Genomic DNA, 67,850 nt, shown 5'->3' with positions numbered 1-67,850 from the left:
ACATGACCACCAGGTGGTATCAGGGCCATGTTCTGGAACCTTCTGAGAGCTGGGTCAGGAGGACCCTATTCCTGGAGGTTAGACTCTTCCCAGAGTATTCGGTGATATTCCCAGAAAGATGAGTCATGGAGGAAATTTCAGGAAACTAAGGAAAGGAAAAATTAGTGAAGAGAAGGAGAATATGATGGGACACCAGGAAATCATGGGATCCAATCCCTGGGCAACGTGGGGAGAGAGGCAGGGCACCCATTGGACAGCGTATCTGCCCTGCACCTCTGGGAGACCAGAAAGGAAGAGGCAAATGTTTGCTCAGGGCCTACTATGTGCCAGGCATCATGGGGAGGTCCTTTTCTTATTTTTATTTTTTTAGACAGAGTCTTGCTTTGTTGCCCAGGCTAGAGTGAGTGCCGTGGCGTCAGCCTAGCTCACAGCAACCTCAAACTCCTGGGCTCAAGTGATCCTCCTGCCTCAGCCTCCCGAGAAGCTGGGTCTACAGGCATGTGCCACCATGCCCAGCTAATTTTTTCTATATATATTAGTTGGCCAATTAATTTATTTCTATTTATAGTAGAGACGGGGTCTTGCTCTTGCTCAGGCTGGTTTTGAACTCCTGATCTGCCCGCCTCGGCCTCCTAGAGTGCTAGGATTATAGGCGTGAGCCACCCTGCCCGGCCTCTTTTCTTATATTTTTCTCAGTGAATCCTCTTAACAGCTCATTGAGAAAAGAATTATTCGCCATTTTACAGAGAAGGCAACTGAAGCTCAGAGAGGTGAGGAAATGTGGCTAAGGTCACACAGCAAGGAAGCAGAGCCAGTTTTAGTGCTTCCAAGTCATAGAGGTTAGGCCAGAAGGAAGACTGTCAGATATAATACAGGGCTCCCAGTTAAATCTGAGTTTCAGATAAACAGCAAATTCAAAATGAACTTGGTGACTTTTATTTTATTTTATTTTGCTAAACCTGGCAATCTTAGCAAGAGAGAATGGCCACAGCATCAACAGCATGAAAGGGCAGAGCCTAGGACTGTGGGGTCCAGGAGAGAAGTGTAGGTGACACTGTGACCTTCTCTCAGGAGGCCCTTCCTCTCAGGGAGGAAGGAGGCCCAGGCACCAGCACCAGGTCACCAGGCTCTACACAAGCCCAGGTCTACACAGCTCCCAGATGGGTGACTAAAGACTTTCTCCATCCCTTTGGCCACCCATGTTCAGGCCAGAAACCTGGGAAGCACTCTATTTTTCCCCAAAGGCCAGGTATCATTTGCATACCAAAAAGGGCACAGTCTTAAGTGTTCAGGTGCACAGATTTTTACGTAAATACACACCCATTAACCACTACACAATCAACATATAGAACTGTGTTGTTCAATACAGTGCCCTTTAGCCTCTTGTGCCTGAGTGCTTGAAATGTAGAATCCAAATTGAAATGCACAGTAAGTATAAAATACACACAGGATTTCAAAGACTTACTATAAAAAAAGGATATAAAATGTCTTATTAATAATTATAAAGTAGTATTGATTACATGTTGACATAATATTTTACACATTGGATTACATCGAATATACTGTAAAAATTAATTTCAGATCAGGTGCCATAGCTCACGCCTGTAATCCCAGCACTTTGGGAGGCTGAAGCAGGAGATTCACTTGAGCCCAAGAATTCCAGCCTGGGTGACAAAGTAAGACCCTGTCTCTTAAAAAAAAAAAAATTAATTTCACCTGTCTCTTTCATGTCTTAAACTATGGCTAGAAAATTTTAAATTACATTTGTGGCTCACATTAGAGCTCTGTTATTGTTCAGTGCTGGTATAGACGTAATCTGATTTATTCATCTGTAAAATAAGAACTTGCAGAGGTGAAATCATGGACCGACAGTCACGCCCACTGCCCAACCGTGGCACAGTGGGATGGGAAATCAGGCCAGTTTGAACCCTGAGCCCATGGCTATCCGCAGTGCTCCCCTCAGCTTCCTGGCTTGACATTTGACCCCTTCCAGAGTCATATTCCCTCTTGAAACCTCTTCTAATCCTCAGCGGAGACTTTAAGTATGTTCGCCCATCCTGGTGTGGGCACGTGGGAGTGGCGACAGGGGCCTCCTGGAGGGGATGGCTAAGCCAACGTCTTAAGGATGAGTAGGAACAAGCCAGGCTAAGGAGGGGGGAGAGTATTTTAGGCAAAGGGAACAGCATGTGCAAAGGCCCTGAGATAGCCTGTAAATTGAGGGTATGAGCGTAGCTCTGTGTCATTCGAACAGTGAATTGGGGACTAGGTGAGGTCAGCTGGGCTCAAACCCTGCAGGGCCTGCCAGGCTTCAGCTTGAGGAACAGAGGGGTCGGGGGATGGATTTAGACAGTGGAGGACCTGGCTTTGTGTTTTAGAAAGATTGGGCCTTCTGACATTTGGAGAGTCTCCATTCTAAGAGACAAAACTGAGATCCAGAGAAACAAAGGGCTTGTTCAGGTTGACATAGCTGGTCAGAGGGACAGAGCCTGGACAAGGAGGATTAGGCAGCCACAGGGACGAGAAAGGGGCAAAGATCACCTTGTCCAGACTTTCTCAAGGAGGTGCCGGCATTGAGTGTCCACTAAGTGGCAGCAGAGGCCGCATCAAACTCCAGGGGATCAGCAGGGCTTGGCCTACCTCGCTTTCCCACAGAACTTCCTGTTCCCATCGCCCTGTTCTGGGCATAAAGAGGCTGCTCTCTCTAGGGGGGGTGAGGGAGGGCGCTCTTGTCCAGACGCCAGAGAAGCAAGGAGAGGTCTGGGTGTCAGGAGGCTCAGAGACTGGTCCTAGTTCCAACTCCTCTCTGCCATTAACCTTGGGCAAATTCACAGATAAAACTTCACTTTAGAACTTGAACCCTTGGCTGTAGAAATGACTGCATTGCTCTTGGTATTATTATTATTATTATTTCTAGCCCTGGGTAGAGTGCAGTGGCCTCATCACAGCTCACTGCAACCTCAAACTCCTGGGCTCAAGCAGTCCTCCTGCCTCAGCCTCCCGAGGAGCTGGGACTACACTTGCCACAATTTTTCTATTTTCGGTAGAGACAGGGTCTCACACTTGTTCAGGCTGGTCTTGAACTCCTGGCTTCAAGCGATCCTGCCACCTCGGCTTTCCAGAGTACTAGGATTACAGGCGTGAGCCACTGCACCTGGCCATCAGCATTATGATTAGTCTACCAGGAGCCAAATTCTGTAGTCAGACCTGCTGCTGAGCCTCTTGGTCTTCCCTACCCACTCACCCTCTTTGTTTTGGTGAGTGAGTTAGACCCCCAGGGCCTTTCACAGGCCCCAAGGCCAAGGCCAATGTGGGGAAAAAGGGTATGTGAGTTATGTGTCCCTGAGTTAGAGCCAACACTGACAGCCCAGGTTTAAATCTCAGCCAAGGAGCCCTGTGTAGAACGAAAAGTGGACAAGTAGCAGAGCTTTGGGCAAATCTGATCTCCTTGTGCCTCCACTGTGAAATGGGGTGAAGGGTCCCTGCCCTGCAGGTCCTCACCTTACCCCCACTAGGTAGGGTTGCCGCATGTGGCAAATAAAAACACAAGACACCCAGTTAAATTAGGATTTCAAATAACCAAAAAATAATTGCAATGTTTGGGACATACGCTTACATTAAAATTAGTCATTGTTTTCTGAAATTCAAAGTTAACTGGGCATCTCTACTTTATCTGGCAACCTACTACTGGGGCATGATGAGATTGTAAATGTCAAGGGCTTCTGAACAAGAAGGGTGTGAATCGTGCACTCAGCATCATTTTGTCTCATACCCCAAGGCCCTTTGTGGCCCTGTCACTCAGCTCAACAGAACTCTCAGGGCCCCTTCTCCTCCTTGTTCCTACTAGATATCTCTCCAGTTCCTGGTGTACTATGAGGTTTTCCCCTCAGTGAGCTCCTTTCCCCTCCTCTGATCCTCACCACACCCCTGAGAAGCGAGAAAGGTAGCCGTGAGCATCCCAGTCGGTAGAATATAGAGTGGAGATTCAGCCAAAGTAAGTGACTTGCCCAAGGCTGCCCAGTGAGGGGAAGTGGAACCTGGATTCACTCCAGGGTATGAATAAGGATCTCCTGCGCTTCTTGGGACCCCACTAGCAGGCTGGAGTCATCTGGAGAAAGGGCAGGAATCCATCTTCTACAGTATGGGGAACTGGGCATCAAACCGGTCACATCGCCATCTTGCCTGGCTCCTGCCCTCAAGTCCCCTCCTTAAATGAAGAGCCCATTTGTCAAAGGCTACTGTGTGTCAGTCACTGAAACACGTTATTTACACTCACATTACTCTTCATGGCATAGGTGCTATTATTATCTCTGCTTTACCAAGGAGGCCTAAAGAGGCAAAAGGACTTGCCCAGGATTCCACAGAAAGTAAAGGGAAAGCTAGGACTCAAATTTGGGTCCGTCCTGGGCTTATTCCATTCTACCGTGCTGCTTTCCCTACTCCCTCAGTATTGGATACACCTGGAGTTTTCTAGGTAGAAAATTGGTCTACTGGCCAGGTGTGGTGGCTCATGCCTGTAATCTTAGCACTCTGGGAGGCCGAGGCAGGAGGATTGCTTGAGGTCAGGAGTTTGAGACCAGCCTGAGCAAGAGTGAGACCTTATCTCTATTAAAAATAGAAAGAAATTAGCTGGACAACTAAAAAGATGTAGAACAAATTAGACGGTCATGGTGGCTCATAACTGTAGTCCCAGCTATTTGGGAGGCTGAGGTAGAAGGATCGCTTGAGCCCAGGAGTTTGAGGTTGCTGTGAGCTAGGCTGATGCCATGACACTCTTCCTTGGGCAACAGAGTGAGACTCTGTCTCCAAAAAAAAAAAGAAGAAGAAGAGGCCAGGCACCTGTAATCCTAGCACTCTGGGAGGCCGAGGCAGGAAGATTATTTGAGCTCAGGAGTTCGAGACCAGCCTGAGCAAGAGTGAGACCCCATCTCTACTATAAATAGAAAGAAAATTAGCCAAGCAACTAAAAATAGAAAAAATTAGCTGGGCACAGTGGTGCGTGCCTGTAGTCCCAGCTACTCAGGAGGCTGAGGCAGGAGGATCACTTGAGCCCAGGAATTTGAGGTTGCTGTGAGCTGATGCCATGGGACTCTAACCCAGGCTACAGAGTGAGACTCTATCTCAAAAAAAAAAAAGAAGAAAAGAAAGAAAATTAGTCTACAAACAATGAGAGTTTCTTCCTTTCCAAACTCAGCAATTTGTATCTCTTTTTCTTGTGTTATTGCATTGGCTGGGACTTTCTGTAGCATTAATAGTAGGCACCCATGACATGTTCCTGATTTTGATGGAATGTTTCTATGTTAGTTATCTATCCCTGTGTAAAAAAAAAAAAAATCCCAAAATTTGGTGTCTTAAAATATCAAATATTATCTTATACAACTTCTGAAGGTTAGGATATAAAGAATAGCTTAGCTCAGTGGTTCTGGCTCAGGGTTCATGAGGTTACAGTAATGATGTCAGCCATATTTCTCCAAAGAAGATGTTACCAAGCAAGCAATGGGCTTGCAGTCTGACATGCATAGAAGCCAATACTATGGCACTGGCTTTTGTGGGGGAAAAAAGGCTTTATTGTGAGTTGACTAGCAAGGAGACAGGAGACAATGCTCAAATCTGTCACCCCAAGCTGGAGTCTGGGGCACATTTTGTAGGCAGAAGGTAATTAAGATCACTCTGATGGGACCATGCCATGAGCTGATGCTGAGGCTTGATTCTTATTAATAATAATTCAGAGCCTGTTTTTCAACTGAAGCACTTTGGTTCTGCCGATGGTTGATATTTTAGTTCCAGGTGGCTCCAGGGTCACAAATTGGGCACACTTGTTTCATCTGGGCATGCTCAGGTTACATGCCCTGCAACCTGGAGGTTCGTGGTAACTGAAAAACATCTCACCATTTTATTACACAAAGTTGAACCAGGTTGGGCTGATTCTATGATTATAAAGACGCAAGTTGAATATCCCTGATCCAAAAATCCAAAATCCAAAATGCTCCAAAATCCAAAAGATTTTGAGTAACAATATGATGCTCAAAGGAAATGCTCACTGGAGCATTTTGGATTTGGGATTTTCAGATTAAGGATGCCCAACTGGTAAATATGGTGCAAATAGCCCCAAATCTGAAAATAATCCAAAATCTGAAACACTTCTGGTCCCAAGCATTTCAGTTAAGGGATACTCAACCTGTATACAAAAAGCTGATGAACATGTGAAAAGCTAATGATGCAGGCCGGGCGCGGTGGCTCACGCCTGTAATCCTAGCACTCTGGGAGGCCAAGGCGGGCGGATTGCTCGAGGTCAGGAGTTCAAAACCAGCCTGAGCAAGAGTGAGACCCCGTCTCTACTATAAATAGAAAGAAATTAATTAGCCAACTAATATATATATAGAAAAAATTAGCTGGGCATGGGGGCACATGCCTGTAGTCCCAGCTACTCGGGAGGCTGAGGTAGGAGGATCACTTGAGCCCAGGAGTTTGAGGTTGCTGTGAGCCAGGCTGATGCCATGGCACTTACTCTAGCCTGGGCAACAGAGTGAGACTCTGTCTCAAAAAAAAAAAAAGAAAGCTAATGATGCTTAACATCATTAGCTATCAGGGAATGCAAGTAAAAACCACAATGAGATACCACTTCAAAAATAGGATGGCTATAAAGACAGACAATAAAAACTAATGTTGGCAAGGATGTGAAGATATCCAAACTTTCATACACTGCTGGTGGTAATGTAAAATGGTGCAGCCACTTTCCAAATCTGTCTGGCAATTCCTCAAAATGCTAAACAGAGAGTTAGCACATAACCCAGCAACTTCACTCCTAAGTATATATATATATATATATACACCCAAGAGAAATAAAATCATATGTACAAAATTGTACATGAATGTGCATAGCAGCATTATTCATAACAGCCAAAAAGTGGAAACAACCCAAATGTCCATTAGCTGAGGAATGGATAAACAAAATGTGGTATTTTCACACAATGGAATATTATCCAGTCATAAAAAGGAATGAAGTACAAATACAACACAGACGAGCCTTGCAAACATTATGCTAAGTGAAATAAGCCAATCATAAAAGACAACATATTGTATGATTTTATGTATATGAAATATATCGAATAGGCAACTCTATAGAGACATAAACATTAGTGGTTACTAGTGGTAGGATAGGGGTAAGGGGAGAAGGGCCATATGACAGTTATTGGGTACAGGATTTCTTTTGGGGATGATGAAAATGTTCTGGAATTAGATAGTGATGATGAGTGTACACGTATGGACATACTAAAAACCATTAAATTGTATACTTTAAATGGGTAAATTGGGCCGGGTGCGGTGGCTCACACCTGTAATCCTAGGACTCTGGGAGGCCGAGACGGGCGGATTGCTTGAGGTCAGGAGTTCGAAACCAGCCTGAGCAAGATCGAGACCCTGTCTCTACTAGAAATAGAAAGAAATTAATTGGCCAACTAATATATATAGAAAAAATTAGCTGGGCATGGTGGTGCATGCCTGTAGTCCCAGCTACTCGGGAGGCTGAGGCAGAAGGATTGCTTGAGCCCAGGAGTTTGAGGTTGCTGTGAGCTAGGCTGACGCCACGGCACTCTAGCCTGGGCAACAGAGTGAGACTCTGTCTCAAAAAAAAAAGTATATCCTAACTTACTTTTGGTTATAATCACTTTGTTGTGCTATCAAATATTGTTCATTATAACTATCTTTTTTTTTTTTTTTTTTTTTTTTGAGACAGAGTCTCGATTTGTTGCCCAGGCTAGAGTGAGTGCCGTGGCGTCAGCCTAGCTCACAGCAACCTCAAACTCCTGGCTCAAGCAATCCTCCTGCCTCAGCCTCCCAAGTAGCTGGGACTACAGGCATGCTCCACCATGCCTAGCTAATTTTTTGTATATATTAGTTGACCAATTAATTTCTTTCTATTTATAGTAGAGATGGGGTCTCGCTCTTGCTCAGGCTGGTTTCGAACTACTGACCTCGAGCAATCCGCCCGCCTCGGCCTCCCAGAGAGCTAGGATTACAGGTGTGAGCCACCGTGCCCGGCCCTAACTGTCTTTTTATACCCATTAACCATCCCCATTTTATCCTCCTGTCCCACTACCCTTCCCAGCCTCTGGTAACTGTCATTCTACTCTCTGTCTCCATGAGATCAATTTTTTTTTTTTTTTGAGACAGAGTCTCGCTTTGTTACCCAGGCTAGAGTGAGTGCCGTGGCGTCAGCCTAGCTCACAGCAACCTCAAACTCCTGTACTCAAGCAATCCTTCTGCCTCAGCCTCCTGAGTAGCTAGGACTACAGACATGCGCCACCATGCCCGGCTAATTTTTTCTATATATATTAGTTGGCCAATTAATTTCTTTCTATTTCTAGTACAGATGGGATCTCGCTCTTGCTCAGGCTGGTTTCGAACTCCTGACCTCGAGCAATCCGCCCGCCTCGACCTCCCAGAGTGCTAGGGTTACAGGGATGAGCTACCGCGCCTGGCTGAGATCAATTGCTTTTAATATTTAGGCCCCACATATAAGTGAGAAAAATGCAAGATTTCTCTTTCTGTGCCTGTTTTATTTTACTTAACACAATGTTTTCCACTTCTATCCATGGTATTGCAAATGGCAGGACTTCATTCTTTTTTGTGACTATATAATATTCCATTGTGTATATGCACCACAATTTTTTATCCATTCATTCACTGACGGACACTGAGGTTGATTCTCTATCTTGCCTATTGTGAATAGTGCTGCAATAAACATGGGGGTGTAGATATCTTTTGATGTACTGAATTCCCATGCTTTGGATATGTACCCAGCAGTGGGATTGCTGGGTCATATGCTAGTTCTATTTTTAGTTTTTTGAGGAACTTCCATGCTATTCTCCATAGGGGTTGCACTAATTTATATTCCCACCAACAGTATAGGAGAGTCCCCCTTTCTTCACATCCTCACCAGCATTCATTATTGCCTGTCTTTTTGGTAAAAGCCATTTTAACTGGGGTGAGATGATATCTCATTGGAGTTTTGATTTGCATTTCTCTGATGACTAATAATGTTGAGCATTTTTTTCATATACGTGTTAGCCATTTGTATGTCTTCCTTTGAGAAATGTCTACTCAGATCCTTTCTATGGGCAATCTTTGCATCAGAGCTCCCCGCTGGTGGGCCGAGATTTTCTGAGAGCAGTTCTGCACTGTGGGGCTCTCTCACCCACCCCTCTTTCCCTCTCCCTCTCCCTCTATAAATCTCAGACCGGAAATATAGTCTGAAGTCTTTCCCTGCCCAGTCCTGTTTTCTCTTTTTTTTTTTTCTTTGAGACAGAGTCTTGCTCTGTCACCTTGGCTAGAGTGCAGAGGCATCATCATAACTCACTGCAACCTCAAATTCCTGGGCTCAAGCGATCCTCCCCCCTCGGCTTCCCAGAGTGCTGGGATTACAGGCGTGAGGTGAGCCACCTCGCCCAGCCCCTCTCCCTTTATCTTTCACAGGCATTTCCTCCGATAAATCTCGTGTACTTATAACTCCATCTCAGTGGCAGCTTCCTGGAGGATCCAAACCACCCCTCTCTGGCTGCCAGACCCCAGGCCCCGCCAATGGATGAGTTTCCTCTCCTTCCCCCCTCTTGAGCGCTCTGTTCCCCCTCCCTGCCCCTCTCATGAGCCTGCTCCGGACAAGGTCTCAACCTGTGCCTGGCACACAGACTCAGTAACAATTTGGTTTTTTTGTTTTTGTTTTTAACCTCAATGCCGTTCCTTCTATAGACAATTTGTTTTTGCATGAACACAGAATGCTCTGGAGCTAGGCGCTGCCCGCCCCATTCTCCAGGCACAGAGAGCTACAGAGAGCCCTCCTGGGTAAGGCTGGGGTGCCGGCTCCAAGGGGCAGATGGAAGGTTCCCTTCCTGGGGAGGCCCCCACACACACCAGGGAAGTCAGACCTGGCTTCTCTCTTGATCTGCTGGGTGACTCCCAGCCAGTCAGTCCTCTTCTTGGGCCTCACTCCAGCCACCTCCACGAAGGGGTGAGAAGCCCCACCCTGCCTGTCTCCCCAGGGAGGGGCAGGGGTTGAGAGCCTCAGATGAGGTCACGGCTGGGAAAACGGCAGTGGGAAAGGGTGGGGTACACCGAGGGTTGCTGAGGTCCTGGGCTTGGGGTCAAGGGGTTCAGGGAGAGCAGACAGAGAAAGGAGGAAGAGGGAAGAATTAGGAGAGAGGAAGAGGTGGAAACACAAAAGGAGAGAGGAAGAGACATATAGATGAGGAAACACAGGACAGAGGAAACGATGAGAGATGAAGAAGGGACTGAGAGAGAGAGAGAGGGGAGAGAAAGAAGAAAGGGAGGAGAGAAACCGAAAGACACAGAGAAACAGAAAGACAGAGGAAAACTAAGAGAGAGGGAGAGAAAATAGGGGGGAAAGAGAGAGAAATTAAGAAAGATACTTACTACAACTTATGATAAAAAAAAAAAAAAAAGAAAGAAAGAAAGAAATGGGGGCCAGGCACGGTGGCTCACACTTGTAATCCCAGAATTTCAGGAGGCTGAGGCGGGAGAATTGCTTGAGGCCAGGAGTTCGAGACCAGCCTGGGTGACACCGCGAGACCCCATCTCTACAAAACATTAAAAAATCAGCCAAGTGTCCTGTAGTCCCAGTTACTTGGGAGGCTGAGGCAGGAGGATCACTTGAGCCCAGGAGGTGGAGGCTGCAGTGAGCTATGATGACACCACTGTACTCTAGCCTGGGTGACAGAGCAAGACCCTGTCTCAAATTTAAAAAAGGGAAAAATAAAGAAGTTAGAGAGGGAGATGGAGACAAGGAGGTAATGGAGGGGACAGAGAGAAATTATGCAAATTAGAGCCAGAGACAAAAAGAGACCAAGAGACAGAGATAAGTGAGAAGCCCAAGGAGGCAACAGGGATAGGGGCTGATGGCAGCAGACAGGGGTAGACAATCAGGCAGGGAGGAAGGAGGGAATGCCTTCCCCTCCAGCCCCCTCCCCCACTTCCCATTGGCACCCACCATGCACCCTGCCCCCACCCACACAGGCCCCTCCACCTGCAGGGCCCAGCCTGTCCTGTCCTGCTGGTTTGGTCCCCTCCATTGTCCGCTACGAGGCCTCTGAGGGGCACCCGGTGGCAGGCAGGGCACCTAGCCTGTCCTGTAGGCTGACTGACGTGGCTCCCGGGTGGAGTATGAACAGAAACCCAGTGACACCCTCCCTCGAGGCCCAGGCAGGCTCCAGCCTGCCTCACTTTGGGCCTAGACAGGAAGAGACCTCAGAGGTCAACTCCACTGTACTTTTCATTGCACGGAAAGGGAGACTGAGGCCCAGAGAGGACAAACCTGAAGTTACACAGCCAGGCAGTGGCCAGCACTAGCCCCACAGCCCCTGTCCAGGCTGAGCTAGCAGGCATCACAGGTGCTGTGGCCTGAAAGCCTTGGGTCTTGCTTTCCCCTAAGTACACTGCTTCCTGCCCCGGGTACCCTGTGGCTTTAGTGACAGTGCTTTAGATGCTCAGATGTCTTACCAGACTTCCCGAGCGGATGACTACTATCAAACAGAGGAGGAAACCAAGGCTCAGAGAAGTCGAGACTTCCCAGCCTGGTGTCACCTGATGCCGAGACCCAAGCTGGGTCTGTCTCACCTCAAAAGCTGGGTTCCTGCTATGAAACCTCCCAGCCTCCCCGGGTGATGGGCAGGGAGGGGCTCTGTGATATGGAAAAGGCGGCAGAGGCAGGTGGCAGTTCCTACTACAGGAGAAAGTACCAGAAGGATGGTTTTTCAAACATCGGAATTCTTCCCAGAGGGTCTCACCTTTGTTCAGCTGTGTCCTTGCCCTGGGGGATCCCAGGTCTCCCCACCCCTCCAGCACGACCACCATGTGCTCTACTCCACACCCCCTTCCCCAGCCTCTGGAGAGAAGGGCTTTGGCCCCTGGGCTACCCCCACCTTCTTTCCCTTCTCTTCACTGTCCCCAGCTATGACCGTCCCCTGTACAGAGACTCCCTGTCCCCACCTTGGCCCCTGGCTCTGTCTTACTGGGGCTCAGCTTCCTGGAAGAGGCTCAGATGGAGACCGGGCGGCAGTGGGGGGTGCTGGGGAAGCAGCAGGCTGATGGGTAGATGGACAACTGACAGGTCACTGTCCTGGCCAGCCCTGACTCCCAGCCAAGCCCCTGAACTGCATTCCCAGCCTGTAAGCCTTCCCCACCAGGGCCTGTCACCTAAGGCTTTCCCACCCTCACTGAGCCTCAGTTTATTTGTCTGCATTATGGGTATATGTACCCCGTCTTCACCGTGTGGCTGGAACATGGGCTTTGGGATACAGGAGCAAAACAGCCCCTCCCTGAGTGGGATACTCCTGTCTTTTGGGGGACACATGATGCCTGCTATGTCTCCTAGGTGGCCATAGTCTAGGGATAGAGGTAGCTGCAAACTCAGCCCACTGTGCCGCTCTGCTACTTTGGGGCCCACAGTTCCTTGGAATCCAGAGCATGGGGCCTGCCCGAGGCTGCTCTCAAGCCCATTCCCACGGTCTCCCCATCTGTCCGCCCAGAGGGTTGCTGCGGGGCCAGGCCTGTGCTTGGAGTCTCAGGAAGTGGGGAAGCCTGGGGCCCAGTTCCCTGAGTATGCCAAGAGCCTTTCTAAGAATCAAGACTGTGTGGGGGTGGCACCGTAGGTGGCCTGTGGATGGGCACTCCCTTTCCCAGAAGACCTGGGAGCCAGGGTGGTGGCCTCAGAGCCCAGCCCTGCTCCACCCCCTTCCTCCAGCCCTGCTGCAGGTGCATGGCCCCCTGCCAGGCTGAGGCAGGTGGCTGTGGCAGCCCCTGGTGGGTTAAGGGTGAGAGGGATAGGTTCTGGGGGCCTCCTCCACACCCCTGAACCCTCTTCCTTCCCGGGGAGATGCAGACCCCTGCCTGGACCCCGCCCCCGAAGCCTTTGGCTCCCACCGTCCCCATCCAGGCGGGGCAGGCAGCAGGTGACTGGAGAGCGCTGGGAAGGGCAGGGTGCGTGGGGGTGCGGCCCGGCAAGCGCACTGCTCAGCCAATCAGCGGCCTGCCCGGCCGGTGGATTCGGTTACAAGCCCAAGATCACCCCATACTCCAGCCTCTTTCCTCCTCCTCCCGCAGCTCCATTCATTGGCCCGGCCACACTGGGCCTGCTGGGCACCGCTTCCGCTCCACCCCTCAGCTGCTGCCTTGTGGGGCCACCAGGGGCAGGCATCCCGGGGGCTTTGTCTGACTGGGCTGAGGCAGGGCAGAATGGGGGTTCTGGCAGTGCTGCTGGGGGTGCTGGGCTTCCTGGGAGTGGCTCTGGGGGGCTCCCCTGCCCTCCCCTGGGACAGCACCTCCTGCCACTTGGCCAAGCCCATCTCTGGCAACCCGCTGGGGTCCCTGAGCTTCCTGGGCAAGGATGCTCAGGGACTGGCCCTGTTCCATGCCCGCTGGGATGCGAGCAGGAGGCTGCAGGCGTGCAGCCGGCAGGATGCACTGGAGCTCACTGCTGCCTTCGGTGCCCTCTGTGCTCATGACGCTGCCCAGGGCTCCTTCAGCCACTCCCCTGGACCCGAGCTGCAGAGAGCACTGGCCACCCTTCAGAGCCAGTGGAGGTCGTGCCGAGGGGCGGAGGAGGGGCCCGCAGGGGCCAGGGTGAAACGAGCAGCAGGGCAGAGTGGAGCGCCCGGCAGAGGCCACCAGCGAGTGAAGAGAGGCTGGACCGTGCCTGGCACTCTATGGTGTGGAGTTGGCAACTCCGCCGGGAACTCCTCCGAGCTGGGTAAGCCACAGGGCGGTGGGCTGGGGGTCTGCTGGGAGAAGCACAGACTGCAGCCCGAGCCCTTACTCTTCCAGGCTGCGTGGCTTTGGGGGTGGTGATTTAACCACTCCGAACGTCAATTTCCTTATCTGTAAAATGGGGGTAACCATGAGTCTCATCGTGGGATGCTTAAATGAGGTCATGGCTGGGGAAGGTCTTACTCAGACCTGGGAGTCCTCACTGATCACCATCTGAGGGAGGGGGCAGGCTGGGGTGGGTTCAGGGCTGGCTGAGCCAAGAAGGCTCTGCCCAAGAGGTGGCTCTATGGGCACAGAGTGGCCAGTGTAGCAGGTGCTGAGACCAAACGCCTGGGTTCAAATCCCAACTCGGCACATCCAAGCTGAGCAAATCGCTTACCCTCTCTGAAGCTCAGTTTCCTCACCTGTAAGAACGGAGGCGATGCTTCTTTGGCAGGGCTGCTGTGAGCTTGGGTGTGGGAAGTGCCAGGCATGTGGGAGATGCTCCGTAAAGGGTGCTATTGCTTGGATGGTGCTAAACAGAGATGACTTTTTTGCACTCTCAGTACAGCTGTCTGTGCGTGTTTGGAGGGCTGGGGGAGGACTTGGCACCTGAGTCAGAGGAGGTTGGCATCCTGGCAGTGCCTCACTGTGCCGGTGAGAAAGGGTGCACCCTGCTTGATTCCATTCCATGATGCACACTTTCACAACTTTGGAGTTTTATTTGGGGCGTGAGCTTGGGAGCCCTGGAGGGAGACTCCAATTCCCCTGCAGACCTTTCCACGTGGTCGTGGGTGGGCTGCCTGGCACTTAGGGCCCAACGGGTGCTGCGACCTCAGTCCTTTCTTCAAGCTTTGAAACTGTGAGAGTCCCACAGAGGGGGAGCAACTGGCCTGAGGTCCCCCCAGCCCGTTTGTGTCAGGGCCAGGTGAGAACCAGGTCTCTGGCCTTTTGATACCAGGTGGACACAGCTGGTGCAAAGTACCCAGGACCCCGCTGAGCTGGTGTCCCTTCCCCTCCCTGCAGGGGTCTTCCAGGGCCCTGATCTCTGCTGCCGGGAACACGACAGCTGCCCACAGAACATCTCGCCCTGGCAGTACAACTACGGCATCCGAAACTACCGATTCCACACCATCTCCCACTGCGACTGTGATACCAGGTTGGCGGCAGGCAGGGAGGGCTGGGTACTTAGGGACAGGGTGGAGTTACCCAGTTCCAGGGTGTAGACACTGGGATTCCAGAGAATCTTAAAGATCAGCCAGTCTGGATCCCACGGTGCAGGTAGGAAAGAGGAGGCCTGAGAGGAGAAGGGACTCTTGGACCCCAAACCACGCAGCGGGTAGGGGCAGGGTGGGCCAGGAGAGAAGCCAGGTGGCCTTCTGTGGCCAGGGACCTGAGTGCCTGCTCTGGGCCAGGTTCCAGCAATGCCTGAGGAGCCAGCGCGACTCCATCTCGGACATCGTGGGCGTGGCCTTCTTCAACGTGCTGGAGATCCCCTGCTTCGTGCTGGAGCAGCAGGAGGCGTGTGTGGCGTGGTACTGGTGGGGCGGGTACGTGGCTGCCCACCTCGCTCGAGCGCCTTCCCAGCCAGAGGGGGACCCGGGGCTCCCAGCCTGGCGAGGGAGGCCTGTCTGACTGTCTGTCCTCCAGGGAATGACAGCTTGTCTTGCTCACCCTCTCCTCAGGGCAGCCCAGAATGCAGACCCTCCCTGGGTGCCCCTGCCCCACACAACCCAGTGGGATGGGGGATGGGACTGGCAGAACCTTGATCTCCATGGAGACGACCCTGGGGCTTCTGGGAGGGGGGGACTCCAAATCACCAATTGCTACCAACTGCCACCTCCCAGGTGCAGGACATACGGCTCAGTGCCCCTGGCTCGCCTCCAGCCCAGGACCCGCTACAATGCCTCCTGGAGCACCCCGTCCACCTCCCCGACTCCCAGTCCCCAGAGCCCAGGCCCCGTCAAGGCTCGACAGAAGCAGCGCCCTCGGAAGTGGCCGCCACAGCAGAAAGGGCCCAAGCACACCAGCAAAGCCAACACCGCAGCTGTCCAGGTCCCCGAGGCCACCCCCAGGCCTGATGTGCCCCCCATGGCCCAGTTGGGGGTCTCCCGTCTAGGCCTTCAGGGCCCACAGGGTGGCCTAAAACCTCAGGGTGAGAGCAAAACCTGCCCTTGGGGGTTCCTAATGGAGGGAGTGTCCCTGCCTCTGTGCGTGTGTGGGGGCCTGAGTGTTGTCGCCTTCCCTGCTCCAAATGCCTTCTGGGATCTCCCAACCTGTCCCATCAAGTCACGCCGCAGCAAGGGATTTTCATAGTCCACACACAGGACCACGTCACTGCCCACTGAACTCCCCAACCCCACGACTCTTTTCCCCTCAACCAGTGACATCCCAATACCCACAGGCCCTCAAGTTTGGCCCCATGGGTTCTATCCCCCCAGTCAAAACTCTGGTTTCACAAACTTCACTCGGCTCCTCAAAAGCAGCTTGCACTGTCCTCCTGCCTCTGGGCCTTTGCACATGCCGTTCCTTCTGCCTGGAGCACTCTCCGCTCCTCTCCTACTCTCCCAGCCTCAGTTTAGCAGCCTCTGCCTCCAGGAAGCCTTTCCTGACCACCCTCAGCACTGAGCTTTCCCCCACAGTGGCACTGCTACGTGCGCACTGTGGGGACACTCCCACACGTGCGCACTGTGGGACACTCCCACACGGGTGCACTGTGGGACACTCCCATACGAGCAGTGCTGACCGTACCAAAGGCATGAGACTAAGGGAGACTGTGTTTGTGTGTCTGAGCACGTGTGCCGGTGTTTGTTTCTCCTTGATGGTGACAGCCATGGACGGGGTCTCTCCGGTGGGCTGGGCTCCCCTCACCACTGCACCTGCCCCCAGGTGCCCGCCGGGCCTGTCGCAGCTTCCGCCACCTAGACCAGTGTGAGCACCGGATCGGGTCCCGGGAAACCAAGTTCCAGCTGTTCAACAGCGCCCCTGAGCCCCTCTTCCACTGCAACTGCACGCGCCGGTGAGGCCTCCTCGCGCCCCTGGGGCTGGCTGGGCTGGGCTGGGCTGGGCTGCCTGCCGCCAGGCAGTGGGAAGGGCACCTGGGCGCCAGGGCCTAGCCCAGCCTGAGCCTGCCTCTGCCCCCAGTCTCGCACGCTTCCTGAGGCTCCGCAGTCCGCCTGCGGCCACCAATACACTTTGGCAGCAGCTGGGCACGACCTGCTTCAAGCTGGCCCCTCCGCTGGACTGCGCCGAGGGGAAAGAGTAAGTAACAGCAGAGCCAGGAGGGTTGGGTGCTTTCCCCAAGGGGGTGGGGAGTCTATACTCCCTCTGGGTGCCTGGGCTAAGGGGCTCGAGCGAGGGGTCAGGGGCCCTCTGAGCTCCCTTGTCATCATCCCTCTACCTACTGTGTCCCGGGGCCAGCTCTGCAGCTGGCCTGTGTGGGCTGTACCTTGGCTCTGCCATTTAATGCCTGTGTGACTTTCACAAGTTGATTTCACCTTTCCAAGCTTCCATTTCTTTATCTGTGAAAAGGCCTCAGGAGCCAATGAGATGATGTGACACACATAGCTCATGCCCTGCCTGGCATGCGATATTAATAAAGTGCTTGCTTAACTCTCACTCCTAATCCTCATTTGAATTTAGATTCTCAAAGCCAGCCCCTTGTTAAATTACCCATTTCACAGGTGAGGAAACTGAGGCTGGCGGGATAGTGGCAGAAACCAGGCCTCCTGGTACCAGCCCAGTTTATTTGCAACCCAACCCTCCCTGCCTGCTGGTGGCTCTGGCTTCAGCCTTGTTCCTCTCTGGCCTCAGTCCCCCATTTGCAGAGTAGGTGGTGATCCTTGCCAGCCCTGATCACCTGCCCCACTCTTCTCTCCACACAGCTGTTCCAGAGACCTCAGTGCCATCAAGGTGTCAGCCCGGCATTTGCGGAGGCTTCAGCAGAGGCGACTCCAGCTCCGGAATAAAGGCACAGATGAGGGGCAGGTGTGGCCTTCAGAACACCTGGGGACGCCTGTGTCATTCTACAACCAGTGCCTGCAGCTAATCCAGGCATCCCAGAGACCTGATGGGCAGCAGACATCCTGAAGCCAGTGACCTCGGTTCCAGCTCTCTCCGGCTCCAGCCTGGACCTTGCTTGTGGCTTGGCCAGGCCCTGGGCGTCTCAGTCTCCTCTCCATAGGTTAGACTGAGGCATGGCAGAGGCTCTTATGGACAACCAGGAGGCTGAACCGGGGGGACCCCAGATGCTGAACCTTGAGCTGGTGACACGAGCCCTCTGTGCCTGGCTGTGGTATTCAGGAAGTTCACTCTGACGTCCTTGGGCCTTGCCAGTGAACTTTACGTGCAGAAGGGAACAGGGAGAGGGTAATTTATTGCAACAGCCCCGGGAGGTACCAGTGGGAGGCGCACGTATGTCCATGTTGCAAAATCAATACATGTCTCAAGAACTGCCCAGGGGAGCCCCACAGCATGGCTTCTGAGGCCTGGGGCAGCAGGTGGGGAATTACCGGTTTCATAGAAATTCCCGTGTCTGAATCCAGGATGGGGGTGGACATTGGAGAGGGCTTCCCAGCTCCCCTCTTCCCAGGGAGGCCCCTTCTTTTAACACTATGGCCTTCCTGGCCCACTCTTCCTATCCTAAACCTAAATTCAACTCTCCTCTGTGCCCTTGGGCAGGGACCTCCCTCTACCACTCTGAGCCTCAGTTTCCTCCTCTGCAAAAGGGAGTTGTAAACAAGAGCTACCTCATAGGGTGATTGAAAATTCAGTGACCATACATGGTGCTTAGCATCCAGCAAATATTTGCTCCCTTCAACATACAGCCAAACTGTGCTTTGGTGTCTGATCTTAAGAGGCTGATGTAACCTTCTTGGGGGCCTCCGTTTGCTCACCTGTAAAATGGGTCTAAGAATAGCACAGAACCCACAGGGTTGTGGTGCAGAGTAAAGAAGATGGCATGTCTAATGTGTACAGCTGGAACTTGGTGATGTCAGTCTGTCATTATCTCACCTCTTTAGTCCCTGCCTCTGTTTCCCTCCACCCCCAGACTGCTGACAAGTTAGGAAGGAGCCGGCAGTGAGGCTGGAGAATTTAATTCCTAATGGATGACCTCCAGGATTGGGACACCATCCCAGATGGGGGCCCAGGCAGGGCTTTGCTGATTGTCACAGTTGAGTGCCAGGAATGAGTTTTGGGGGACCCTAGTTGGCCACCCCTAGCCAGGACAAAGTGGCAGGTGCAGACACAGCTGGAGCGGCAGCAGGAGAGAGGCAGGTGGGTTCACGAAAGATTGAGGCAGAGTGGGGGCCACCTGGGCCCATCTGCCTGCTCCACCCTCAGGGCCCCAGGCCCCCTTCCTCTAGCCCCTGCTGGCCCTGGGGGCTGGGTGATAGGCTGTCGGGGGCCAGGGCCTCCTGATCAGGTCCCCAGGAGCCACCACCACCAGGGTCTACAGTCTCCAAGCGCAAGGCAGGCAGCAGGCCCAGGCTTCGAGGCACAGCTGGTTGGAAGGCCCAGGAGCCAGGCGGCCGAGAGGGCCCCTCCTCATTACTGCCCCGGCTGCTGCTGTCATTGCTCCTACTAGGAGCCACCCTGGGCAGGTGGCGGCTCTGGGGTGAGGGGCTGCGGCTGGCACCACGGCGTTCACGAGATGAGGGCCGTAGGGCAAGACTGGGGAAACGGGCCAGTCCTGGGCTGCGGCTACGGTGTCCCTTGGACTTGCCAGGACTGGGGCTGCGGGACTTGGGTGCAAGCAGCTCCAGAGTGCTGTCATCCTCACCCTCTGAGCTGGTGCCCGAGCTGTCTGTGCTGCTGCTGGCCGACTCCGAGGTAGGCAGCGAGATCTGGGGGGAATGCTGGTCACTGGGGCACCCCACTTCCCAACCCAGCCACTGAGGCCTCTTGGAACCGAGCAAAATGTAGAGGCAGTGGCATTTGAACAAGGTCTTTTGGAACCCCCTGCAGACCCCGCAGTCTGGCCTTCTTACCTGGAAGGGTTCAGTGACCCCAATGAGGATGCTGTGGTTGTGGCTGTAGTAGCCCAGGATAAAGTCTCCGTGGCCCTTGGGCAGTGATTCCTCACTGAATGTCACCTGGTGGGCCCAGCAGTAGAGGTCAAAGTTGGGGTCAGGGAGGCCACCTTAGGGCCCCTCCCAGTCGAGTCCTGAGACCCCAAAGGCAAAGAGGACTTTTCCTGACTCTCCCCCACCTTTTAAGTACCTGGTAGATATTCCCGTCCATGTCCTCATGTTTGGCCCAGACGTAAGCCACATAGTCCTTGCAGTGGCGGAAACCCACCTGGGACAGGAGGAATCAGTGTCGTGACCCCTAGTGCCTTATCCCAGCAGCCTCTGGGTGAAGCATCAAAGTCTGGACGAGCCAGTGACTCCACCGTGGTGTCCAGCTGCTCCTCCAGGCCCCTTCCTTCCCTGAGTCGCTGCCCACCCTGCCCCTCTCACCCGGTACAGGCCGATCCAGTCCCAGGAGCTGCGGGCAAACACTGTTTCCATGCGGTACCTCGCCACGGCCTGCTCGGGCCGCACCCACTCGTCCGCCACCTCCAGCCGCACCAGTGGCATGTCGTCCCTAAAAGCAAACTGCCCAGGCAAGGACGGGCAGGGGGACAGCATCAGGAGAGGGCCGTTAGTGTCCCACACACCTAGGACTCCCCAGGCCCGAATCTGTCCAAATTGGCTAAGACAAGGGGCCTTCGAGGCCACTTCACAGACAGGGAAACTGCCACAGAACAGGTCTAGGATAAATGTCAACTTCCTGCCACCCAGCTCAGAGCTCCGTCTGCCCATAACCTCCTTAGGGAGTGAGTGAGAACACAGCTCCGAAGCTACCAGAGCCTGCATTTGGCCCCGGCTCTGCCATTGACAGGTTACTCAATCCTGGGAGAGTTCTCGGCCTTTCTGAGTGCCAGGGCCCTTGTCTGTAAATTCAGAGGCTCTTATTTAACTCTTGGGCTTGTTGTGCAGATTCAATGAGTTACTATTTATAAAGCATCCTATAAATGTCCCAGTGTAACAGTAAGTGCTCAATAAATGATTTGCCTGTCTGCTAGCGAGGGAGAGCCTTCTGGGGTAAGCTGAACAGCCCTGAGCCAGCAAGAAGGGCCCTGGACCTCGGTTCATTTCTAGGCTCTGCCACTAACTTGCTGTGCCACCTCAGGCAAAGTCCTAGCCATCCCAAGACTCAGTTTCCCTACCTGAGTCTAAGTCTAGTGCTAAGGGGCCACTAACCATTGCCTTGTCATCAGTCTATGAGATTATAACCATGAGTATCCTTTCCCCAAGGTCAACCCAGACTGACCAGGGGGTCACATAAGTGGGTGGAGCTGCTGAGGAGGTGGGTGGCCAATACTCTGTCCCTCAGGGTGGACAAAGAAGGGCTCAGGTGGTGCCAGCCTCAGACCTTTGTCTCCTCCCCTGTTTATCTGGTTTCAGGTTTCTCTCCCTCAGGCTCTGAGCCAAGCTGTTCCAGAAGAAACTGGCACATTCTTTCCCTGTTCCTGTGTTTCTAACAGCCGGATCTGGCAAGGGTGGGCCCCTGGAAATGCCCTCCAGGGCCTTGCAAGGTCAAACCCCTGCTGAGCCCTACTCTGACTGCGTCGCCCTAGGTAACAGACATTCTCTGAGCCTCAGTTTCCCTTCACCAGTGAAATGAGAAGGAGAATTTGGACATCTCGGGGTCTACGGAGGCATTCAAAGGGATGACATATGTAAAGTAGCCAACACAGGGCCTGGCATGTAATAGGTACTCAACCAGTAATGTTTTATGAGGGACAGAGTCCAGGACAAGTAGAGAAAGGACAGGGCGGGGTGCCAAAAGGTATGGTTTTCAAGGTGAGGTCCCTGATTGAGGGTAAAACCTCCTGCCCAAGCCCTGTACCAGAGGTCATGGGAGCCCAGGCGTGGGCCGATTTCCATTCCCAGCTAAAGACATAGGCTGATGTCCCACTAACTGCCCATGTGACAAAGTTACCAGGAAAAACATTCTCTGGCTTCCAGGGCTCCCTCTTATCAGATCAAGAGACTCAGAGAGCCCAGAATTGGGTTTCAGGGCTGGAAAGGTGGGATCTATTCCGCTCTGCTGCCACCGAGCTTGTGTGTGACTTGGGGCATGTGCCTGCACCATGAGGAGCCTCAGATGTGCCCGACAGAAAAAAAGGGAGTTGGACTACATGGTCTCTCAGGTCTGGTTCTGACAGTCTAGGATTTCTCCTTTTTACTTTGGCAACTAGAGACCTCAATCCTAAATATAGTACTCAAGTCTAGTAACTATGTAAAGTTGAGCTTTGTATTTTTCATCTCTCTACTCCCCCACCACCACTACTCACTCCCATAATGCCTGGCATATGGTGAGACAGTAAGTACTCTGTAAATAAATAATGAATGAATATGCATGAATGTTACATGGGGTTTGGTTTTGCTGGTCTTATTATATATGTGAATTTTCACACAAGTTGCCCTAAATCTTGCTCGGAAGAAGGGAGTTGCTGATTAGTGGGAAAGGCATGGGCTCTGAAATCAGACTGGCTCGGTTTCAAATCCTAACTCTTTTTTTTTTTTTTTTTTTGAGACAGAGTCTCACTTTGTTGCCCAGGCTAGAGTGAGTGCCGTGGCGTCAGCCTAGCTCACAGCAACCTCAAACTCCTGGGCTCAAGCGATCCTTCTGCCTCAGCCTCCCAAGTAGCTGGGACTATAGGCATGTGCCACCATGCCCGGCTAATTTTTTGTATATACAGTTTTAGTTGGTCAATTAATTTCTTTCTATTTTTAGTAGAGATGGGGTCTTGCTCTTGCTCAGGTGGTTTTGAACTCCTGACCTCGAGCAATCCGCCTGCCTCAGCCTCCCAGAGTGCTAGGATTACAGGCGTGAGCCACCTCGCCCGGCCTCAAATCCTAACTCTTCCTCTCACTAGCTGTGAGATCCTGAGCAAGTGACGCAACGTCTCTGGGCCTCGGCTTCCTCATCTAAATATGAGGATCCCACCCCCACCCCCACCCTGGTAGGACAGATGGACACTGCTGAGGGCAGGTACAAGGGGCAGTGGGACACCGAGTTGGGTCTGGGGAATGTCATGAGGGGAGGATGAGGCTGGAAGTCACCTGCAGGACAAACTGAGCGGCCACAGGCTTGTGGTCACTGACTGTGTATTCCATGTGGCTTCGGTAGCTGTGCTGGGTCACCTGGAGCCGGTGGCTTTCCCGTCCTGAGGGGCTGGGTCCCCCACATGGAGCCTTGACCTTCCACAGGATACGGTCTGTCCATGCTGGTTTCCGCCTCTTGGCGCTGCAATGGGCAGGGGTACCCCGAGTTTCAGGGGCTGGGGATCAAGGCACAGCCCCCAGCCCTGCCTCCTCGCCCTCTTCCCACAGTCTCCCTTTTCCAGAAGGCCTCAGCCCGCGTCCCCACCCCATCCTGATGCTGAGCTCACCTGGTGTCATATTTGTTGGTACCCACATCAAACTTGAAGGTGGGAGCGAAGTTGAGGGGCCCCTCCTGAAAGCCCTTCAGGATGGGCCAGGTGTTCTTGGCCATGTTGAGCTGCGGGGGGTCCAGAAGGGCAGAGCTGGACAGCAGCCTGGGCTCCGCAGTGCCCAGGGAGGGGGAGGGGCAGGTGAGGGCAAGGACCATGGCCTAAGGTACAGGTGGGTGTGTCCTGGGACATGCTTTGTGTGCCTGGGAGTCTGGGGTGGGGGCTGGGATCCCCCACCTGGTCCTTCTCCCAGAGCTGATGGAGCTGGTCGCTGTCGATGGCGAACTTGACAAAATGCAGGTCGTAGCTCTCAATGCGGAAGTTCAGGTCCCCAAACCAGAACACAAGGCTGTTCGCGATAGGGGGATCCAGGGATTCAGGGGGTGGAAAAGCCCAAGCCAGATCCTTCCAACCAGCCCCCGTCCAACCCAATAGCCCTGGCGCCTCTAGAGACGTAGTGGGGTTAGGGTGGGAGTGTCAGAGCCTCCTGCCTGCCAAAGAACAGGGCGGATGGGGCCAGCCTAGAGGAAACCAGGTTCCGACCCTCAACACGGGCCTGCCGCTCATCAAAGCTCCACCCTGCAGGCTCTGCCACTCCCCAGCAAACTGTTACAGCCTGCATTGGTGCTCCTACAAGTAGTTTGGGTGGAAGGTCACCGCCGTGGGCCCCGCCTCTCTCCACAGGCCCCGCCCGGGTCGGGCCACAGCCCCCATCACGACCCCGCCCAGCTGGGCCCCGCCCCGGTGCGTACTCGTGATCCAGGATGCCGGGTGCTCCGGGCCCCTGGAATTGCTGGAGACTGAGGATGGTCTGGAAGTTGTCCTTGCGCTGCTCGGCCTTGTCCATATGCGCGGGCAAGTGGCAGTTGAGGAAGCAGAGCATGTGCCCGAAGGCCGCCAGGCGCACGCTCACGCCGCCCTTGTTTCCCTAGGGAGGCGGGGTTGGGCGGGTCAGGGGGGGCCTAGGCTGAGAGGTGCGGCACTGGGCGGGGCGGATGGGGGGTTGAGGTTGGGACAGGGTGGGTCCCTTGAAGGGGGCGGAACACTGGTACTCAGCAGCGGGGACAGAAAGGGGGCAGGGCCCAGGGACATGGGGTGTGCTGTTGGCAATGCTTGGGAAGGGGGACCTGCAGTGTAAGGGGTGGAGCACGGGGAGGGGACCTTGCTAATGTATGTGGACCAGGGGACTAATCTAGGGCCACCTTCAGGTCCCATCCTCTCCCAGGCCTGCGCCCCACCTCACCCAGTAGCCACCCAGGCCAGTGCGCGTGCAGTCGGTCTGCACGTCCCGCAGGAACGGCAGGTGGTAGTACTTGGCGAACAGCAGCAGGATGACGCCCTGCATCCTCACAGAACTCACCTGCGTGGGGAGGCAACGGGAGACTGGGGGATGGGACACAACCCCCACCCTGCCCTCAGCCGCCTTCTTTTACCCTGTCTTTAAGGTCTGGTCCTCCATCCCCCTATTTCAGGGACCCAGGAACAGAGCCCCAGCGGGCCCCACAGTGAGTCAGGGCAGAGCGGGGGCCGGCCAACCCAGGCAGGGGCTCGCCCGTCCAGGGGTGAGAGGCCGTTACCAGCACGAAGCTGAAGGGCCCCAGCGCCTCCATGAAGAGCTCGCTCCACTGATCGGTGAAGAGAGCGTCCTTGAGTCGCTTGTTGATCATGGAGTTCACTTCCTGCAACCTGGGGAGGTGGAGGCGGGGCGGCTGCTGGATTACAGAGGCACCCCAGAAGCCTGGGTCATGGGTGGAGGGCCCCAGAGGCCAGAGGGGCTCAGGAGGGGGGTCCACACGCCCTGCCTCCTTCTCCTCACCCTATTGCGATCATGTCTGCGCCATCGCTGTCATCACCACCGCCCAGGTGGAGGAGGGACGTGACATCGTCAGGGGGCATGGCAGTGCCCACATTCCATGTGACCACAGTGATCCTGTGGGGAGGGGCACAGAAGGGTTTACTGCGGGCACCACTCCCTCACCCTCACCCTTCCTTTCTCAGGGAACTCTCTGGGAAAGTAAACCGAGGCAGGTGTGAGTATCAGCCCTTAGAAGGACCCACAGCTTCCCTCCTACCTGCCAGACTCTCCCTGGAGAGATCAGCTGGGGGGGGGGGCAAGTCCCTTAGGAGGGGGATGCTGTCTTCTGAGGGTCCCAGAGTGTGCCCCGCACCCCCCGCCCCAAGGACTGAGGCAGAGTAGGCCATCCACCCTGGGAGAATGGCAGTCTGAGATTTAAGCCCCAGCAGACTTTCCTGGGAGAGGCCCACTCACCGGAAGCCGGGGTCACTCTTGCAGGTAGGCAGAGCTGACCAAGAAGAGGACGAAGAGGTGGATGTAGAGGGGGAGTTGGTGACCGGGGCTGGGGCGTCTTGGGCCTGAAGGTTGGGGCTCGGGCACCGGCCAGGCCCTACGCCCTGGGTGCCAAGCCTGGGGAGGGCCATCTCAGGCGCCGTGGGGACACAGGGGGAGCGGTTGGGGGAGCGGTTGGGGGAGCGGCTGGGAGACCGGGGTGGCTTGGGCAGAGGTGGGGGCACAGTCTGGCCTGAGGAGGCCCCCGGCCGGAAGGTGGGGGACAGAAGTCCAGGGGAGCGGGTGCCAGGCTCCGGAGGGCCCTGGCCCATATCCAAGGGCAGGGTCTGGGGTGGCTGTGGCAGGACAGGATCTTCAGGGCTGCTGTGGGAGGCCTCAGGCCGGGCTCGGAAAGAGGAGGAGAACCGGGGGTCTAGGGAGCCGTGCATGGAGGATGGGAGGCCCGGAGGACCAGATGCCTGTGCCGGAGACTGGAGACGCCCCTCAGAAGGAGGCAGAGGTCTGGGGGCTGGGGCATCCCTCTGTCTAGCTGGTGTCTGTCCCACAGAGGCCGGAGCTGATGCTGAGGACGCTGGAGCCAGGGCCTGCTCCTGAGAGGGCGACAGAACCGGACTGGGCACTGGGGAAGGGTTGGCCGGGGGCTGCGAGGGCCGCTCCTCAGAAGCCAGGGCCAGGCTCAGGCCGGAGGCTGCCAGTGCTGGCTTGGGTCCCACGGAGGCAGGTGGTACCTGCTTCTGGTCCCTGGAAGTTGGGGACAGACTGGGCCCCAGAGTGCCTGGGGGAGACGTTGGCCCCGCTGAGGCAGACATCACCAGCTGCCCCAGGGATGTCGGAGCCAGGACTGAGCCTGGGGTTGCCGGGGGAGGCTTTGGTCCAGCCGAGGCAGACAGCACCAGCTGGCCCACAGATGTCGGAGCCAGGCTGGAGCTGCGGTGGGCAGGAGCTGTTTTCTGCCCCCCAGGGGTACACAGTGGAGTCAGGATGGGTCGAGGAGATGCTACAGCCAGCCTCAGCCCCTCTGAAGAAGGCGACATAGCTGCTCGTGGATCTACAGGTGCCAGAGCCAACCTTGGTTCCAAGAGTCCTGGGGCTGCCTTCTTTTTTGCTGGGAGCTGAAAACCTGAGTCCACCTTGTAGGAGACAAGCCAAAGGCTCAGGGTGACCCTAACCAGGGGATTTAGCCCTGACATCCATATAGACCCTGGCAGATCCCATCTACCTAAAAAAGGCACATCTTTCCGAGGAAGTTCTTCCTACTGTCTCACCCCAATCCATCCTCTCTCAGAGGAGATAGGACACAGATGGGGAAAGTGAGACCCCCGACTCAAATGAGGCAGACTGTGAGCCTGAACCTGAGGACTGTCCTTGTCTTCCTGGCCGTCACTCACTCCCTGCCCACCCTGGGCAGCTTCCCTGGGCAACTCTCCCACTGCAGGCCCTGAACCCCTCACCCCCAGCCAGGACTGGTGACCTCACATCTCGGGTCAGCCCACTCCAGCACACGGGCTACTTCCTGTCAAACACCTCTCCCCTCCCCCATGGTGCCCTCAGGTTGCCCCTGCCAAACATCCCAAGCGTCTTGGTCACAGCCCTGTCTGTCCTCTCACCCATTACTAGAGCTCTCAGCTACAGGCTAAGACTGGCCGTGCGGTTTCTAAGCCCAGCTCCGTGTGACCTTAGGCAAGCACCTTTCTGCCCAGGGCCTCAGTTTCCCTGCCTGAGAAACAAAGAGACTGGGTGAACGGTTCCTGGCCACATTATATTCTGGGGTGTCTTGGTCTCATATTTGCTGCATTTATGAGCCCAACATTTGCAAGAATTCCATCGCGCCGCCTGGAATAGTCCATCCTCACCGAGTGTGATTCTAACATTTAGAGCAAGTCCAGGATTCAAAGGTGATCCTGGTATCACACCTCTCCGTGTCTCCTCCACCCTCTCCCCCAGCTGTCAGGACAGGCAAGCAGGTGTCCCCTTTATGTCCGGTAGGTAGGGGGTGGGTAGTGGGGCCATGAGGAGACCTCCTTTCCCTTCCCCATCCATCCTCTTTTTGATGTCCCTTGTCTCCGGAAGACAGGATAAAGTGTCCTTTGCCAGGGAGGGCAGAAGAAGGTCTACACCTGCCCCAGGGTGGCCCCATCCCTGCCTCCAGAGACGTAGTTCCGTCTCCATCCCGTGTCCTTCTCAGTTCGGAGAACCTGAAACTCTGCCTCCACCTCCCTTCTCAAACTCAGCTCTTTGAGGCTGCATTGTAGGCATCCTTCTTGGCTCCAAGTGTCCCACTGTGTGCCCCCTCCCCCCAACCGCCACACCGCCTCCAGCACTAACAACTTAGACATCCCAGATGTCACAGTTTTAGTCTTCAAAGACAAGCCCCCTCATTTTGCATGGGCTCAGAGAGGAAAAGCAACTTGCCCAAGGTCACACAGCAAAGCTGGAGTACTGCTGGGTCCCCTGATACCCAGCCCAGGGCTCTCCCGGGGGCTTCTGGAGATGGCTAACTTCACCTCTTTCTGGACATGCCACCGCTGCCCCTCAGCCCCCAGGGTGCCCTCTTCACCCAGCCCCTGCTTGGTGGGCAGAGGAGAGTGCCAGTCCCTCAGCCAGGGGCACCAGGGTGGCTGCAGTGTGGGGGGTGTGGGACCAGGGATCCGGAATAAGGGACAGCTGGGTTTTAGGAGGGTCTTACCTTGGAAGGTGCCCCAGTTTGGAAAACCCCATGAGGCTTGGGCAGGGGTCCCATGCCAGCCCGGGTCCCAGGCCTCCTGCTGCCACTGCTGCTCTGGCCCTCCATGTCTGCAGCCCCCGGCAGCCCGGGCTCCCTCGGGCTCTGGCTCCAGCTCCTCCGCTCCCGGGAACCAGTGATGTCATCAGCCATTTCAACCTGCTGAGAATTTAAAGGGACAGGCTCCCGCTTCCCAGCCTGGAGGTAGCCAGGGCAAGGTGGCTACCCCTTAGGAATTCTTCAAACTGGCTGCAGAGGCTGGACCAGCCATGGGGTGGGGTGGGGTGGAGAGAGTGTGCCTATCAGTCTGGCCCAGGTCCCAAATGGCAGCACCGAGGAGGCTGCCTGCCTTCCCCCACCTTCCTGCCAGTAGGCCCGGGCCAGCCCTCGCTCCCGGGAGGGGCACTGTCACACCTGCTGGCAAGGTAGGGACAGGTGGTTCAGAGGTCGACACCCTCTCCAGGGCCTCAGAAGCAACTGAGTTTCTGTCCTGATCCTGTGACCTTCCTGACGCCCTGCCAGCTCAGAGCTTGCCTTGGCCCCCACCCTTGCCCCATTTTCAGGCCTTGGTGCCTGCCCTCCCCACCTCACCCCCCCATCTTCCCATCCCAGAACCAGACACTCAGGCTCCAGCCACTGCAGTCCTTTCCCATTTCAACCTCAGCGCCGGTCCCTCCTTGCCTGCAGACACCTCGCTGCCCTCAGATGTCCCCACAGCCAGGTTTCTCCCAGCCCAGCTTCTCTCAGCTGCCCCCCCTCCAGAACTCACTGAGTGTGGTTTGGGAGGGGGACTTGCTCAAGGTCACCAAGTGCACTGGGGAGGTCTCCTGAGTTTCCATGAGGAAACTCAGTGACCCAAGATTAGCACAAGCCAGTTGGGGGTAAGTGGGGGAAGGGAACTTGGGTGGAGAAAGGCCCAGAAGTTGGGGGACAGACTGGCAAGAGGATAAAAAAAACCAGGCCTGGGAATTCCTGTAGCCAGGACCCAGCACAGGGCCTGGTCCCCAACAGGTGTAGGGGAGTGTTTGTTGAATGAGTAAATGAATTAGAAGAGTGAGTGAGGCCAGGTGTGGTAGCTCACACCTGTAATCCTAGCACTCTGGGAGGCCAAAGCAGGAGGATCGCTCAAGGTCAGGAGTTCAAAACCAGCCTGAGCAAGAGCAAGACCCCGTCTCTACTAAAAATACAAAGAATTAGTTGGCCAACTAAAAATATATAGAAAAAATTAGCCGGGCATGGTGGCACATTCCTGTAGTCCCAGCTACTTGGGAGGCTGAGGCAGGAGGATTGCCTGAGGCCAGGAGTCTGAGGTTGCTGTGAGCTAGGCTGATGCCACAGCACTCTAGCTCGGGCAACAGAGTGAGACTCTGTTTCCAAAAAAACCCAAAAAACAGTGAGTGAGTGATGAGGGTCAGATGTGGCTGGGGATGGCTGCAGGCTCTGTCTCTGCCCACTCTCCACGCCCACTCCTATCTGCTAAGCAGTCCCTGAACTCCCAGTTCCCCCAGAATTTCTGGATTGCTTAGAGAGGAGTGGTCCCACCCAGGTTAGGCAGAAGATGTCCAGAGTTCCGTGGACAGAGCTCTCTGTTGGTCAACAGGCACTCTGCGTCTTGACGACTTCCTGAGCCTGTGCAGTCCCTTACGTGAAGGTAGATGCCTCATCCCCTCTCCCGGATGCACCTCCCACCTCTGCTTGGCTGTCCCTGGCTCTAGTTTGTATCTTCCGGCCAGCATCTTTGTGAGGCTGGGATTGGCAGGGGCGGAGACTCAGGCCATCTCAGGGTGCTGGGGTAGAAAGGTCTTTGGACAGTGATGGTGCAGATGATGACAGTGGTGACGGGGGAGGTGATTGTGGTGGTGGACGTGCTGATGTCCGGAATTATGGCGCTGGATGTGGGGGACCAAGAGTCATGGTGGTGAAGGTGGTGGAGATACTGATGGCAGAGGTGGAGGCCATGGGGGTGGCAATGGCAGAGGTGACAACAGGTATAGGTGATGGTGGTGGCGGAGGTAGTAGACTGGAGGGACGGTGGTAGTGGCGATGACAGGGGCAGTATATAGAAGTGGAGGAGAGATGGGGCAGAGGAGACAGACGGTGGGGCTGTTGTGTTAGTGGAAGCGGGGGTGGCGGAGTTGGAGGTGAAGGGTGTGGGTGGCAGTGAGGGAGGATGTGAGAGTGGACGTGTCGCTGATGCTCAGGTCACTGGAGAGGGAAGGAAAATTTGAACTCACGCTGTCCAGCCCTCTGACTCCTATTTTACAAACGAGAAAACTGAGGTCCCCAAGAGTACCCAACTTCCGATGCAATCCTGGAGGGGACAAAGGCAGATGCAGGCCCCTGAGACCAGTCCTAGGGCTCAACCATCTAGGGCAGGGGACAGAGACATCAATGCCCTTTGGCAGCCAGGCAAATGTCATGCAAATGAGTATGCAGAGGCTTCTCTGGCCCAGAAGGGCAAACCCAGGATTTTCCATCCTCCTCCTTCCTGAGCTCAGCCCCTGCAGGCCACTTTGTTTCCAGCCCTGCCTTGACGTGCTTGAGGAGGTCCCTCAGATTCCTGGTTTGTGAGAGGGAGATAAAAACAGTAGATACCTCCTAAGTTTGCTGTGAAGATTAAATACAATCCTATATATGAAGAGCTTAGCATAGAGTCTGGCACAGAAAACTCTCAATAAAGGTGGTTGTTCTGTAGTTAGTATCATCATCATCATCATCGTCATCATCATCATTATCTGCTTCAACTACCCATTTAATGGATGCTAAAACTGAGGCTGAGAGTGCTTGTATTCCTGGGAGGAAAAGGAGGGGTTCTGAGACCCAGGCCTGGCTTTGCCAGGGGAAGGGGGGTGGGGGGCGGACCCCAGCTGGGAAGGGAGCGGTTAGGAGCTATATTTGCATCCTGGAGTGATGACTAAGGAGGTTGATAACAGGCTCTGGGGCTCAGGGCGGCAGGCCGGGGGCAGCTGCCAGGGAGAACCACCCCCCTGGAGACGGCTGTCTCTGGAGGCCCCTTCTGGCTCCCTCCCTTCCCTCACTGGGGGGGGGGGGGCAGGGCGGTGTACTGAGGCAGAGGGTGCAGCTCATTGAGCTACCTCCTGGAAACTCTCAGCGCTATCCTTCCGGCTGTTTGGGTCAGGAAAAGGAAGGGAGGATGCTGGTGGTTGACAGAGTACCCTAGTTACTGTCCATGGTAACCCTATGAGGTTGGTAATAAAGCCCCCATTTGACAGAGGAAGAAACTGAGGCCCAGGGATTACACGGCCAATAGAGGACAGAGCATGGGGCTCCCATGGAACCCCTCCTTGGAAGGATAGTCCATACTGCCAAAGCAAGAGGAGTGATGGCTTGGGAAGCAGAGAGAACTGCAGGTGCAACGTCTGCGGCGTGGAAGGTTTGGGCTGGGAAAGGACACAAGATGCAGACATTCGCACACATTACTCCGGCTCTTTGGTTCAGTGTAAACATGCCCTGAGCTGGGAAGGAAGAGAAATCTTTCTCCTTTCTCTTTCCTCCTCCTCTTCTCTCTTTACCTTCCAAGGGTACTTCAGGGAGGTCAAGTTTACAGGGCACAAAGGAGTGTTTTTTCTCCCGAGACCTCACTCCAGGTTTTCTTTCTTTTTTTTTTTTTTAAGAGATGGGGTCTCACTGTGTCACCCAGGCTGGAGTGCAGCGGCACCATCATAGCTCACTGCAGCCTCGAACTCCTGGGCTCAAAGGATTCTCCTGCCTCAGCCCCCCAAGTGGCTGGACTTCAGGCACAAGCCACACGACCGGCGTCCAGGGTTTCTTTTTGGTAACAAGTGCCACATGTTATGTCACTGGAGCCCCGTTCCCACCCTCTGAGGCAGGTGTCATGGTCACCTCCCCATTCTGCCACTCAGGAAATGGGCTCAAGGAGGAGGAGGAGGAGGAGGGGGAATGACTTTCCCAAGGTCACACAGCTGGAGCTGAGCACAGGCGTCCCTCCTCCCTCTCCTCTGCTCCCCCTCCTCCCAGGCAGCCCAGCACCCGCTGTCAGCTGCTCTGAAGTGAGTGGCTATTTTTGTTCTGGTGCGAGGGGATCTCGAGCAGCAGAGCCATGTAGGTTAGAGGCTCTAGGACACCCGGCCTCCGCAGGCAAGAGGAAGCTTACCGCAGCGGCCAGACCCTGCTGAGCTTGTCTGGGAGCTCTCGTTTCTTGCAGACTGACCTGTGCTGGGCTCCCATGTCTCCAGAAACTTCTTTATTGGAGCTCAGAACAGAGGATAGAGCCAGACTAAGCCCTGGGCATGGCCTTGATCTCAGATCCAACTTAAGCCCTACACTTGGTAGAGGTTAACTGAGCTCTAATCTCATGTCGAGACTGAGCCTCCACTCCAGCTCTAGATTGAGCCCAGATTCTAGACTTATACTGAATCCTGATCCAAGTCTGACTGAAGATGACACCAACTTGAGACCTTGGTTCTGGACCCAGACTGAGCCCTTATTCTAGTCTAAGACTGAGCCCTGATCTTGGTCACAGACTGAACCCTGATCTCAGACTGAATTCTGACCCTGGGTCACATAACTGGTCACACACCGAGCCCTGACCTCAGGCTGTGCCTTGAATCTGGTCAAAGGCTGAGCCCTGAGTTAAGTCATTGACTGAGCCATGATCCTGGTCATATACTGAGCCTTGATCCTGGTTACAGACTAAGCCTACTCATTGACTGAGCCCTGACTCTAGCCCCAGACTCAGTCCTAAACTGGACACTGACCCTATCTGAGCTTGACTCCATTGCACGCTAAACCCTAACTCCGGCTCCACCCTAAGAAGACTGCTGGCCTACATTACATGCTGCCACATAAGGGGTATGGATTACGAGCAGAGATCTGTCCTGGGAGATCTTGGGGCTCCCATGCTTCTGATATCAGAATGTTCTTGTTATTATTGTGGCCACTGTCTCCACCGCTGGTTCCACTGGCTGGTTGGTCAACCCTCATAAACCCAAGCTGTGGCCCCTACAGGCTGCGGCATTTAGGTTAATGCGATGAGAGTGGTTTGGTGGCATCTGTCCAGTGAACAACGAGGGCCCATGGGGCACTGGGGTTTGGCTCTGTCAGCAGAAAAACCAAAGGCTCCGTGGGGCCTCTGGCTTCAGTCACTCTGGGGCTTTTGCTGGGGAAGGGGTTGCAGTGGAGGAAAACAGTGGGATATATCCCATTAGTTTTGTAAACAAAGTTTACTCTTTGTGTTTAGGTAATACGTGCTTATTATATAACATAGAGAAAAACACTATAAAGGAGAAAAAAAATTTCACCCAGCAAGAGAGGACCATTTGGGTTTTTGGATTATTTCCTTCCAGATTTTTTTTGGGGGGGTGTAGGCATGTATATTTATATATACATATTTTATAAAATTGGTTGGCTACTGTGTTGCCACCACAATGTCCATTGCAGCCCATTTCCTTCTTAACAGGGACTGGAATATGATGGACTCAACCCATAGCTTTAGGAATGTGTCCCAATTGGTTAAGCCAATAAGCAATTTCCATCTGTCCTGCACCCCCCCTGCCCCCACACATGATTAGATCACAAATGGACTAGCGAGATATGAGGCTATTTTTGCTGAGGGCTTTTGGGAAAGAAAACTTATTTTCTCTCTTGAGGAAGTTACTGAAAAAGATGATTTCCTCTCCATTAGATGGGAACAAAGAAGACTATGGCTCTGGTTACTGTTGGCAGCCATCTTCACACCATGAGGGTAATTGGCCTAAGGATAAGCTGACACACTATGGCAAGCAAAGTACAGAGAAACCAGGTCTTGGTGACATCATCAACTGGATCAAACATCACCTGAAGCCCTACCTGCCATTGGACTTTTTAAATAATTTGAGCCAACTGATTCCTTCTATTGTTTAAGCCAGTTTAAGTTGGGGTTAGTGTGATTTGCAGCCCAGAACATCACAACTCCCAATGGATATTACTATATTACTGTTTCATTAGCTTTTTTTCCTTTTTAATACCATAACTAAGTCATGCAATACTATGCTACATCATTTTTTAACAATTGCATGGTTGTCCATGGTATGGAGGTGCCCTCATTTATTTAACTCATCTCCTGCCATGACATGCTTAAGTTGTGTTTTCAGTTTTTCACCGTAGTAAACAGTGTTCTGATAAACAACCCTGACCTAACAATTAGTCCCCTCTCTGATGATTACTTTTGAGCAAATTCAGAGACACTGGATTACCGGTCAAATGTTTTTAGGGTTTTGATTTTTGATTTATTGAGTCAATTGCCCTTCAGAAAGCTTGGGTGATTTCAAATTTCCACAGCAGTAAATAGAGTGTTAGAGATAGCCTACTGTGTCAATGGTCTAGACAGGACCAATCATTCTAATATTTATAATGTGTTCATGTGTTTATAGAAAATGGCTATTAAATAACAGCTCTAAGCCTGTTTTTATTTTATTTTATTTTATTTTATTTTATTTTATTTTATTTTATTTTTTGAGACAGAGTCTCGTTTTGTTGCCCAGGCTAGAGTGAGTGCAGTGGCGTCAGCCTAGCTCACAGTAACCTCAAACTCCTGGGCTCAAGCAGTCCTCCTGCCTCAGCCTCCCAAGTAGCTGGGACTACAGGCATGTACCACACCTGGCTAATTTTTTTTCTATTTTTAGTCACCCTGCTAATTTTTCCTTTTTTTTAGTAGAGACGGGGTCTCACTCTTGTCCAGGCAGGTCTCAAACTCCTGAGCTCAGGCAATCCTCCCACCTTGGCCTCCTAGAGTGCTAGGACCACAGGCCTGAGCCACTGGTCCTGCCTGTTATTTTTATATCTTTATAATCAAGAAGTGAAGGGGAGGTAGCAGGCTGCAAGCAAAGAACTCATGCAGACTTGATTTCTCCATTAGGCACAGTAGGCTCTGTGTCTAGAGCTCCTGATACTTTTAGGGGTCTATGAAAATGTTTTAATCTTAATATCTTTTAAAATTAGAAGGAAAACATATAATAATAATATGATAATGAACCCAGCCTGATTTACATTCATCTTTTTACGAAAGCAGTTGTAAAATCTTTTTTTTTTTTTTTTTTTGAGACAGGGTCTCACTCTGTCGTCAGGGCTAGAGTGCAAAGGCATTGTCGTAGCTCACTGCAACCTCAGACTCCTGGGCTCAAGCTATCCTCCTGCCTCCCGAGTAGCTGGGACTAGAGGTGCGCCATGACACAAGCTAATTTTTAAATTTTTATTAGAGATGTGGTCTTGCTCTTCCTCAGGCTGGTCTTGAGCTCCTGACCTCAAGCAATCCTCCCACTTCAGCCTCCCAAATTGCTAGGATTACAGGCGTGAGGCACCACTCTGGGCCTAATTTTTAACATATATATTTTAAATGGAGAAAGGGGCCCAGGAAGGCAAAAATTCCTAGGAGCCACGACAGTCATACTGCAGTCTCAGCTCAGTGTTGAGAGGATTCTCTAGATTCAGCGGGAAAGAGCACAGTGACAGACTTGCTGGTCTGCCCAGGGCTCGTGAAGAGGGGGCGTGGCATCCTGATACGGTTACCTTTGCTGTGCTGAGATGAGCACAGATACATATCTTGGGTTCAAATCCCAGAAGCACAATTTAATCATTTCACCTTTCTGAGCCCGTTTCCTAACCTGCAAAACGGAGTTCACAGAACCTTTACGAGGTAAGGAAGGAACTGTGCAAGCTCACGCTGCACCAGGTACTGTTCTAACGAGCCTGACGTGCATGAACCCCTGTATCCGCCACCCCCTCCAGGGCAGGTCATATTGCATCACCACAATGTGCGCTATGGAGAATCGAAACCTTCATTGGAATTTCGTGCCCCAAAATAAAAAGCACAAACCATGATTCCCCGGCCTCACTTTCCCTGTCTTAAAAGTGGAGGGTCTGGCCCAGAAACTCCGTATCCATCAGCGTCCCGCTTGCACCCCCTGCCGGCGACAGGTGGCGCTGTCCGGCCGCATCCTGCGGGAGTGTCCACACTCCATCGGCGGAAGGAGCGCGGGCCCTCCCTGGACTGGGAACGCGAAGGCCCGGGCGCGGGAGAGGAGTGGGACCCGGCCGGGAGCTAGCGGGAGGCAACTACGCGGGCCCGGGCGGAGACCGCGCTGGGGGCGGGGCCTCTGGCGGGGCGGGGCCTCTGGCGGGGCGGGGCCAGCCTGCGGGCCCAGACGTGGCGCAGCGACGCGGAGGTTCTCCTCCCGTTTGCGCATCCTCGGCTGGTCTGATGAGGCTCCTGTTGCCGCCGCCGCCGCTGCTGCTCCTCGCGGCGCTTGTGGCCTCGGCCACAGCCGCCACCACTTACCGGCCGGACTGGAACCGTCTGCAAGGCTTGGCCCGGGCTCGGGTGGAGGTGAGTGCGCCGGCCTCCAGCGCGGTGGCCTCATACCGTGGATCCACCGCCCGCTCCGGCCTTGGGCCCACCCGGACCCCGATCTCTCCCCTTTCCCTCTGGCACCAGAATCATCCTTCCCACGCCCCAGCCTCAGTTTGCCCCAGCACCCACCGTGGAGGCCTGAGACACCCGACTTGCGGCCTGGAACTCCGAGCCCGTTCCCAGCTCCCAGCGGGACAGCGGGTCCCCAGACACACTGGCCTAGTCTCCTGTCTCTTGTCCTGGCCTATGGCTCTCCCAACCCTGCCCCTTGGAGCCCAACTTCCCATCCCCAAATCACTCCGTGGTTTCCTGGAATTCCTCCTCCACCCCAGTTGTAGGGCTTGGAGCTCCAGAGTCTCTCTTCCTTCTCCTGGGGGAGAGAAGACTTTCTGGGTATCTCCCCCCCACACCATGCAGGAGCCAGAGAAGGGGGTCATTCGCAAAGGGAACCAAATTGGTAACTCAGCTATCAACGCCTTCTTGGCAGGAGCTCCCCATCCTCCCTCATTGCCAGGAAATTACAATCTGGAGTCCCTGGCTTGCTCCTTGACTTTCACCATCACAGCCCCTCTCTGAGCCTTAGTTTTCTGAACTCCTTCCTGACCTCAAGCGATCCTCTCACCTCAGCCTCCCAGAGTGCCAGGATTACTGACATGAGCCACCGCAACAGGCCCTGAGCCGCAGTTTTCTGTCTGACAAAAGGGCATAGGATGAGGCAGACCTGGAATGGGTGATCCTAGGATCTGGACTCCTGCTGGGAGGTGGCCTTCTCTCAGGGAATGCAGGGAGGTGCCCTCCCTTCCTGCCACTTCAGGGAAGCAACCATATGGTCTGTGGGGCTGGGCTGCAGGTGGCAGGCAGGGCCAGCTCTCTCTGCAATGGAGTAGGACCAGATGACAGGTGTTTCTAATGGGGGCCCCCAGGGAAGTTATGGGCTGTTTCCTTCTGGTCTGCCTCCATTCTGAGATGTCAGGGGTCAAAGGCCAGGCCCAGGTCTCTACTGCCTGAGAGGAGCAGGGTGATCATTTCTCCTGGGCATTGGGAGTGAGTCACTAGGATGTTCAGGCAAGAGCCCCAAGGCAGGAGAGCACACTGTAAGTCTCTGGCCTTCCTCCTCTCCCCTGGTGTCGCTAGGCCTGAGTTTCCCCACGGTACAGAGTTCCCCTCCTGCCCACAAGGGACTTCCATCTGCTGCACACGTTGGGAATTGCTGTTCAGGGATAACTCACAGCCTGACCCAATTCAGCGATGACGATGCAATGGCTCTGAGGGTGTGGTTGGGGGAGACGTGAAGGACTCCTGACCTATCCCATTTTGTCCCCCTCCAGACCTGTGGGGGATGACAGCTGAACCGCTTAAAGGAGGTGAGTTTGAAGGAACGGGTCCCCAGCTGTGTTCCCCTGAGCCTCTTGGGCAGTGGGCAACGTGGTCTCAATTATTAGGGAAGGGGGAGGATCCCTGGGCTGGCAGTCAGGAGCACCTGACTTGCTGCGGGACCTCGCTGGACTTCAGTGTCCCGTCTGTGTCCGGGGGCGGGCGGGGTTGGGACCATGATCTCTAATGCTCTGGTTCCTCCCCAGGTGAAGGCTTTCGTCACCCAGGACATTCCATTCTAGTATCCTTCTCCTGTTCTGAGGACGGGGAGATGGGAGGGCACGGGGGGATCTCCATCCGCTCAGCTGCACAGACAGGGATGGCAAGTGTGGAATTGATTGGGAGCGACTGCCCAGGGGACTCTGATGTGGTCTCCACGTTGTGTCGGCAAGAGGGCTTGACTAGGGAAGACTGGCACAGAGAGGAGGGCCCTTTGCGTCTTCGAACCCTAATTTTCTCACGTGTAAATGGAGATCCCGCCCCTCCCGGGCGCGGAGTGAGCGCCCAGCAAACGGGGCAGTTCTGTCCACATCAGCACGGCGCTACCCGCCTTAACGCCGCCTCCAGCCACAACCTGGTGATGAAGCACCTCCCTGGGGCCGACCCCGAGCTCGTGCTGCTGGGCCGCCGCTTTGAAGAACTGGAGGTAAGGCCGAGGGGGCGGGCGGGGGCGGGGCGGGAGGCGGGGCCCGGCGCTGACCCCGCCCCTCCGCCTCAGCGCATCCCGCTCAGCGAAATGACCCGCGACGAGATCAACGCGCTGGTGCAGGAGCTCGGCTTCTACCGCAAGGCGGCGCCCGACGCGCAAGTGCCCCCCGAGTACCTGTGGGCGCCCGCCAAGTCCGCCGAGGGAGCTTCGGACCGCGCCGACCTGTAGGTCCGGGGGCGCGGCGGAGCTAGGACCCCCCTGCCTGAGTCCGGAGACAGAATGAAGCGCTCAGCATCCCGGGAGCACCGCCCTTGCTGAGGGCCGACGCCCGTCCCCGAGCCTGCAGGAATGGGACTGGGGAGGTCCCTCGCAACCCGCTTTCCTCCACCCCCAGCTCCACTAAATCCCTTCTGCCTTAACCGAGGCTCGAGTCCTTCCTTGCTGCGGGCGGGTGGGGTGAGCGGTCGCAATAGGAGTCTCCCAAGTCCCCCAGGGGACCTCGCACCCCCAGCGGCCTGGCTGCGGGAGTTGAGACTCTGCGAGCTGCCTTTTACTCAAACCCCCCACCCCCGAGAGGCAGGAAGGAGTCAGGATCATTGAAAACCAATAATTTATCAAAACGCTGCGTGTGGGGGGGAGGGTGTCGCGACAGACGGGGCGGCGGTGGGCAGGCGCACAGGAGGGACGGTGCCCGGAAGGTGGGGCGGCAGCTCGCCGCGGGCGGGCCGTGCGGGCGGGGAGGCTAGACATTCTTGCCGCGCAGGCGCAGCTCGTGGCGCCGCAGGTGGTTGTAGAGCGACTGCACATAGGTGAAGACGCACTTGGGGTCGGGCTTCTTGCCCATGATCATCATGTCCTCCACCTCCACCAGGGGCACGCAGTCCACTAGCATCCTGCGGGGAGGGGGCACCGGGGTGGCTGTCAGCGCGGGCCCCGCCTCTCGCAGCGCCCTTTTACCCCAAGGTCTTTTCATCGCCGTAGTCTGCGGGTCTTTCATAAACTCCAGACTTTTCCTGGATTACCGGGAAAGCCTTCTAGGAAGGCAGGAAGCCCCTGGCCGCACCCACCCAAGCTCCAGGCACTCCTGTCGGGGAGCAGAGCTAGGCAGGTGGAGGCGGACAGGGGGGGAGAAGAGTGCCATCGCAATCAGGCCGGCGCGGGGTCTGTGTTTCCCCCAGCCCTGGGGAGGGCCTGGCTCCGGGTCCTGCCCACATTCTCCCTGGAGGGCGGCCTTCTGCGCACTCTCGCTGGCATACTGCAGTTGCACAGGCCTCTCAGCTGCGCTGTTGCAGCCAGAGGGGGCTTCACCATTGGCAAATATTTCTCCATGGCCCCCAGTGACCCTCTGATGATTATCTGCTAGTTTCCTGACCTGGTACTTCCTGCCGAGAGGCCCAGGGGACCACCCCCCCTCCTTGGGCAGTGGGGGACACACACAGCTTTGCTGCTGGAGAGAGATGCCAGGGAATGTGTGTGGACGGGGGTAGGGGAGGTTCATTAACCCTTATCACCTGCCTTGAGTACAGCAGGGAAGGCAGATGAGGATCCCAGCCAATACCAACTAGACCGTCTATACTGTGCTCAGAGATGGGACCACCTCTCTGGCCATCCTTCAGAGTGCTAGCTGCACTTTACAGATAAACTCCCTGCACTTGACAGGGAAACTGAGTCACAGAGCAGAGGCGCTGTTTCAAGCCCCACAGCTTAGTATGTGCAGAGCTGGGTCTCATGAGACCCAGGCCCCCAGTCCTGGGTGTTGGCACCAGCCTGGAGCCGCCTCTTCCCCACTGCTGGAGCAGCCCTTTCCCCACTCGAGTGAGTGAGCTGCTACTAAGCAGCTGACAGCCCCAGAGCTCTAAAGCTGGCGTGTGCTCTCTGGTTCCTTTTCCCCTCCTCTCCCAGAGCAAGACCCCTCTGCCTGGCTCCCTGTTTGCTCTCTCTCATCTGCCATGCCTGGCACTTAGTAAATGCTCAGTCAGTGTTGTTGAATGAGTTTCCTTTGCAGAGAAGGCATACAGGCAAGAATCGCTCTCATTCCCAAGACATCTGAGAGCCCAAGACCACTTCCTGTCTTGGGCCTTCATGGTCAAACCTGGGACTGTGGTAGGGCTGGGCCTACTCCCAGCTCACCTGGACTCCTTCAAGGAAGGAGGCTGGGGAGCAGAAAACCTCTGTTTCAGTCCAGGTTCTTCTACCCCTGGCGAGCTGTGGATGCTAGATAAGGCCCAGTTCTGTGACTCAGTTTCCCCTTCTTTGTAACCAAATAGTCGTTCCCTACCTCACTTGAGACCCTGGAAGCACAGAGAGGTTCCTGGCTCTGCTGCCGATGTGCTTTGTGCCCTTGGGGTCATCCCTACCCCATACTGGGCTTGTTTCCCAGTTGTAGCATGGTACAGAGGCAGCCTCCCTCTGAAGCTTCTTTTGGCTGTGGCTATCTTCCCGGGGATCCCGGCCTCCCTCCCCAACCTAGAGCTCCCTCCCACCCTCGGTGCCTTCCCTGGAGACCTTATAAAGACATTGTTTACACTGGGGCTCACGGCTCAGGGCTCAGGGCTCAGGCTGCCCCAGTGACAGGCCAAACACCAGGCAACTTGAACAACATGGCTGAGTCACACTTTCCAACTGGATCAGGGCTCAGCTGGGCCCCTCTCCCTCCAGGCCAGCCTGCTGGCCAGCAGCTCCAAAGTCCATATATGACCTGGAGACAGCACCAAGCCCATCCTTCCCTCACCTGCACTGCTCCTCTGAATATGTGTGCCCATGTGGACTGTCCCCTGCAAGGGCTCCAGGCCTGAGGGGCATCCGAGTGCACCCCCAGCTAGCTGTGTGACTCATTACTTTGGGCAACCCCCCTGTTCCCTCTGGAGTTCTATTTTTAATCCTCTCTTCAAATTGGATGGGAAAACAGTGATGGGGCAAGGCTAAGAGCCACTAAGTGGGGAGCCTGGAGTCCCAGTTTCAGGCCCCATCTCCGACCTACCCCCCACCAACCCCCAGGAAACCCTGAACCCTCTTGCCCTCTCTGAGCCTCTTGTCTGTAATGGGGCTGTTAGCTCAGGATGTGAATTCTCTACTGTGGCCCTGAGCTGAGGTGACCAGAGAGGAAATGCCACAGCTGGCTTGGGGATCCGGAATCTCCAACCAGAAACATCTTCGTGTTGAACTGGCCCCTCTTCTGAACTCCGCACTTTACAGTATGGCAACACCCCAGACTGGAAACCTGGGAGGCTTCCTGCCCCTCCTGCTCCCTCCCAAAATGCCTGTGTCCTTCTACTGCTTAAGCTTGTTCCAGTCATCTAGTCCATCCCATCTCTCATGCAGGCCTCATCCAAGGATTGTTCTGGAATGCTAACCTGACCACATCCATCCCTCCTCTGTTTGGGAACATTTTATGACTCCTGCTGTCCTCAGGAGGAAGTTCAAACTCCTGCGTGTGGCCCCTGCCTCTTCCCTCACACCCGGACTCAAGTTCCTTCCCTTCCTGGGTGTCCCACACTCCCCACCTCTCTCCTCGCTGCCCCGTGCATAGTCTGATCCCTCTGCCTAGAACTCCTTCTCCCTCCCTTAGCCTGAACTTGTGGATCCCAGCTTAGTATGCATTGATTTCAGATTGTCCCAGACCTGCAGCCTGGGTCAGGTGCCCGCCGGGGCTTCCCCATCCCAGTCCTGCTCACCTGTCACCACTGCCCACTGAGAATGGTTCCACCTGCTAGGTCCTGAAGGACCAGGAGACAGGGCCATGTCTTGTTCCTGTGGCTTTTCTAAGGGTTCCCCTGCTTCCCCCACCCACCTCCTGGGCCCCTCTCTGTGTGCCCTGCTGAGCAGATTCCAGTGAAGCGGGGCAGGTGGCAGAGGCGGCGTTTCTCACCGTGGGGCCCCCAGCAGGGGTTAGGACTTTTTGGTTTTTACCAGCCCCTTCTGGACCAGACAGCGGTAGAACTCCTGGATGTACGTGTACACGCACTTCCAGTCAGGCTCTCGAAGCCGCACCATGTCCTCTGTATCCAGGAGCTGCGGGCAGTCCGCATGGGTCCTGGGGAGGGTAGGGGGCCGGGAAGGGGCAGGGGGGCAGGGGGCCAGCGCCCAGGCAGGTAAGAAAGGGAAGAGGCAGAGAAGAGAGAGGGGAGGAGAAGAGAGACACACACGTACACACACAGAGACATGAGTTCAGTTACGTTCCCAGTGCTGCGATCTGCCAGCCCCCCGCATGCCCCCTCCCCACCGTGGACGTGCCGCTCGCTACCCATCACTAATGGTGTGCAATGCAGACAGGGGTGGGGGCCAAACCAGTCACAGGTGCAGAGAACTCTTGGGACAAGCGGGAATGCGGGGTGGGGGGCAATGGCGTTGGCGCCATGGTTGGAGAGGAGGGCTGTGCCCCAGGGAGGGGGGTGAGGGAGGCGTGAGAGGAGGTGGGGAGAGGAGGAGGAGGAGGAAGAAATTTGGGGGAACCAAGAAGAGGAGGGGAGAGGAAAGACAGATGGAGGAGGGTGCTGAGGGTGAGGTGAGCAGATGGGGCAATGATTCCAAAGTGGAGGGCTTGCTGATGTCCTATATAAGCCTCTGGTAGCACCTATATAGGCTGGGCGGGCACGGTGCCCGGGCCAGGAGCCTCCTTTTGGAATCTCCAGCCGGGATCCCGTGGGAGCAGGAAGCTCTGGTGATAGTGGGAGGAGAGCAGGACAGAGAAAGGGAGAGAGAGAGGGAGAAGGGGGCAGAGGGAAGATGGAGGAGGCATGGACAGGGCCACCTGGTAGGCCTTGGCCCAGGTTGGTGGGCGGGCCTGCGGCTCCTTCCTTCCGGCGGGCACCTGGCACGCTCAGCATCGGGTGGGCGGGGGTGGAGAAGGACGGGGACTCTCTGGGGAAGGGGGTTCTCAGCTGCTGACTGACAGTGTGGCTGGCTGGCTCCAGCAGGTCTCAGGACAACAGGGCCTGGCCCCGATGCCCAGCCCCAGATGCCCAGCGACATCAACAGGGCTGGGGACTGCACTTACTCAGCGGATGAGAAGGCCACCTCAAAGTTCTGGCGCCGGTTTTGAGGGCTGAGCTGCCCATAGTCAAAGGCCTCAGGGAAGAAGTTGTGCACCAGGGCACAGAAGGCCATCCCATCGCTCCAGCTCGAGGAGAAGTTCTGAATGTCCACGTGCTATGGGTGGTAGAGGGGCTGGTCAGGACCCTGGGGGCAGCTCCCCTATGCCCTCGACCTCCCAGTGCTTTGGCATTCCAGACCTATGGCAGCTGGGCACAGAGAAGCCCTGTAGCTTGCTCACGGCTGCACAGCGAGTGAGCAGTCAGGATGTGAGCCTCCTCCAACTCGGTCTGTCAACTTCTACATCTAAGATTTAGGGGGACAGAGCTCCCGAGAGGCACAGTGCCACCCAGCCATGGCCACAGTCATCCCCCATCACGCCTTCCCTCATTTATAGAAACTTACCCAGTGCCCCCCACAAAGCAGCAAGGAGGGGACTCCAGGGGTGAGGTCTGGCCTCGAACTGTGCCCACCACCCAGGGGGCCCTCATTAGGCCCTGTCTGTCACTTAACCACTTATTCTGGAATCTTGGGCATGTCATGTGTCCTCCTTGAGCCTCATCCCATAATAAGGCTTTCCATGTTCCCTGGGAGGCCACACGGTGGCTGTGAAGTGTACAGGGGAATGGAAAGGAGTTCTGCCAAGAAGGAGGTGCTGAGCGGGGGTCTTGGGAGGCCTCTGGGCCACCTGGTGTCCTAGGGCTCACCTCGTAGCCACGTGTCTTGGCTCGGCACCAGTCCAGCAACATCTGTTTGATGCTGTTGGCGTTGGGGACCCCGAAACTGGTGGAGCGCTGCACCGCTGTGCGGGGTCCGCCCGGGCTGCTGTGGGGGCGGGTCAGGACCAGGTCACAAGGCTACCAGACCACAGACCTCAGGCCACGCCTTCCATGACCTGCAGACCCTTCCCACTACAGATCAAGCCGCCCTCTTCCCGCCCTCGGCCCCGCCCCCGCCACCCAAGCCCCGCCTCTGCAGTCATCAAACCCCGCCCCCCACTGCCCATCCCCGCCTTCCGCCGCGCTCACCCCGCGGCGCCCTCCTTCTCCAGCTTCTCGATCATGGCCTTGCGCGCCTGAGAGGCTGAGGTCTTGGGCAGACTCTGTGCCTTCATCAGCTCTTTCTTCTTCTCCGCCTGGCGCTTCTCCAGCGCCGCCAGGCTGCCGGGCCGCGGGCTGGCCTGGTCCTCGCGGTCGAAGATGCTACCGGATGGGGAGGTGACTCTTAGGCCGGTGGAGGAGGGACACTCAGTCCAGCCTAGGCCACCACTTGCCAGTATCTCCACTACCCCTGATACCAGCCAGCAAGGGCGTTTCCTCATCACACCCATTTTACAGAGGAGTACACCGAGGCTCAAACGCCAGGAAGGTTTTCATCAGGCTTGGCCCTCTCCCACCCACTGGGGAGTTTTCTGAGAAGCCTCGCTGTACCATCAAGTTATAGGTGAGTTCAGCTCCTGGGCTCTATGAACTAATAAAAACAATGACCAGCATAATAATATTAATGGTAATAATAGTAGTTCATGTTTGCTGAGCCTTTCCTGTGTGCCATTTTAAACTTCATAAGAGGAGGGAGGGACCCTTACCTTTCCCCTTACTAAAGATGGGGAAACTGAGGCCTCTAACAAAACTTGCCTAAGATTTCAGAGAACGTGGGGGCTAGAACTTGAACTTGAGCAAGGTCTCTTTGACTCAGAGTCTCTGGACCCCTCTGGTTCCCAGCCTGGATCCATATCCTGTCCTTGCTTTCTGCTAGCCCCAGCATCCTCTGGAACATGGGGTGTACCCCTCTCTCATGGAGCTAAGGAGTAAAGGTGCTCTGTGGGCCGGGCACAGTGGCTCACTCCTGTAATCCTAGCACTCTGGGAGGCCAAGGCGGGAGAATCACTTGAGGTCAGGAGTTCGAGACCAGCCTGAGCAAGAGCGAGACCCCGTCTCTACTAAAAATAGAAAGAATTTAATTGGCCAACTAAAAATATATAGAAAAAGTTAGCCGGGCATGGTGGCGCATGCCTGTAGTCCCAGCTACTCAGGAGGGTGAGGCAGCAGGATCGCTTGAGCCCAGGAGTTTGAGGTTGCTGTGAGCTAGGCTGACGCCATGGCACTCACTCTAGCCCGGGCAACAGAGTGAGACTCTGTTTCCAAAAAAAAAAAAAAAGGGTGCTATGTGATCTACGACGTGGTTTGCAGACATTGGGAAGTGGCAGTGTCACCAGGCAGCTCATTGTGGCAGGCGGGCTTCTCTACAGGTTTAGTGCCATAGCTGCCACTCAGAGCTGTGGGACCCTAGGCAAGTCTCTGGGCTCCCTGAGCATCCACCTTCCCGTGGTGTGGCTGAGGATTAAGTGAGATCACAAAGTGAGCAGGTGAGGGCTCTGACTTTGCTTCTCCCTGGCTCTATGCCTGTCACCTCCTAGCGTCTCAGTCTACCCTTCTGCAGAATGGGTACACAGTAAGCCCTCCTGTGGCACTCTCTCCTCTGTGGTCTGCAAGTGGGTGCGCGTGCTCACCTGCCCATCTTCTTGGATGAGGAGGAGGAGGAGAAGGTCTTGGTTTGCATCATGGTGCTGCCACTGCCATCTGCAAAAAAGGGCAAGGAGAGCCGGGTGAGGGGTGGGACGCCGTGCTAAAGGATGGTGATAGCCACAGGCGGAGAAGAGAGAGGGACAGCAGAGTCGAAGACACGGAGAGATAGCTCGAGGAGGAGGCCGAGGGGGCCGGCAGGCGGGCGCAGGTGGACGCCGGGCAGCCTTACTCTCTGAGCGCCTCACGAAACTCGACTCCACTGTGGTGGTGCGGGCCGTCCGGGTGCCATCATCTGAAGGGGCAGGGGGTGAGAAGAGGATGTGAGAGGCATACGGGGTCACAGGGAGGACATGTGGCCACCCTGAGCCCTGAGCTCTGCTTGGCCCCTTACTGGAGTGGACGAGCCGCTCGGTCTTGGTGACAGTGCTGACAGCTGAGCCATCGGCCGCCCGCTGGCTGTGCCGCGTGGTGGTCTCGGTGGCTGTGTTGCCACGGCTGTCCCCTGGCCGGGCCCGAGCCTCCTGCAGCCGCCGTTCTCGCTCCTTGTCCCGCTGGTCTGGGTGGGGGTGCCCCACGCATGCGCAGAAAGGCCGCCCAATGCGCACACAGCACATACGCACCGCACGGGGGCACACAAGATGGGAGGGAGGGCGGCTTGTTAGAAACACTAATGACACAGGTGACAAGGGCCTCTCTAGGAGCAGTGGGAGTGAGGGACCAGCCATAACTTGGCAGGGAGTGAGGTGTGGGAGGGAGCGATGGGCTCAGGCAGGAACCAGGGAATATGGAATAGCTGAACTCAAAGGACTCTTTGGACCCAAGAAGGGAATTTCTATGGGAATGAGTAGCTGAGTCAGGAGGGAGTATCTAGATCCAGGGAGGGAGTAGCTGAGTCCAGGGAAGGAGAAGCTGGGTGACGGCAGTAGCTGAGCAGATCATCAAATAGGTCTTTGAGGGGGAGAAGAGCAGCTAGAGGAAGGAATCTCTAGACTCAGGGAGGGAGTAATTGGAGGGATCTGAGAAGCAACTGGGTCCAGGGAAGGAGTAGTTGGGAGAGAAGCTGGTGAGGTGGGTTAACTGGGCCTAAAGAAAAAGAAGGTGGGTGGGCATGGAGGCTGGGGTAGCCATCAGTGGGCCCTGGAGGAAGCTGCTAGATTCACAGGAGGAGTAACGGAGACTATTTGGAGAAGTAAATGATCTAGAATCTGAGGGAAAGAACAGCTGTGTCCAGGCAGGAGGTATCTGGGGGAGGAAGTATCTGTGCCCGGGAAAGGAGAAGCTGGGAGGGGGCCGAGGCTAAGGTGACCAGGGGAAGGGAAGCAGCTAGGCAAGGGAGCAGCTGGCTCCAAGGGGAAGGAGGCAAGGGAGCAGCCGGGTCTCGAGAGAAGCTGGGCAGGGCAGTTCTCGGGCTGCAGTGTCCACAAGCAGACTCCGGAGAGTGAGGGGAGCGGCTGGGGCAGGGGCAGCTGGATCCAGGCAGGGCACTGGCTCTGTACCTCTCTTCCTTTGTCGGAGCTCACGCAGTGCGGCCCGGATGAGCTTCCGCTCTTCAAAGTCTGTGGTCTGATCCAGCTGCACATAGAAGCCCTGTCATCGCCCACCTGGTGCCTGCTGGTCCCTGCCCCCTGCCAACCCCAGCCCACCAGATCCAGCCATACCATCTTGTCCAGCACGCCCTCATCCTCGATGGCCATCAGCTCCTCGGCACTCAGTGGGCTCCGCCCACCTGGCGCTTTGTCCGCCCGGCTCTGCTCCGCACCATTGGCCGCTTCCACCGCCGCTGAGGGAGGCTCCGCCGGCTCCGGCTCCATCTGCGGGTGGGGAGAGGGCATTGACTTTAAGCAGGGGCGTAGGTGAAACCCACCATGTCCACTGTGGACAGGGCACCAGATCCTGGGGCTGCTGGCACAGCCTTGCAAATAACCACTAGCCCGCCAGGCTGCCTGCCCAAGGATGGCCATGTTGGTGTCAGGCTCAGGGAAGAGATATTGACAGGCTGGGGCAGGGTTTCCCACATACCCAAAATTGTATTATTATAATCGACAGTGGCAGTAATAATGATTTCCATTCAGTAATAAGTGTTGTATAAGCACAAGGGATTTTACAGTCCTCATTTCACAGAAGGGAAGATTGAGGCTCAGGGCAGCTGAATGACTTGCCCTCAGTCCCTCTATAAGTTCCATGCAGTCTGGGGTCTGAGCTGAAGGCAGCCTAACTCCTGAACCAAGTTCTTTCTGCTGCTTCTCTCCCAGCCCCCTCCCAGGCAGGCTCTGCTCTATCCTGCCAGCTCCCGAGGCCTGGGTCTTCTGGGCCAGTGCCTGGGCAGCACATGCCCCCCACCTCCCTCGCCAAGAGGGCTGGACCAGGGCCCAGAGGCTCCTGACCAGGTGTCTGACTGGGGCTGCCCCGAGCCAAGATCTCACTGACGCTCTCCTCGGTATCACCTGCCCCCACTGATCCCTGCTGGGACCCATCCTCTAAGGGGCATCCAGCCTCAACCTAGCCCCCCACTCCTCCCAGGGCATCTCCTAGCCCCTTGAAGACAAGGCCCCAGCCCAAATATTACAGCCTCTCCCCTCTTGGCAGAGCCTGTCTGTCTGCTACAAGGGTAAGGAGAGCCGAGGTGGCAGCTGTTTCAGGGAGGCTTGGCCAGCGTGGGGGGGTGGGCCTGGGACGGGGGGGCTGGGCCATTCGTGCCTCAGGGCTGAAGCCTGGCACCTTCTTGCCTCAGTCTGGGAGCACCCCAGTCCCCTGTAGTACAGATAGGTAAACTGAGGCTCAGAGAAGGTGGTGACACACTTAAGGTCCCTCAGTAAAGGCAGAACCTGACTCAAAACCACCCTGTCCCACAGCCCAGAGGAACTTACAAGACTGCTGCTGCGGGCAGTGCCGGCAGAGGAGCGGCGGCGGGTGCTGAAGGCAGGTGGGTGGGCTACGGGGGTCCCTGCATCCTCGGCTGCCTGGAAGAAGGCCTCGGGGTCTGCAGCAGCCAGGAGCAGCTCGCTGGGCTCCAGCTCAGGCTCAAGGTCGGGCACAAGTGGGACCCCCAGCCGTAGGCTCAGCACCTCCACCTGCCTGCCCAGCGCGTCCAGCCGCCGGCTCAGTGCTACCGTCTCCGCCCGCAGCTCTTCGGCTGCCTGGGCCACTGGCTCCACGGCCGCCACAGCTGCCTCGGCTGCCTGGGTCACTGCCACCCGGCCTGCCTCAGCCACTGCGTGCAGTTCCTCCAAGGCCCGGCCCAAATGCTCCTCCAGGGCTGCAGCCAGCTCAGGCCCAGGCCCTGGAACCCCCGGCATGATTTTGGTGGGGTCTCTGCAGGGGGTAACGGTGGGATGGTGCAGGGGCTGCTGCCTCGGGCTGCCAGTGTCTGAGTCTTTGCAGCTGGTCTGAGGGCGAAGGCAAGGGCAGCGGGCCTGCCCCGCCCCTGCCGGCCTCCCGGCCCACCACCAGCCAGCTGGAGCGGTGGCCCAAATAGAAACCTATTCTGGGCTCCACTGTGGAAGGGGCAGTGGGGGAGGGGTGGCCTGCCCAAGCGTCAGGCCTGGCGCTAGCTCTGCAGCGATCACAGACCCGCAGCACAGCAAGACTGCATGGCTTCTGAAGGATGACTGAGACCAGTGCAGCCCCATGCCTCCCAGGTGGGGAAACTGAGGCAGGGAACAGGGGATGGGCCTATATGAGCCACTGCATACGTGAGCCAGAAAGATCCAGTCTGCCAGACTCCAGAGCCTGCACTCCTCTGCCCTCATGCAGTGCTGTTTCAGACGGGGGAGGTGAGGCCCAGGGAGGGGGGACTTTCAGCAATCTGCTGTAGCAACTGTTTCAGTCTGAGACAAACGTCTGAGATAAATGTTCTCTGGCCTGCTATGGTGCTCAGATCCAGCCACAGACTGTGAGCAAGTACATTATAGGCATATCATCTGTTTCCCCTTGGTGCTAGATGGGTAAACTGAGGCAAGTTGTTGGTGTCAGACCCAGGTCTCACCGTGGCACCTCAGGGGCCTCAGCTGGTACCCCCGCCCCACAACCCCTTGGCAGAGGGCAGTTGAGTCCTGGTTTCTTGGAGGAAGGGCATTTTCTTGTCCTCATTCTCTTCCTGTCACCCTTAAAAGGCCCAAATCTGGCTCTAGCCATCTCACCTTGGCCAAAGTCCCATTCTGTCCCCAGTTCAGCATAGAGGGCATTACCTGGGCAGCCGGGTGGCTCGCTGGGATCCCTGTCCCCGGCTGAGCAATCAGCTGGTGGGTCCGGGGCTCGGGAATGAATAATGGAAGGGTGCTGCGTATTCAGTTCCCGTGGCACCTGCTCGGCTGCTGCCTCACCTGATTGGCGTCCCCCTGCCTGCCTGTCCCCATCCATGCTTCCGCCCAACCCCCACGGGGAGGTTGACGCAGATGCTAATCGCTAATCTCCAATCTCCTAATGGGCCAGGCTGATCTTGGATGAGCAGACTGAGCTGCTCTACACCTCAAGGCGGATGTCCAGAGTAGCGTAGGAACAGGGGCACTGGAGCTGCCACAGGAAGACGGGAGCAAGCCCCTTCCACCCTCTCTGAGCCTCAGTTTTCCCATCTGTTCATTAGGAATGAATTAACCCATTTCAGAAGAAGGATCAGACATCAGCACATGAGAAACTTAAGGCCAGTATAAAGTGGTGTCTGACAAACCTAGTGGCTGATACACTAGGGTCTGTCTAGCCTTGGCTCTATCACCAGTTGGCTGTGGACGGTGAGCAGCCTCAGTTTCCCTGTGTGTGCACAGGGAGGAGCAGAGCAGAGGAACCCTGCTAGCCCTACACGCTTAAAGGTTCTATGTGAGGTTGACGGATGGTGTGGCAGGTGGGGTGAGGAGGGGCTCACCTTAATGCTGCTGCCTCCTCTGCCACCAGGGGAGGCATGGCTGAAGCTGGTGACGTGAGTGACACTGCCCAGCCGGGCCAGGGTCCCAGGGCCGCTCACATGCGTGATGGTGTTCTTGCCCCCACTGCTGGTGCTGAGGAGGGTGGGGGGCGCCCGCAGCCCCAGCGTCAGTTCTGGGTGGGGAGAGGGGCTGCTGTCAGGATCAGGTGGGCTAGGGCAGTGCCAGCCAAGCCTGATGGCACCCCTCATTCCCTGTGTACCCTTTGGAGACACCTGAGCCCTGGCTGCAGCGCCTGTCCTACACGTGCAGCTGAAGCTGCAGGCACCCATGCCCGGCGGTGAGGGGGCAGTGGGGAGGCCTACCTGCCCTCTGGTTGCCTGTGGGCAGCAGCACCCGGCCTGTGGAGGCCTGGCCACGGCCATCCTTGATCTCAATGGTGAATGTGGTCTTCATGCTGCCCCCTGGCTCGGCGGTGCCGATGGCCACGGGCAGCGGGGCACTGGACTCCTCTGAGCGGGCCACGGCCCCCCCTGCTGCGTTTTCAAGGGACCTGGCAGCTGAGCCCCGCCCACTGGGGCTGTCCTCCCGGGGGCAGCTCTGAAGCTGGCCCAGGGGCCGGGCTGTTCCTCGTTGCTCCTTGCTGGACCGAGAGGAGGTGTCACTTGGACTGTGAGAGGAGGAGCCGCTGGAGGAGGAGGCAGGGGTGGTGCTGGTGAGGGAGGGGCCCAGGAGCCTTGTGGGGGTCAGGGAACCTAGGGCAGCGCGGACTGGGCCGTCCTGGAGCCCAGCAGCCAGAGGAGAATCCGATGTGAACTTGCGGACGCGGTCACGCACAGAGCCAGCCCGCTGGAACGGGGAAGGTCCACTGGCCAGTGGGGTGGACTCTAGTAAAAGGGACAGGAGGGCTGTCAGTGGCTGGGTGGGATAGGGACTGCCCAGAGGTTGGAGGTGGTGACAATAGGCAGTACCTCGGTTCTGGGCTGGCTGGCGGGGAGTGAGCACAGACAGGGAGCGTTGGCAGGGTCGGGATCCAGCCTGGTCTGGCAGGTTCAGGAAGGGGTGGTGGCCATGTGGGGGAAGAGAAAGGACAGTAGATTGGGGGAGTCCACCCCTCACATTCCTCTCCTGCACACCTCCCTAGCCCCCAGCCCCTTCCTGTACCCAAGCTCCCTGGCCTCCCCACCCCTCCTTCCCACACAGCTGCATCTCTCCTAGGAGCACCTCCTTCCCCTCCCGCACTGACCCCAGGATGACCTGGACACTCCTGGGGGCCGGGGCTAGGCTTGGGCTGGAGGAAGGGTGCCCAGATCCTCCTGCTGGTGGGGATGGGGGACAACCCCCCTGGCCAGCGCTGCCCACGGCTCCTGCTGGGAGATGGGCGCACTCCCTTATTGGGGAAAAGAATGTGCCTGAGGCCCATTGCCTTTCAAGGCTGCAGGGAGGCCTCCGGCCATGGGGGGGTGGGCCTGGCTGGGGCGGGGACACCTTCAGGGGTGGAGGAGGGGGTGGGGGAAGGAGAGTGCCAAGGACTGCCTGGACCTGAGAAGGCTGGAGCTGTCCAGGCACAAGAGCCCATTCTCCAGGCAGGGAAAGGGAGGCTGGGGGAGGGAAAGGCAGATGCCTGTTGCTACCCCCGCTGAGACCCTCACCTGCTCTCTTGGTGTCAGAGGGGCCTCTGGTAGGGCTCTGGGCAGCAGGGGGCTCTGTGGGACCAGACAGGAGCTGCAGGGAAGACATGGCATGGGCAGGGCCTGACTCCCAGACCCAGCTCACCTGCCTGGCATCCCTGCCCCTCGTCCACACTCACCTTGTTGACCACTGGCCTCTCAGTGCTGGGGGGTGCTGGAGACTCCTGGGGTTCAGGGCTGGTGGCCTTGGGTGGGCTGGGGGGTGGCTCAGGGCTGCCTGGAGCCTCAGCTGCAGGACAATGGGCCTCGGCAGGCTCCAGCAGAGGCTCAGGAGAGGCAGCGGTGGGTGAACTGTTGGGTGAGGCAGGTGAGCTGGGTGTGCCCCCCGGCGGGACTCGCAGCAGGAGTGTCACTGTGGTCACATCATGGCTGGTGCCCTCAGGGGTTGGGGTTGACTCTGGGACCTCTGCCTGCTGCTCCCGTTCCTCTCGCTCTGGCACCTGCAAAGAACCCATAGGCTGCAACCAGGGCTCTCCGAGTCTCAAGTGCTGCCCCCACCCACTGAGGGCCAGGCTGGCAGGTGCCCAGGGTGGGGCATGCAAAGCAGAGGGGCTGGGCATGGCTTCCTGTGGGCACACCTGCACATGCATGAGCACTGGCACGCTAGGGGCAGTCTCTGATCCCCACTTCCCAATCTCTTGGCACTGCCTAGCCAAAGGTGGTCTCCAGAGGCGGGGTCCTAATGTCAGTAGCTGGGGATGGTAGGAGACCTGCTGGGGACAGCAGAGCTTCCCGACCCCTGTCTCAGCCCAGTTAATCAGGGAGTTGGGGTGGGGTCTTGCCAGGACCGTAGACCCAGCGGCCTCTGCTGGCCACATAGGGAACTGCATGGCCTGACCTCTCACCCATACTCCCTGGAGAACAAGAGACAGCTCTGTGGAGGGTGCTCCAAGAATCAGCTGACACCCAGACCCCACTAAGCCAAGGTAAGGATGTGGTCTGTCCGGATGGGTGAGGGGCGGCCTTGGGATGGGTTTAAGCAGGGGAGGTACCAGGGCCAGATTTGCATTTCCGGGAGATCCCTCTGCAGCAGGGGGAGACTGGACGGCAGGAGTGGGGGTGGAAGGTAGGAGTGGAGGTGGGAGAAGTACCAAAAAGCATGGTGATGGGAAAGGGACAGGAATTTGGGAGCAGTGTAGACAGGTTGGTTTTGCTGGGGAAGGCCTGGGTACAGAAAAAGTCTGGAGTAGGGGACATGTGGCCACAGGTTGCCCAGAAGAGTGGGCAGAAGCCTGAGATAGAGGCCCCATGTCCCCCAGACACAGGCTGGGGGTCCCCCCTTCACATTTAAATACCAGTCTAGCAAAGACACAGGCCTCTGTGCTATGGGCATCTGTGAGCACAGGGCGCTGGGCCACCCTCCCCCCCTGCCCACGCTCCGTACCTCACGCCGTTCCAGCCTACGTGCTGCCCGCCCCTTGCTGTCGTCTCTCGAGCCACTGTTGGGATGCCCACTGCACAACCTCCCAGCCAAGGTGGCCGCTGGAAGAGAGGGGCCAAGTGTCAGGCGAGGGGCTGGGAGGTGCTGTGGGCAAAAGGGCAGAGGCGGGGCCAGGACAGGGCACCTACCCTCAATCTCCTGAGCCCGGACGCGGCGGATGGCGGCTCGGATCAGCTTGCGTTCCTCATACTCACCGGCGCTTCGCAACTGCGGGTGAGACGCAGGCCACGGGTGTTGGGCTGTGAGGTCCAGGTCTTCACCTGCCCTTCCCTATCCCCTGCCCGGGCCTGGGCCTCACCAGCGTGGTCAGCTCCTCCACATCACTTATGGACTCCAGCCGCCCTGCCAGCCGTGCCAGGGCGGCCCGCTGCTCGGCTTCCCGCTGCTGAGAGCTGCGGAGACATCATGACTGTAACCACCGTTGGCATGGCCAGGTCATGGAAGATACGGGCTAGTGGCCAGAACAGAGTACCCTGAACCTTGGCAGAAGGGCAGGAGCTGTGCACATTGATACATGCATGCCCATGGATGTGGGCACTGATACCACATGCTCAGACATGCTGTCCACACCAGCGTGGCCCAGACACCACGACCAGCACAGAGTCCATGCCCACAAACACCCCTGTGTATTCCAAAAGCATGCACATGCTGCTATTTGCACACAGAGTCAGCAGACACGCTTGTGCTCACACCTGTCTGCACACATGAGCTGAGCCTCTCACCCTCTCATCCCCATGTTCAACCCCCGCCACTCACTGCAGCCAGTTCTCCTTGTTGTCCTGCCGTTCTGCACGGAAGCGCTTAGATGCTAGGGCCTCCTCCTCACGCTCCAGCTCCTGCCGCTGCAGCTCCCGGATGGCTGAGCGGATGCGCCGTCGCTCTGCCAGATCTGCTGTGACCTCCAGCTGCAGGGCAGGGGGTGGGGGTGGGCGAAGGGCAGGGCATTTTGGCCACTAGGGGTGGAGGGCTGGCACCAGCTGCCCACGGCTCTCCCTGGGGCACAATGAGTGGCCTGTCTCCACTGCCTCTGCCCCAAGCCCTTCACGTGCCCGCCTGCCCACCCAGGATCCCAGGGGGAAACCTAGCTCCCTGCATCAGGGCTGATGGGGAACCCCCTGTGCATTGTGAGTCTCAGAGCACTGACTGTGAGTGGGCAGCCAGCAACCGCCCACCTGTGCCAGGTGCTGGGCCAGGCACTCTTTCCTGCAACTCGACTCCTGCCCCTCAGAGCCCTTCATCAAACCTCCAAGAGCCAAGGAGCCCTTGCAGGAGGAGGGACCCTGTGGGCCACTAACAGAGTCCGTGGAGAGCAAAGGGGGATTGATTCAGACAGCTGGCGTCCACCCTGTGAGTAAGGGAGATTCTCATGGTTGAGTCCCAAAGCATGCAGCTCTCCTGGGGGTTGGCTGCCTCATCCACAGATGGGGAAACTGAGGTAGGGGCAGGTGCTTAGGAGTCCTAGCTTCCTGCCTGTCTGAGGGCTATTTTTTCCCCTGGCCTAGCCCTAGCCACCATTGAAGGAGCCAGGTCCCAGGGGGCGGGGGGGGGGGAGGGAAGAGCCATTCCCCCAGCAAGATAAGGCAGCTGGCATCAGGAGCCACCCAGCGTCCTAGAGAGGGCATTCATGGGTGACAGGTGCTCCCACCAGCTCCTCAGCCCCTCAGTCCTGGCAAATTGGAGGTGGCTGGTCTAACTAGCTCCAGGAAAGAGCAACTTCTCTGGGCTGAGTCAGCCAATCCTGTCGCCTCGCCCACACCTCCACTCGGCAGACCCACACCCAGTAGGGGTCTGATAGCCAGATGGGACCGAGCAAAGGCAGGGTTATCTCCTCTGCCCCCAGCCCCCAGCCCCCAAATCATTCAGTGTAGGGCCAAAGAACCCTCAGGACCCTTCCTTTTTAGCAGCCCTCCCCAATCATTCCTTTTTTGCTTAGCCAGGTGGCAGTGGTGGGGATTGATAGGTTTCAGCAGGGAGGCAGCCCAACTTAGCCATGAGTCAACTTGTCTTAGGCTGAAGAGAGTGGGAAGAACCCTGGGGCCAGTGCCCTCCAGGCTCCACATTCCTGAGGACCTATGGGAGGGTCCCTGAGACTCAGGCCAGAACCCCCAGCTGGTTCCAGCCCTAGGGCAGTGGGTGGGAATAGGAGCAGAGACTAGGGGTCTAGCGGTGACATTGGTGCAGATGCAATGAGCACCCACCCCACTTAGTTCTAGCCAGTCAGGAGGACTGAGACAGAGGACAGGGCAGATGGAAAAAACAGCACACCCAGAGGCATCAGTCACATTCTTGAGAAACTATGTGTCAGGGCCTGTGCTAAGACCCCCACTTGTCCTAACCTCCCCCAAACCCTACTTTATTATTACCATTTGACAGATGAGGAAACTGAGGAGGAGAAATGATTCGCTCACGGTTAAATGACCTGGACCTAGGTCTCTTTGACTCCAGGGCCTGCTCCTGGGGTCTGCTTATCATGGTGGGGACCTTGAGGACCCGGACACTGTGTTGGGGACCCCACTATCCTGGACTAGAGATGTGTTGAAGCCTAAGGGAACCTATTACAGCAGAGAAATGGAGAATGAGGCTCTCCTCCCCAGCCTGAAGTCCTGGCCTCAGTCCCAGAGCCCCCAGTGGTACATTTAGAGACTGGGGGCCAGAGGGGACCGCTGGTCCAGCCCCTCCTGTCAGAGGCTAAAGAGGCCCAGAGGTGCAATGACTAGCCCTTTGTCTCCTGAGTCCCCATTCCCACTCTCTGGGCTCCACAGATGAAGTCGTTGTCCCTGAAAAAAGCCTGATGTGAGACCGTGGCCACCTCTGCAATGCAACTCCTGGAGCTTCTACGTCCCCATCTGAAAAATGGGAGCCTCCCTCTGATCCCCCTCAAGTGGGCGGGGCAAGGCTGGGGGCCCACGGCCTCATTCCACGGGTCACCCTCTGGCATGACCCTTCCCCGGGGGCCTGGAGGCAAAGGTTGGACCACAGTGTCCCTGCTGTGTAAGGAGCGAGCTGTGGGAGGGAGGGAAGGAAGTACAAAGCGCCATTGTCCGCCGAGGGGGAAGGGGAAGAGGATGGGGCGGTTTCCTAAACTGCCCAGTGAAACTCTCCCGGGAGGAAAGAGGGTGCTTCCTCCTCCCGGGGGGCCGGGCCTCCGGCTACATTCTGTCCTCGCTGCTGGGGACGTCAGGCAGGCCCCGGCGTCTCTCTGGGCCTCAGTCTCCCCACAACAGAGGTGATTCTCCAGGCGTTCTCTCAGTCCCAGCGCCCCCACTCGTCCACGGGTGACAAGCCAGCAGCGGAGCAAGGTCTCGCCAGGGGGCGCCGTGGGCTCGCAGGCTCGGGAGCGGCCCACCCCCGCAGGGCACCGGCGCCGCCTGTCCCCCTCGGCCCTGCGCTAGGAGTCTAGCCTTAGACAGGAAGACCCCGCTACCGCCTTCTTTAATGTCTGGGTCTACGCGGAGGAAACCGAGGTTCACAGAACTTAAGCCGCTTCCCCAGGTCACCTAGCTAGCGAGTGTCGGAGCCTGAACTCGAACCCAGGACAGAGGCGGAGGGTGGTGGTGGAGAGGCGCGTGGCGTGCGCGTCCCCAGGCGTCCCCACTCTGCGCAGCCCCCTGCCCAGTGCTCAGGAATGTGCGGGAGCCGGACGGAAGCCACTGCCCGCGTACCGAATCCGCCAGACGCTGCGCTCCAAGGCGGGCGGAGCGGGCCCAGCTTTCCCTTATAAGGCCCGGCCCCGCGGGGAGGAGCCCGGCTCGGACGCCCGGCCCTGCCACGAGGCCAGCGGAGGCAGGGCCGGCGCGCGGGGCGGGACCCTCGGCAGCCCCGGGGCGCAGCCACGGCGGGGCCGGGTGCTGGAGGAGCCGGTCGGTGGGAAAGACCTGGAAGGCACTTCGGTCTCGGCACAGGGGGCAGGGGCTCATGTGCCCTTTCCCAAAGAGGGGGGCATGGGGCGGGAGTGGGCTGATGTCAACTGCCGCTCCAGCTACTTCTCTGAAACCCCTTTCCAGCACCCAAACCTCGCATGAGAGGGGGGGGGGTCGGCTGGAGAACCCTGTGGCTGAGGGAGGACCCCTAGAGATGGGGATCCTTGGGGACCTGGCCTGGCTCTCCCTCTGCTTGGAACGCTCTGCCTCTACTGCCCCCCTTAGGAGTGGGGCTTCCTGAGGGGAGGTAGAGCTGACTGGTGGGCACTCTCCTCTCCAGGCTGTGGCAGACACCCAGAGAACACACCGGCCACCTGCCTTAGAGAGGTCATGGCAGTAACTGGGCACTGCACAGTGGCTAGGCTAGGCTGGCTAGCTCCAGCCTCTGCCTCCACGAAAACGGAATAGGGGTAGGATAGGTCACTTATTTTCTAGGGAAGGTAAATCTTTAATTCACCGCCTGGACAAGGGTCAGGGGCTGAGGGGTGGTGCTCTGGCCCCTCCTCCAGGTCAGCTGCTGCCTGGTCTTGCTGGTGGGCACATCCCTGCCCTGCTATGTTGGCCTATAGCCTTCCTGTGCTTAGGGGCAGATAGGGCACTCAGGAAGAAGCAGGGGAAAGGGGATGGAGTGGCCTTCATCCTCCCTCCACCCCAAGATCTAGGCCCATGCTTCATTCCGTCCCGGTGCTAACCCTAGGACCTAGATTTTGTGTTCCTGCACATCACCCCCACACTTTATAGGTAAAGGAACTGAGACTCAGCAGAAAAATGACAGACTAGAAGTCACAGAACCCATAAGGGCCCACAAAGCCTTTGTCTCTCTATGGGCTCTTCCAGCCTTGACTTTCCCAAGATTCTTAGTCCCCCAAGGTTCCCTCTGGGGTTTGAATCTTGGTGCAGTTTCTTCCTAGATGGGTGCCCTTAGGCAGGTGATTTCGCCTGAGTCACAGTGTCCTGGCGTTCGGAGCTGCTGTGACCATTGTGTGAGATGGTGCACCATTACCCAGCCTGCCCCCACCATGCCCTGGCATTATTAATCATTGCTGCTACTATTATCACTGGACCAGCTTCCAGGGGTGGGCACTGCTCAGGCTGTTGCTTGGGAGAGGCAGATTTAGCCTGCCCACACCTGCGGCTGCACATGGGCGCGTCACCAGCAGTTACTATTTAAACAGGTGGTGGCAGTGGGGGGCTGGGAGGGACCAGGCTTCAGCACCTGGCATGGACAAGCACATGCCACAGAGGCCTCTGCTTCAGCCACATGGAGGCGGCATACTCCTGTTCCCCCAGCCCCTCCCCACTACCTCTTCTTGCCAACTGAAAGGTAGCCCTGATCAGCCCTGCCTCTGCCACCCGTCCCCACAGTGGGGTGTTGGGATCACTTACCAGCTTCCGAAGGGCTCCCTCATCCAGCCCAGCTAAAGCCTCGTCCGCCATCTCGAGGGCCCCTAGCTCTGTCCGTCCCCAGTGCCTGTAGCACCTGTCACCAGCTCAGAGGATTCTGCAAGGGACAGACATGAATCAGATCTAGAAACCACAGGCATTTGGGCTCTATGCCTTAGTTTCCCTCTCTAACACATGAGCATCCCTTGTTGTGCCATCCTGTAATGTGGCTCCTGGCTGCTTTTGAGTTGCCCTCTGCCCTAGGGTGGTTTGCTGGAAAACTCACCAAACCAAAGTAGGGGTCCCTCGTTCCAGCCTTGCCAACTCGGCTGCCAGTCTGCTGTGTGGCCTGGGCTAGGCTGGGTTCGCATCCTGTCTAAGCCTTAAACAGGGAGGCAGGGACCTGGATTGAGAAGCCAGGGTCCAGCAAGGCCCACCCAACCTGTGCTCACCACCAGGGGGTGCACACCAGTCTCCACAGTTTCCTGCCCCACCCACCCATCCCCAAGGCCTACCCAGCCCCCACCCACTCCAAAGCTCAGCCTCTGGCTGTGGGCTGAGCACATTTCCAAGTCTTTGCTGCCACCATCACTCTCTTTCCCCCAGGTATAGGAGGTACACTGTGTCTCCCAATTCTTGGAGCCAGCCCTCCGCACACACCCTTCTCCACACCTCCCATCCTTGCCCTCCCCATGCTAACTGTCCTGACCGCATGAAGCCAGGTTTCCAGGCACCCAGAGCCTCCTGCCAATTCACACACTTAAAATTCAATTCCCCAGCTGGAAAGGCCTTCAGAAGCTGACCCGCCCAACCTCTGGATTTCAGGCAAACTGAGAAGATCTGAGAGGGCCAGGGATTTGTCACAGGGGAAGGAAGAACTCAAAGACTCAGAGGGCAGGGAGGGATTTAATTAAAATCTTGGTCACTTCTAGTTTCTGAGGTCCTCTTCCAAAGTGTCCCTGAGGGCCCAGGACACTCCCTCTTGTCCCATCACTGCCTGTCAAAATGGACCCCTAAATCCTGGCCCAGCCTCCCAGTGCAGCTCTCTCCTTCCTCCTGTAGCCCTAATGCCTTTCCGGAATTTGAGTGCCCATGGCCTGGCACACTGCAGTAGTAGACGTATGATGACTGTAATGGCTCTAGGATCACCCCACACACACATACACACACTTGAGCACGCTCACACAACTTCTGTTGATTCATCCCTCAATCATCCCTTCCCCCTCTTCAGAACAGTCACTTGGCAAGTCACCCCATCTGGTGAATGGGTCTGGGGGGGCCACTAAACCATACAGTTGGGTATGTGGGACCCTGCCTGTTCAAGTCACTGCCTGCCTCCCCCATGGTGGTAGGCTCAGATGGGTATAAGTCTCCCAACCTGTCTGTTAGGGTCCTCCTCTCTTATCTACCTACTTTGCCTGGGGTAAACCTCCTCAGCTCAGTGGTCACCATGCTTGGCATCTGTGGATATTCTGATTCGCCCATGTCTTTTTTTCTGAGGCGCAGGGGTCACTAGCGCCTGATCTAGGACACCCAGGGGACTGTAAGTGGCTGGGAATCTTCCTCAGAGATTCCCCTCCCCAGTCCCATGGCTTCCTGTCACACAGTCTAGGGTCGCTGGACATTGTGGGGGGTCTCAGGGCTCTGTGGGAGTTTCTCCAGCGTATCTGCCCCACAGACTGGCACTCCTGGGGGGCGTGGAGCCTCTTGGAGGTCCGCGGGCATCCTCTGCGAGGGGCGCAGAACTTCATCCCATGGCTTAGAGCTCCTGTAGCTAGGTGGAGGTTCCCAGGTCTGGGAGTTCCAGAACCTCTGTCCAGATATCCGGGTTCCACCCCCCGGAACCCCCCCACCCCCGAGGTCGGCACACCCACCTCTCGGTCCAGCCCACCCGTCTGGCGCGGGCTCGGGTTAGCTTGCTCGGGACCCGGCAGATGGATTAGAGGCGGGCAGGCGGGAGGCGCCGCGACCCGGTGTCCCTGGCCCGCTCAGCAACCGTCCCCTGGACTCTCTGTGGAGCCGCCTGTCCAGCCGCGCCAGCCGTCCCGCTGGCCCCGCCCCACCCCGCCGCACCAGCCAATCCTAGGGTGGGTGCCGCCCACCGTCGTACCCCATTGGGGAAATTCAATTTGATGGCCACGCCCCGAAGTAAGGCCCCGCCCCGCGCGGGCCAAAGATGTTGGGGGCCGTAGTCTTGGGGCGGCTGCAGCGCTGGCTTTGGTGGGTTCGGTGGACGTCGGCAGGAGGACGCAAGTTCCGTGCTGAAGTCGAGGAGGGCTCCGGGAGCAGGGGTGGAATTGGCCTGGGATCATACGCGTGCCAGAGCCTTCAGGACAGCCCCTCTCCGCCCTCCTCTTTGTTCGTGAGACCACGTCCCCTCCCTCGGCTCCACCCTCTTCTCGCGTCACTGCTTAAGCTCGGCCGCCGCCCGCAGGCTGCTTTCGGGACACCTGGTCCCGGCCACCTCAGAGCAGGAACTGAGCGACCGGCAGCACCTTGACTGGTGTTGGAGTGCCAGGATCATGTCAGGTGGAGCAGGAGCAATCTCACCGCACGCCTTACCAAGTCCACACATCTTTGCATAGACATTGCCTCCACCTAGCATGCTTCTCCCATCCAAGCCCTCAGGGTCTGCCTCTTGGAGCGCTGGACTCCTACATTAGGAATATCATTCAACAAATAGGGGAAGCTGAGGCCCAGGGAGAGGTGACATGTCCAGGATCAAACAAAGAATTAGCCAGACGACCCAAAATCTCAGACCTACTGGGAAGAGCTACTCCACCTCCAGTGCTGGAGGCCTTAAAGCCACCCACGTGTCTCCATGGAGACCGAAAGGGGTGGATAGGATCTGGAGTCCTGTTTGTCAAATAAAAACAATAATAATAATATCGACTCATGTATCTTGTATTTGCCATGTATCAAGCATATAATTCAAATAACAACCATATGAGACCAGGATTATTGTCCCATTTTACAGATGAGGACAATAGCTTCTAGGTAGTGGAGCTGTAATTCATACCCAGATTCTTCTGAGTCCAGAATCTTTTCAACCACTATAATGTGGGATTGTGGGGAGATGGTTTCAGCCTGTTGTCCCAGAAGAGCCCTGGTTCAGACCCTCTGAGGCACTCTCCACCCCTATCTAGGGAAAGGCCCAGTATCTATGCTGAAACTCTTTTCCATGTGTCATAACATTTCATCCCCATGTCCCTGAGAGGTGGTCCTATTTTGCATGTTGGAAAACCAAGGTGTATAGAGGAAAGCCACTTGCCAACACAGGAAGAGGGGCAAACAGAGCCCAGTTTGGAGGCTATAGTTTGAGTTCCTAGGTCCTCTCTACCTGACCTAGGTGCCATCTTATTCTCCAGAATGAGGGTCAGTGCCCTACAAGGCCAACTCTGTCTTACTTCAAATGGTACACACCCCTTGGGACGGCCCCTTAAAGTGGGGCACACCTAGGACCCCTCAGATTCTTAGGGCCTGCCTGAATGGCAACTGCAGGCTCCAATGAACGGCCTGCTTCAGTGCTAGCTCTGCCTTGTTCTCCCCACCCTGTTCCCTCCCAGGCAGGCTGGGAGAGGAATCGCATGGGTGAGTCAGGCACAAGTGCTCACTATCCTCTGGAGGTACCAAAGAAATGAGTGGGTCCTGTCCCACCGTCAAGCCCTTAGGGCTCCATTCCATTGCCAGACCTGCCTGCTTGCTTCTTTCTCTTTCTTTCTGCAAGAGGCAGTGGCATTGAGGAGGGCTGAGGGGTGGTGATCTCAAGATCAAAGGGCAGCCTGGTGGGGTGCTGGAGAAGTTTATAACCATAGCCCAGGAGAGAGTAAACATCCGTGAGGAGGGCCCTGGAATTTACTAATCACTTGTTACATGTCAGATGTGAGACTCCCTCTATTGCAAGTTGGCCATCGCATGAGACAGGTATACTCCAATTCTACAGGGGAGGAGGTTGCAGCTCAGGAAGGCGAAGGCACCCTGGACTGGTAATGGCATTCAGACTTCAGTGGAGTTCTGCCTGCGGCCGAAGCCCCTTCCCTCCACTTTGCTGCCTCTAAGATGGGGGAAGTCCTGGAAGACTTCTCAGAGGAGGTGGTATGTAAACTGATCCTTGAAGATGAGTGCAAAGACATTTACCCCGCAGAGAAGAGGAGGAAAGGCATGGAAGGGCATTTGTAGCAGAGGAACAGTGTCAGCAAAGACCGAGAGGTTTGTGAGTGAGGGTAGGAGGGGAATGAGCAGGGCGTGGAGTAGGAAATGGGAGTGGTTCCATCTGTGACATGCCTTGAATGCCAGGTGAACAGGTTGAATGTATCTTGTGGTCACAGGGGAGGCCTGGGCCTCAGTCTGCCCATCTGTAAAATGAGGTGGTTGGACTGGTCGGCTTCAGGCCTTTCTAGAGCAAGGAGCTGTAACAGGCAGGGTCCAGATTCTTCCAAGTTCTACCCTGAACTGGTAGAGTGGGGAGTGGCTGGAGCAGCTTAGGGGCCAAGGGTAGCATTTTGCTCCAGAGCCTGAGTCGGAGAGAATTAATAATTTACCAAGCTGTTGGTGTTGGTCCCCAAGTCACCCTGGCTCCCCCTCCACACAGTCGGGCTCCTGCAGAGGAAGCCCAGGCCTGGGGTGAGGAGGCACGAAGGGCGGATGGGTCTTAGCCCTGGCTCTACCCCAGGCAAGGCTTGGCTCTCCTGAAGCCTCAGTTTCTCTATCTGCACAATGGAGGAATTGTGCCTTGGGCTCGCTAAGCCTCCTCTCCCCAGCCTGGACAACATAAAGTTCCAAGACTTTCAGGGAGACCCCCATCTTGGGATGTGCCCACAAGCGGCTATGAGGCCAGCTGAGGCCAGAACCTTGGAGCTACGAAGGAGCCCAGAGCCCGAGGGGCAATAGGTGGAGGGGAGGCGTTAGAGATGGGTCTGAGTTGCGCCTGGGCTGGAGTCTCACAGCGCACTGGGGGTAGAGGAGAGACAATACCTGCACTCTAGAAGCTTTTTTTTTTTTTAGAGACCGGGTCTCGCTCTTGCTCAGGCTGGTTTCGAACTCCTGACCTTGAGCGATGCACCAGCCTTGGCCTCCCAGAGTGCTAGGATTACAGGTGTGAGCCACCGCGCCCAGCCCACTCTAGACGTTTTAGAGAACAAAGCCCTCACTTGCTTTGATACGTGGAGAGGATAGGGAAATGCTTTCTGGAGAAGGGAACAGCATGAGCAAGGGCAGGGAGGGACTGTGAGGACCTTGTTGAGGAATAGTCAGGCAGGGCGATGCCAGAGCACAGGGTCCCTAGAGGAGAAGAACGGGTTCTTGCTGGGGTTGGCTGGATCCAAGGGCTGTGCAGAACTGGAGGCCCCTAGGTCATGCCCAGCAGTCCCAGGAGTGGATTGAGGACCTGTCTGGCAAACCAGTTTGGCAAGGCCGTCGCATCCATGATGTCATCCAGTTGCTGTGTTCTCTGGGCAGCAGTGCCAGACAAACTTCCGGCCTTGGAGGAGGAGGGGAAGGGGGCTTGAGACTCCCAGTGGGCAGCGATGAACTCCAGGAGATTAGTCTCATAGACAAAAGAGAGGGTTCTGGATGTGCCAGCCTGGACCTCTTGTGACTTCTGGGAAGTCCCCGATGCCTGGGGAGGGAGGAGGTCTAGGCTCAAGGTGGGGCACTGTGTCATCGCCGTCCGGTGGGTTGTATCCTGGCTCCCAGTCATACTTATAAGACATATGTGGCAATTTGGTATCATTATGACCCTCACATAGTGAGTCCCGAGAGGTAGGGCCACCATTTTACAGATAAGGGGACAGGCTTCGTGAGGCTAAGCCACGTAGGTACCTCACACACAATTCGAACCCAGAATCCCTGTTCTCAATCACTCTACTCCACCATCCACCATTTGGGAGCTCCGCACAGCTGGGGTTTTGTCAAAAATTTAAACTAACCCCTCTCTCTACTTGAGAATGCAGCGGCGGATCTTGGCATCACAGAGTCCTAAGTGCCCACCTCGTGGTCCAAGTAGGTAACCGAGTCCCAGCGAGGGCAGAGACAGGCTTCAGGTCACAGAGCAAGTCAGGGGTAGAGCTACTCTGTACCCCAGGTCCCCAGCTTCCCAAACCTTTGTTTCCTCCTCAGGGCCGGGCACACCCAAGTATGAAATAAAAATAACTGGCATGTATTAAGTGCCTACTCTATACCATTCATTGATTTAACTATCACCCCAGCCCTGTGATGTAGGTGCTAAGATTGTGTCCATTTTACAGATAAAGAAACTGAGGCTCAGAGAGGGGAAGTCACTTGTCCAAGTTGACACAGCATGTTAGTGGTAGGGCTGGGATTTGAACTCAGGTAGATGGGCTCTTCCCCCTCAGTGGTCCCAGGAAGCCTCATCAGGAGCACGAGGATGTGTGGAGAGGAGACTGGATGTCTGCTTTGCAGGCTTTGAAGGCGAGCACTGTCCAATTCAGAGTTTCCCCGCAGGCCTGGCTTCCCCGGGGCAGGCAGCAAAGTGCTGTGGCTGCAGAAATGCTCTGAACCTTCCCAGAGGAGGCGGCCACGGTGGGAGGGAGCCTCAGCACCAACCCCAGAGCCAAGTGTAAACGTGGCGGCTGGACCAGCTGCAGGCGAGGGAGGGCAGGCAGGGTGGAGCACAAACCCAAACCCGGCCTCCAAGCCGTGTTCCCAGCCCTCCGCAGGCCAAGCCCAGCCCTGCCGCCCATCTGGATTTGAGATGAGGGCGCAGGGCCTAATAATAGCCAAATGGCAGCAGAGGCAGTGCCTGGAGCCACAGCCAGTTGGGGGCTGGGGTCCCCTATTTTCTCATGTTGGCCTTGAACAGGCTTCAGATCTTTAAAAATAATAGCAGCTGCTTATGAATGAAGTTGGTTCTATGTGCCAGGCAGTGTGCTAGAGCTTTGCCCACAGTAACTTATTTATTCCTGACAACCTCCCCGATGGGATATTACTGTTATTAGCCCTTTGCATGGGTGAAAACACTGATGAGCAGAGAGGTAAGCAAGTTGTCCCTGACGATGATGTGAATTTGGCAGCCTTTGTACAAATTGCTGAGTATGTACAATGTCCCCTCCTGGGCACCGTGCTAAGCACTTTCCATGTAGTTTCCTGTGGATTCCCACGGTGTTAAAAGGCAGATCCCAGTTTATTGAGATGAGAAAAAAATGAGGCCCAGAGAGAAAAGTGACTCACCTAATGTCACACAGTTGTGATGGACACAGTCGGGATTCAAACCCAGAACTTTCTAGAACTTTCTAGAGAAGTTAAGACCTTAGCTTCTGGAATCAGACAAACATGAGTATAGTGGTGACATCACTGCTCCTTAGCTGTATGTCTGGGAAGTCATGTCACCAGCCTCCTGAGCCTCTGTTTTCTCCTCTGTGAAATGGGTGGTTGGTTGAGATGATGTGAATACTACCTGGCAGCTATGAAGCCCACCTTGAGTACAGCAGGTAACTTATATCATGTACTTATATTGTGTATCCTCTTATTCGGTTGTCACACCAGCCCCCAAGGTGGGGACCCCTCTCTTCTCATACCTGTTTTATAGAAGAGAAATGTTTGAGTCTCAGAGAGGAGGCAGGGGAGTTAGGATTTGAGCCCAGCACTGTGGCTCTAGAGGCTGAGCTCTTCTCTTTGTCTTTGGATCCGACACTGAGGCACAGAGGGGGTGTGGGTGTGCCTGATCCACACAGCACAGTAGGTCTCTGGGGCCATCTGACACGCAGAGCCAAGACAGGAAGCCTTGTCTGCCAGCCCCAGGTCACTGCAGTCACGGCCTCTCTGGGCTTGGAGACCAAAGTGTTCTCTAGCCCCAAGTTTCCAGGAAGATGCCCTGTTGTTCTGAAGCCTGGTGCAAGACGCAGATTTTTGGGCTCCTTCCTCAAGAAGCCTGGATGCTGAATTCTAGGTTCAGGTAGCAGAGGTGGGGAGCTCCCTCCTGGCCAAAGAGGCCAGGAAAAGTCTATGGAGTCACTAGGGAGGGCTGAAGAGAGCTTCAAGTCTTTCTTCCTTCTTCCCTTCCTTGAAATGGGGTTTCACTCTATCGCCCAGGTTGGAGTACAGTAGTGCGATCACAACTCATTGTAACCTCAAACTCCTGGGCTCAAGTGATCCTCTCACCCAGCCTCCTGAGTAGCTGAGACTACAGGCATGCACCACCACACCTGGCTAATGTCTTACTTTTTGTAGAGATGGGGTCTCACTATGTTGCCCAGGCTGGTCTCTAACTCCTAGCATCAAGCCATCCTCTTGCCTCACCCTCCTAAAGTGCTGAGATTACAGGAGTGAGCCACCGTGCCCGGCCCAGATTTTTCTTAAATCCTAATTCATCCATTCACTGGGCAC

General features: G+C 56.3%; 5 protein-coding genes across 6 annotated transcripts; 2 read left to right on the top strand and 3 right to left on the bottom strand.

Annotated features, from left to right (window-relative positions):
• The first annotated feature begins 13,173 nt into the window (after positions 1-13,173).
• Positions 13,174-17,850, top strand: PLA2G3 (phospholipase A2 group III). The gene is given in 7 exon segments (XM_012763958.2): positions 13,174-13,756; positions 14,779-14,911; positions 15,168-15,302; positions 15,600-15,907; positions 16,642-16,771; positions 16,897-17,013; positions 17,637-17,850. Coding segments are annotated over 7 exon segments (1,551 nt in total). The 5' UTR covers positions 13,174-13,242.
• Positions 17,813-28,484, bottom strand: INPP5J (inositol polyphosphate-5-phosphatase J). Its single transcript, XM_012763957.3, has 13 exons — positions 28,234-28,484; positions 25,509-26,677; positions 25,056-25,169; positions 24,817-24,925; positions 24,483-24,599; positions 23,992-24,167; positions 23,477-23,588; positions 23,198-23,307; positions 22,869-23,052; positions 20,214-20,351; positions 19,975-20,052; positions 19,743-19,847; positions 17,813-19,598 (listed from the first exon to the last, which is right to left on the bottom strand). The coding sequence occupies exons 1-13, from the start codon at positions 28,420-28,422 to the stop codon at positions 19,092-19,094; spliced, it is 3,108 nt and encodes a 1,035-aa protein (XP_012619411.2). The 5' UTR covers positions 28,423-28,484; the 3' UTR covers positions 17,813-19,091.
• Positions 28,485-36,391: 7,907 nt separating this feature from the next.
• On the top strand, positions 36,392-39,079 carry SELENOM (selenoprotein M). Its single transcript, XM_012763956.2, has 5 exons — positions 36,392-36,613; positions 37,966-38,001; positions 38,218-38,252; positions 38,579-38,657; positions 38,730-39,079. Exons 1-5 carry the CDS (start codon positions 36,488-36,490, stop codon positions 38,886-38,888), a joined length of 435 nt encoding a protein of 144 aa, XP_012619410.2. The 5' UTR covers positions 36,392-36,487; the 3' UTR covers positions 38,889-39,079.
• Positions 39,080-39,256: 177 nt separating this feature from the next.
• On the bottom strand, positions 39,257-61,871 carry SMTN (smoothelin). Of its 2 annotated transcripts, XM_012763953.2 has the most exons (21): positions 61,382-61,865; positions 59,511-59,625; positions 54,961-55,109; positions 54,503-54,596; positions 54,333-54,411; positions 54,148-54,245; positions 52,883-53,203; positions 52,725-52,797; positions 52,044-52,115; positions 51,438-51,959; positions 51,075-51,247; positions 47,875-48,027; positions 47,713-47,788; positions 46,608-46,772; positions 46,446-46,508; positions 46,201-46,270; positions 44,720-44,893; positions 44,399-44,516; positions 43,657-43,808; positions 42,529-42,693; positions 39,257-39,553 (listed from the first exon to the last, which is right to left on the bottom strand). In XM_012763953.2, exons 2-20 carry the CDS (start codon positions 59,559-59,561, stop codon positions 42,549-42,551), a joined length of 2,748 nt encoding a protein of 915 aa, XP_012619407.2. In that variant the 5' UTR covers positions 59,562-59,625; positions 61,382-61,865; the 3' UTR covers positions 39,257-39,553; positions 42,529-42,548. The 2 variants fall into 2 exon arrangements, with proteins under 2 accessions (XP_012619407.2, XP_012619405.2); XM_012763951.2 differs by lacking the exon at positions 42,529-42,693 and having other exon boundaries at positions 61,382-61,871.
• On the bottom strand, positions 48,036-51,063 carry LOC142863487 (uncharacterized). Its single transcript, XM_075996704.1, has one exon. It carries the CDS (start codon positions 49,510-49,512, stop codon positions 48,817-48,819), a length of 696 nt encoding a protein of 231 aa, XP_075852819.1. The 5' UTR covers positions 49,513-51,063; the 3' UTR covers positions 48,036-48,816.
• Positions 61,872-67,850: the final 5,979 nt, after the last annotated feature.

The sequence above is a fragment of the Microcebus murinus genome, chromosome 22 (genome assembly GCF_040939455.1).
Source record: "Microcebus murinus isolate Inina chromosome 22, M.murinus_Inina_mat1.0, whole genome shotgun sequence".
In the NCBI taxonomy this organism is placed as follows: Eukaryota; Metazoa; Chordata; class Mammalia; order Primates; family Cheirogaleidae; genus Microcebus; species Microcebus murinus.
Note: the sequence above shows the minus strand (reverse complement) of the source record. Positions and strands in the feature narration are given on the sequence as shown.

What these genes read in the sequence shown, in the direction of transcription:
- INPP5J (XM_012763957.3), bottom strand. Translation starts at nt 28,422, where the DNA reads ATGGCTGATGACATCACTGGTTCCCGGGAGCGGAGGAGCTGGAGCCAG. An exon ending in AAGAGTGACCCCGGCTTCCG is followed by an intron (nt 25,170 to 25,508) that starts GTGAGTGGGCCT and finishes CCCTCCCCACAG; the next exon opens with GATCACTGTGGTCACATGGA. An exon ending in GGCCCTTCAGCTTCGTGCTG is followed by an intron (nt 24,600 to 24,816) that starts GTAACGGCCTCT and finishes CTCCCCACGCAG; the next exon opens with GTGAGTTCTGTGAGGATGCA.
- LOC142863487 (XM_075996704.1), bottom strand. Translation starts at nt 49,512, where the DNA reads ATGCCGGGGGTTCCAGGGCCTGGGCCTGAGCTGGCTGCAGCCCTGGAG.
- SMTN (XM_012763951.2), bottom strand. Translation starts at nt 59,561, where the DNA reads ATGGCGGACGAGGCTTTAGCTGGGCTGGATGAGGGAGCCCTTCGGAAG. An exon ending in AGGGAGCCCTTCGGAAGCTG is followed by an intron (nt 55,110 to 59,510) that starts GTAAGTGATCCC and finishes CCTGCCCTGCAG; the next exon opens with CTGGAGGTCACAGCAGATCT. An exon ending in GAGAAGGAGGGCGCCGCGGG is followed by an intron (nt 44,517 to 44,719) that starts GTGAGCGCGGCG and finishes CCGCCCCCACAG; the next exon opens with CAGCCCGGGCGGACCCCGCA.